At 42.0% G+C, this 72,089-nt stretch overlaps 2 protein-coding genes across 3 annotated transcripts; both read right to left on the bottom strand.

Moving 5' to 3' along the window:
- Window positions 1-6,586: 6,586 nt before the first annotated feature.
- On the bottom strand, window positions 6,587-10,752 carry KLHL11 (kelch like family member 11). Its single transcript, XM_075277218.1, has 2 exons — window positions 10,251-10,752; window positions 6,587-8,236 (listed from the first exon to the last, which is right to left on the bottom strand). The coding sequence occupies exons 1-2, from the start codon at window positions 10,679-10,681 to the stop codon at window positions 6,655-6,657; spliced, it is 2,013 nt and encodes a 670-aa protein (XP_075133319.1). The 5' UTR covers window positions 10,682-10,752; the 3' UTR covers window positions 6,587-6,654.
- A 16,425-nt stretch (window positions 10,753-27,177) lies between these two features.
- ACLY (ATP citrate lyase) lies at window positions 27,178-66,714 on the bottom strand. Of its 2 annotated transcripts, XM_075278253.1 has the most exons (29): window positions 66,607-66,714; window positions 56,252-56,445; window positions 52,525-52,647; window positions 49,598-49,660; window positions 49,112-49,302; window positions 48,087-48,166; window positions 47,845-47,975; window positions 42,864-42,982; window positions 41,685-41,821; window positions 41,466-41,527; window positions 41,260-41,377; window positions 40,678-40,832; window positions 40,189-40,279; window positions 37,747-37,776; window positions 35,393-35,534; window positions 33,447-33,615; window positions 33,264-33,368; window positions 32,813-33,009; window positions 32,552-32,633; window positions 32,321-32,431; window positions 31,624-31,751; window positions 31,251-31,344; window positions 30,290-30,444; window positions 30,054-30,204; window positions 29,804-29,947; window positions 29,385-29,498; window positions 28,561-28,643; window positions 27,963-28,039; window positions 27,178-27,586 (listed from the first exon to the last, which is right to left on the bottom strand). In XM_075278253.1, the coding sequence occupies exons 2-29, from the start codon at window positions 56,408-56,410 to the stop codon at window positions 27,492-27,494; spliced, it is 3,306 nt and encodes a 1,101-aa protein (XP_075134354.1). In that variant the 5' UTR covers window positions 56,411-56,445; window positions 66,607-66,714; the 3' UTR covers window positions 27,178-27,491. The 2 variants fall into 2 exon arrangements, with proteins under 2 accessions (XP_075134354.1, XP_075134355.1); XM_075278254.1 differs by lacking the exon at window positions 37,747-37,776.
- Between the last annotated feature and the right edge of the window lie 5,375 nt (window positions 66,715-72,089).

The following is a 72,089-nucleotide window of genomic DNA, read 5'->3' as shown; positions in this document are numbered from 1 at the left end:
AAGTTACGCTTCGCTCATTCTGAACGTAAAATTCGTTCAGAATGAGCGCGTAAAAACCAGATCCCATTGATTTCTATGGGTGCCTATTGCATATCACATTGAAAGCAACAGGGAAAAAAGCCTCCCATTGATTTCAATGGGTAGCGCGTTTATGCCGATACCCATAGAAATCAATGGTAGTTTTTACGCGCTCATTCTGAACGAGTTTTATGTTCAGAATGAGCAGAGCGTATACTCCGTGTGAAGATTCCCTTAGAGAGTTTCCTGTGCACAGTAATTATATTGTACAACACACAGCATATACTGCAGAGGAAGGATGAAGTCCCAGTTGCTAATTCAATTGTGGTCACTCTAATTAGCAAGGCAGGTATGCTGATTGTACTAGACATTGAGACTTCAGATCATCTGAGATCTTGCTGATCAAAGGCCCTACGTTTCCAGCAGAGAAAAAATATGACATTCTAGCCAAAGAGAGGAGATTTAAGGAAGTAGACTGGTGTGAAGGGTCGATAAAAAGCCATGAAGCACAGGAGCTCTTGGTAAGATTCTTTGGAACCACATCTAGAATGGGGTCTGCGCTCACAGTTCTAATGCAGCAGTCCACCGCCAGATTTAAACAAACAGGTCTGTACATTATTCCTTATACATTTTTTGCATGTATGTGATTGTTATTCCATCTTTTTATTGTTTAAGCATTGTATCTCTTTTGAGTATATTAAATCTTATACTTAATAAGATTGTCCTATACACCTAAACTTCCCAATTCCTGAAATGAAATATTGCATAACCGTGTCAATCTTTTATGTGCTAGTTGTGAGGTTGAATATATTGTTCTCATCTACCCTAAACTGGCGAGCAGTGATAGACCTGTGTGAAGTTGTGCAGTGGTAGAAAGTCGCTTCAATCTTGAGTAGCCTAGTGTGACAAGTGATCTGAAGGGAGTGTGGAAACAGCATATATTTTTGTATAATCGTGTGTGGTTAAACGGTGTACAGATACCTAACAGAATTGGTATACATTGAGCGGAAATATTTGGTGTGAAACCTCCAAAATTTGTGACTATAGTCATGATAATTCATAATATATAATACATCTTAAGGAGGACATTTCATGTCCTCGGCACGTACGGTATTATATACTGCTAAAAAAAAAAAACAATCAGCTTTCCCATTATGTGCCCCTGGTAAAGATCTATCCATACCGTTACTGTAGCTCCTCAGTGTCCGAAGGCCATATCTGACAGTCAGTGAGGAACGCGCCTCCTGACAAAGTACTGTCAGAGAAGGTGTTCCTTACCATCCAGCCATGACACTGAGCGGTAAGGGGGGTGGGGGTATTTTAGCTTAGTGTAGAAAGATCATTTTAACCTGACCAACCCCTTGAAGGGCTATTTATACTTTTTCTCTGGAGGTCTCCTTTAAGTCATAGTGAATAAATAAAGTAATCAATATCAATACAAGTTCGGGACAATGGTAAATAGTTTTAATTTAAATAGTGCATTTGGAAATAAGCAACATAAGGCACAAATTGTAGGATGGAAGACAAACAAAAAAGAGGTAGACAGAACTACCTTACAGTGAAAAATAAAATCTGCTTACCCCACCCCCAATCCCTCCTAGAGTTTCCATATTATTGCATATTTGTAAACTTAAATTGTGGTTGCACCATCAAGGCAGCAAATACTGTAACAAAACTTCATATATTGTGATAAGATTTTTCATATTGCAGTTACAGGATATTCTAAGCTCTCATGATTGTGAAATGCCAAATGAAAGAATTCTAAAGGAACACTACTAGAAAACTACATTCTAAAAGTGGAAAAAAATATATGTGTGTGTGTATGATTTCAATGTTCTGAAAAATAGCATGCTAGCAATGAAGTATTCCATATTATGCAAATTGGACCTGATAAAGGAAGCAGATAGCTCCCGAAATACATTGTTCTAACAATCTATCATTTTCTGTTTAAAAATACATCTACCCTTGATTCAATACATCTCCTTGCAAATATATGAATGGTTTGGGAAAAGCCATCATTTACATTTGCTATTCGCTTTGGCCAAGACATGCATTATGACTAGCACAGGACCAGAGAGGCAGTCCATAACAGAGATTCTCTCTTTGGTTTGAGTCTCTGTATCATGCACCACTCCACAGACCATGTACAAAGCCTTAAGGCTGAGGCCCACATTGCAGACTCATGTCTTTTTTTTTTGGTTGTTGTTGGATGGCTACAAAAAGAATTTCTCCTTCAAGCTCAATCCAATCCTGGCTGTGGCTCAATAAAACACAACTGATCTGATAAAACACAATCTGCAACAAAAAAAAGCTGCATTTCCACATTGTGGGGCCTTAGCCTAAGGCTGGAGCCCCACAGGCCGGAAATGCCGCGATTTGCCCGCGGCGGAAACACTGCGGGAAAAAAAATTGCAATGTTTTACAGTACAGGCAACATGGATTGGAGTCAAGCGAATCCCATGCCCACGTTGCGGGGGGGGGGGGGGGGGGGGGGGGGGGGGGGGGGGGGGGGGGGGGGGAATCACCATGCAGACAGGCCGCGATTTCCAAAAATGGCATAGTTTTGAAAATCGCATCATATCAATTATATGTACGGAAACGCCAGCGGTTTCCCCATAGATATAATTACAACAGAAAGTCCGGAGGAAAACTCAGTGAACTTTCTCTTTAAAGGGATTCTACCATTAAAAAACTTTTTTTCTAGGTAACACATTGGAATAGCCTTTAGAAAGGCTATTCGTCTCCTACCTTTGGAAGTGATCTCCGCCACGCCGTTCGTTCGAAATACCGGTTTACTAATTAGCTCTCTCACAGCGAAGGGGGCAGGCCCCAGTGCAGGAGATGTGATGGGGGTGTCCCCATTGCTGCTCGAAAACCGACTCCAGCGCCGCCTCTGTCTTCTTCTGCATCCGCCCTTTCCTTCTTCGGCTTGACGTCAGACGCCTGCGCAGTACGCTCTGTTCGGCGAACTTCACCGAACGTACTGCGCATGCCCGTGGCCATAGTGCAGACACTGCAATTTTGCGCATACGCAGTACATTCGGCGAAGTTCGCCGAACAGAGCGTACTGCGCAGACGTCCGACGTCAAGACGAAGAAGGAAGGGGCGGATGCAGAAGAAGACAGAGGCGGCGCTGGAGTTGGTTTTTGAGCAGCAATGGGGACGCCCCCATCGCATCTCCTGCACTGGGGCCCGCCCCCTTCGCTGCGAGAGAACTAATTAGTATACTGGTACAAACCGGTATTTCGAACGAACGGCGCGTCGGAGATCACTTCCAAAGGTAGGAGACAAATAGCCTTTCTAAAGGCAATTCCGACGTGTTACCTAGAAAAAAAAGGTTTTTAATGGTAGAATCCCTTTAAAGCACTGCAGGAAGAACCACGATGGGTTTTGTCGCTGCGGTTTTTCCCCGCAAATCTTTTTGGCTGCAGGTCGTCCGTGGTGCCTGAGGCTAAGTAAACGCAAGGTTTTTTTTGTTGCAGATTTTGTTGCTTTTTTGAGCCAAAGCCAGAAGGATAAGTATTTTCTAGATATTTCCCATTCCTTTTGTAGGCATCCTTGGCTTTAGCTCAAAAAACTGCAACAAAAAAAGCTGCGTTTCTGCAATGTGGGGCCTCAGCCTTGAGGAGTTTTCTGAGGCTAACATATTGGTGAGCAATATTAGATTGGTGGGGGTTCAACACCTTGCACCAATTAGGTTTTTGAAGAGATCACCGTATTTAGACCAGTGTTCATTGCACAGCAGCAGTGCTTGGTGTGGCATCTTAGCTACATTTACTTGAATGAGACCGAACTGCAAAAATGTAACCGATAACGTTGACATCATTTGGTGCTCACCAGAGCGCCGCTGCAGCTTTGTGGGGTTCCCTGATGTCTGACTCCTAAAAAGAAGTCATCAATATTTAAGTCCCACAAGCCCCTTAAAACAAAGTTTAAAAAAAAAAAAAACAATGTCTGCTGTACCAGAACATGAAATTTATATAAGAAAAACTACCAGTAAGCCTGAATGTAGCAGTGCTGAAAAAAGTATTTAATCGATAGGCGCATGAAAGACTGACAAAGCAGTATTTGATATAAATTATTGTTATTGTAGCTGTAAAGTGGTTCAGCCATAATATGCAGTATGCACATATATACCCAAACTATATGCATACTCTTACTTCGTCTAATATACAATTTTTTTCCCAAAAATTTAAGAAAGTGCTCAGTGTGATAAATGCAATGTAAATATGCAATATTAGGTTACCTAGAAGGGCAAGGGTGAATATTTACAACAAATAATGTAAGCAAAATTCAATAAAAATCAGAAATGAAATTCAAACTCTCTGCATTCTTCAATGGCTTCCACCCTACTGATTCTGGTACAGTTGGATTTTTTTCTGTAGTCCCCACCATTCTTGAGCAATTGGTGCTATTAATTTCAGCACCCAATATTCTAATTAGGCTTTGTCAGGAGAGAAGACCTGGGCTGTAGTAAACAGCATGGGAATGCCCAACTCACAGTAGAGAGCCTAAGGAGCATATTTATGCTCAAAGAAACAGAAATGATTATTCTGGAATATTAGAGGCTGGAGGAAAATGCATTGGAATCAGTGGAGTGTAGCCAATTAGAGAATGCACAAAGTAAGGCTCTGTCCCCATAGAGTAACGCACCGCGCATTCTCGGCTCAAAACAGATCCCATTCACTTCAATGTGTGCCGGTTTACGGGAGCTACACATTGAAATCAATGGGAGGCTTTTTAACCCATTGAATTCAATGTATAGCGTGCGTGAGCCGGCACACATTGAAGTGAATGGGATCTGTTTTGAGCGCTCACACTCTGACACATGTATACGGGTCTGAATGCGCAGCGCGTTACTCTGTGGGAACGGAGCCTAAGGCCGATTTCACACTACGGAGTCTCAGACATGAGACTTAGCCTGTTTGTGCACTGGATTTAATGGTCTATATGCTATCCAAGGGGATGGACTCCTAGAATTGTAGTTATCTATCAAGCTAGGAGCCCCTGCCTCTCTGCTACATACTGTCCAAGGGTAATTACATTACAGGAAAATATATGGACTGGTACTCCTAACATGATAACTATAATACTAGGAATCCACCTTTTGGCATGGTGTACAGGCACATATGGACCAAGTCTAATGGTAGTGTGAAACCAGCTTCCAAATTGGTGGAGGTGGTGAAATTACATCAATAATCCAAAGATCTTTAGATTTGTATACCAAGTCAACATGTAGTCAATATACAACATTTCAGTCTCTTAGAAGTTTACTTTAGGGGTACACAACGCGCAGCACAGGGACACAAAAATGTCGCAAGGTCATTCTGCATGACCGCCTCAACCACATGGTCATAGATACATCTGTGTGTCTGCTGGCTATAGACATGCATTTTTCATGTTAGAGAGTAGTAATAAGTAGTGTGGAAGCAAGGACTAAGAAGTAATGATGCACTGTGTGGCCATCTCTCAGGCCCCAATATACCTGCAGAATAGGAGTATCTTTCTGCCAGAGAGGCGCTCTAGAAAGTGTGAGCGTGGATGAGGTGTGTATTTCAGCAACTCTCAAATTACAATGGTTAGAGTTGGTTCTTTCTTCTTTTCTGAAGTGCAAACAGGGGGTTGGAGGTTGTCATAAAGAACCAGACCACCATTCTGGGTGTCCTGGAAGTGGAATGGTCATACAGTATATCAAACATTTATTCTGGTATTGTAGCACCCTTTTAATAGACACCAGGAAAGGTTGTGCACCCAGCATAACATGAATAGTAGGGTAAGGCTCAAAAACCCATCACTTTATTCTGTATTGTTTGATAGACCCTTTCATTTACCACCTACTGCATTAAAGACAAATAAATAGGAGCATAAAGAAAAACTAATATGAAAAAAAGTGGATGAAGCAGATTAAAGAATATTAAAATAGGTACAGGCTAGCCCATGAGTGTGGATGTGTAGCATAAGCAAGAAGGATATGCAAGAGGACTTTATTAATATTACACCACTGTGTCAACTATTGTCAAAAAGAAAAAAAAAATCTAGGAATGTAAATGAAGCATGTAAAATAAGATGAATGTCAAGAAAGTAACAAGGAATGTTGTTGGAAGGTAAAGTATATACATTTATCAAATATCACATTTTACCTGTTTTTGGCTGCTATAACTCCGTATGATTACAAAGCCACAAGCCATTCATGAGCATGGCTGTCTTGAGTGAACAAAACCAATTTCCTGAAAATTAAGTTTGTCATTATTATTTACGCTGAAGATTTCCTTCTTCTAAAAATCACCGTTTTGAGCTACATCTGCCAGGACATACTCTATTACCAAAATAATCCATCTAATTTGACCAAGAATTGCTACTTGGAATGTTTTTATATCTCATCTGCCCTGGCGAGTAAGACTAGATAAATATATTTTATACACAATAACGTGTGCGAAGCAGCATACACATTTTCCTATGTGTACACCAACATGCTATTTAGAGTGCTTACACTAACGTAATGAACTATGTAAACACTTTAAGCTTTGAAACTTACATTACTGTACATCTTCTAAAATTGCCCAAAAAAAAAAAAAAGTATCTCATGTGCAAACTGCATCTAAAAAGATACTCAAAAAGCATTGGGAGAATGTGGATTCAGCATTCAATCTGTGACCGTGGAGTGCGCCGTAAGTTCATCGTATGCCGGTGCAATTCTTGCATCTGTCTAATTCTATCTTTCTGCCACATCAGGTTAGGGGGCATGGGGTATTTCTGTGTCCCATGCAAATATCTGAATGGGATTCTCACGTGACAGGCAGTAGCACGGCATCGTGGCTGAGGCATGGGCGGGAGAAGCATCCAGCGCTTACGTTCAGCACAATACCGATAAGCCTCCTTCCTGTACTGCTTGTCTATATCATCACTGTTTTTCCAACCCCCAATAATAAAAACATCATCTTTGTAATAGCAGATAGCTGCTCCTTCTATACCCAGAACTTCTGGTGGTAAGCTCTCAAGAATTTCATTTGAGACTTGCCTAGAAATTTTACTTTGAGCCTCATCAACAGTCACGGAGTAGCTCTTCGGACAGCAAGAGGCTGTGTTATAGAAATTGGTACATGCAACGGACATCTGGAATGCACAGTAATTGTCCAGAAGTGGCAACGACTCAATATCTTGCCACCTACTACTTTCAATGTCATATCTACAGTTAATCGTTCTAAGACCATCTTCATTGTCACTATCAACCGGTGTGCGAGCAGTTATGTAAACATACCGATCTTCTACACTAACAGCCTTCACATCTCGTAAAATCTTGGGTGCAGATTCTAAGATCTGCCACTTATCTTGCTCAGGGTCATAGACAGTCACATCTTTGAAGCCAGGGCTAAAGTTGCCATGACCACCGATGCTATACAAGTTGCCCTTTACAGACATAAGGCCAAAGGAATGCTTGCGAGTGATCAAATTGCTTACTTGCTCCCAAACATTTCTGCTTGGATTGTATCGCTCAACAGTCTTGGCAAACCCAGGCTCCATGGAGCCAGCCACATACACGTGGGAGTCAGTAGCCATTACCGCATGTCCATCAAGGTGATTGTGAATGTGAGGCAAGTTCACCCAACGATCTTCATGAATAAAATACCCAACGCATTCACTCAAGTAGTCTCCTCCTTCTGAGACGCCTCCAATGACCATAATGACGTCCATATTCTGACCAAATCGTGGTAAAGAAGTCATGTGAGTGGCCAGAGACTGTAGATTTCCAGCTTGTAAGTTTTCCGATCGCAAAGCATGGCCCTCGACAGCCTCAGCAACCAACTGCAAGCAGGCCTCATTGGTAGAAACTAGCCTATCAGCTTTCACATGTCTTGTAAGATAAGTAGGTTTCATTTGAGAGAGACGCAGAAGCCTGAACAGTTCCTCAAAATACTTCTCTCTTTCATCCACATTTTTTTGAATCCATTTTAGAATCGCTTCAAAGAGTATCTCTTCAGAGTCTACTGTGATCTCTGGATCAGAAAGCCAGTCTCTAACAAGGTGGAATGGAAGCGTATAAAATTCATCATCTTCAATTACTTTGTAGAAATTTCTACGAATCATGTCAGCTGACTTCAAAGCGAGCTGATTGAGTGTGTACATATGAGCCAAACTGTGAATGGCCACACAATTTGAGAGGTTGAGTTTTTTCTTCAGGAACTCTCCACAGAACTCCTTCAATCGAAGCAACAAAAATCTAAGAAATTACAAAGTTTAAGAAAAAAGGAAAAAAACAGATGTTAGATTCCCATGTAAAAAAACATTTTATTTTAATCTCTATGGTCTCTGCTAGATACATTATCTGAATTTTACAAGTAAATATGAATAATCTTAATCAAAGGGTTTATGACGTGAGAAGGGTAGAGGATGAATAAAGATCCCAAGAACAGGGGCAGTCCCCCCACCCTCATAACCCCTTTAAGGCTGAAAAAATAATAATCTGAAAATAAAAAAAAAAACAACAAATAAGCCCCACAATTATGCCATTTTATTGAAGATTTAATTTTTATAGTGTTCACTATGCGTTAAAAAGAACATAACATAATAGCTTTATTCTGCAGATGTACGATGACAGTAATAAATTTATACAGTTTTTTCAAAATTTAACACCATTGCAAAAATTCTAAGTTTTGGACAAAAAAATAAATAAAGTTTTTTTGAATCACTGCACCTGTACCTTTTTTAGATTTCAGCGTATGCAAGGCGTCTTTTTCTGTATGGTAACAAGAAGCTTTTATGGATTCGCTTTGGAAAATGCACAATGTTTTGATTACTTTTTGTTCAATTTTTTGGGGTGCGTGAAGCTGTGAAAAGAATGCCTTACCTCAGCCAGCAATAAGTCGCCAATTTTTCAGAAATTGACAGAAAAAGGAAAAAAAAAGTGGATATTCACCCCTTAGTCACATGAAGCTCCTGTTACAACAGGTCACCATTTCTCTGCTGAGCAGCATTTCCTGTACGTTTAGGAGGATCAGGAAGTGCAAACTAGTGGGGGCCCAGGAAGCATCAACATGATGGCAGCTGGGAATCAGAAAAGGTGAGCATCACTTCCACTAACTCTTAATAAAAAAAATAAATAAATAAAATAGCTGCACATGGGCTTTCACTTTCCGACTGCTTCCAGGACCCTTATGCCCGGTTCACACATGCTGATGTGTTCCATCCGTAAGGGTCCGCATGAGGACCTCTATGGATGGAACACAAGCGCAACTGCAAGCAATGTGCAGTTCAAGCACGCGGACCCCATTATAGTCTATGAGGCCCGCGGCGCTTGAACTGCACAGCACTTGCAGTTGTGCTTGTGTTCCATCCATAGGGATCCTCATGCGGACCCTTACGGACGGAACACATCAGCATATGTGAACCAAGCCTTACTCCTTGACAGTTTGAGGCTGCAACACAGCCCATTGCACTTGAAAGCAATTGTGAATTCACATGTCTAGCATTATAGTTATCTGATCACTACAGGACAGTATAGCTAGCTATAATGCTAGAAGTCGGTCTCCCCACATAGTGCTTAGACAGGTAAGTCCAGCACACATATGCCCAATGGCCCAGGCTCACTACATGTAATGAATGGATCAGTGGAGGGCACAGACAATGCAGATTTCATGCATGTACTAGCCATACCCTACAATAACGCATTCATGTGCATGTAGACTAACCTTCTAGCCTAATAGTCAAGTATAAAAACTGCTGCATTGTTGCAGATGCAACTAGAAACAGTTTGATACATTCATGTGAATCTGGCCCTTGCCACAGCCCCAGGTGCACACTGCAGTTACAAGTAGCCATAGCAGAGTCCAGGATATAAACAGTTGGCAAGAATGGCAAAAAGGGATTAAACTGCAGCTGCAGAGAAAGATGAACTCTATAGACAAGGCACACACACAGGTTCCTATGGGCACACACGGGCTCCTATGGGCATACACGGGCTCCTATGGATATACACAGGTTCCTATGGGCACACACGGGCTCCTATGGGCACAAACAAGCTCCTATGGGCACACACGGGCTCCTATGGGCACACACGGGCTCCTATGGGCACACACGGGCTCCTATGGGCACACACGGGCTCCTATGGGCACAAACAAGCTCCTATGGGCACACACGGGCTCCTATGGGCACAAACAAGCTCCTATGGGCACACACGGGCTCCTATGGGCATACACAGGTTATGTAAACAAAGCTGAGGCCATCAGAACGCTCACCTGTCTGACAGCTCCAGAACCTCATGCACATTGCCCGTGCACACGCGGATCTGCCCCGTGTACATATACTGTATCACGGCCTCCACAGTCTCCAGATCCGGCCCAGGCTCCGAGCTCCATTTCATGTCCACCCGGCCCGAACGAGACTCCTCAAACTGGCCTGACAGCAGCGGAGCGAAGTAATCGGTGGCCGCGGCCAGCACCGAGCGATGAGCAGGGAATTCGCGTCCTCCTCCTCCGAACACAAGAGTCATGTCACAGAACAGGCCTTGCTTCCTCTGCTCGTTCTGTCGCCATGCCAACTCCGAGCAGTGACTCTCCGACATGAACACCTCTGCCTCTCCATCTTCTAAGGCCCCATCTCGCTGCTCTGCATCCTCCTGCGGTGGAAGCTGCGGAGACAACGACGTCATGGCTATTGCCGCAGCCATCTCGGTCTCCAGGGTGGAGAAGCCACCGATGACCCGGCCTGACAACCGCCTACGTCACCACAGTCTGTCACTCCAGATATTCAAGCATAGGAGGTGTGTGTAAGAACAAAGCTTTAGCCACGTCATCACGTTTACGTCTGAACTTAAAGTGTTCTAATTTGCTGCATTACTAGAGGCTAAAGTTACTTATAGACGTGTCCGCACCTGCCCAGCGGTAGCCATGTATCTGGAGACCATTACTATGGCCTTCTGGCATACTCTTACTAATGGTACAGGCATAAGGTTAGGCGGCTGCTGATGACTGGATACTCTGCAGTGTATTCGATGCCAGAATATAAGAAGAAACTAAATACTGCCATACACAATAGACAGATGATTGGCAGGCTTGGGCCACATTAATGGGGTGATTCTATATCTTTATCGCTTGTAGAGGGTGCACAGGGTGATTCACGTACGGCAGATCATGCCAAAAGTGGGAGTGGCCTTCTCATGGCCTTTTCTAGAAGTGGGCAGTTACATATATCCAGACCCTGACGCCAAATAATAGTAAGCCCCAAATAGAATGAAGAATTGCGCCATTTTTATCTATGCCATTTAGTGATTAAATATTGTATTAATTATATTGTGTGATTTGTAACAGGCCCGGTTCCGTTCGGGGAGGGTTATGGGATTCTATACACTAAAAAGCAGTTAGCTAAGAAACCGCAGGACCCCATAATACAGTACTTCAGTATGGTCGCCCATACTGACCTACTAGATGTTACCATCTGGCCTCTAGGAACTGCGGTTTTACCGCATCTAATCCACTTAGGGTAGATTTTTGTTCCTGATGAGCCTCTAGAAGTTAGGAGTCGAAACGTGTAGAACATGAGCACCCAATGCAACATTATTAGGCTTTGGAAACTTTAATAAGGGCCAATGGCTTTATTACATGGAATGTAGGAATCACTTAGGAAAGGTGTATTTTATATATGGCCTCACTAGTGTGGGGGGCTAATAATATTTTATGAAAAATTGTGTATAGAGGTGGGGGCTGAGATTGTTCTATCTGTCCATAGATGAGCAATTTGGAGACTTGCCAGACTGGTTATGTAAATACTATGCTCTGTGTATTGGGTGATGCTATCTTACAAAGGATGGGGACAGATCGTCTGGAACCAGGGGCATTGTTAGGAAAGGATCAAAGCCCAAAGACCCTTTTTAAGATAAAGGGACAAGAGAAGGGTAATTAAGCTAATTGTCTCCAACAAGGATGTCTATTGTCTTTAGAATACCATGAGATAGACATCTAGGGTGTGTATTTGAGACATGTGCTGATGGCTGCCATTTTGATTGATACCATGCGGTTACCATGTGGTCACTGACTCCATTTTAGAGTAGAGCTAGCCCTAGGGGGGGGTGACCTCTCTCCAGTTTCTTATCCAATAGATATGCATCAGGGCTATTGTTACAAACTTCTCCACCAATGGATGTATGCTAATTATACTAGCCAATCCTGTTCTGTCTATGCCATGTGATATATATTGTTGTGCTAGCCACCATTAAAATCAGAATCCATTTTGATACACCACCACCATGTGTCTTCGTGATTCTCCAGGCAAAAAGATGGCTGTAGCCAATCTTGGCCTGTTAATTAATTTTTAGAGATGAGCGAACAGTGTTCTATCGAACTCATGTTCGATCGGATATTAGGCTGTTCGGCATGTTCGAATCGAATCGAACACCGCGTGGTAAAGTGCGCCATTACTCGATTCCCCTCCCACCTTCCCTGGCGCCTTTTTTGCTCCAATAACAGCGCAGGGTAGGTGGGACAGGAACTACGACACCGGTGACGTTGAGAAAAGTAGGCAAAACCCATTGGCTGCCGAAAACATGTGACCTCTAATTTAAAAGAACAGCGCCGCCCAGGTTCGCGTCATTCTGAGCTTGCAATTCACCGAGGACGGAGGTTTCCGTCCAGCTAGCTAGGGCTTAGATTCTGGGTAGGCAGGGACAGGCTAGGATAGGAAGGAGAAGACAACCACAACAGCTCTTGTAAGAGCTAAATTCCAGGGAGAAGCTTGTCAGTGTAACGTGGCACTGACGGGCTCAATCGCCGCAACCCAGCTTTCCCAGGATCCTGAATGGAATACACTGTCAGTGTATTCCCGTATACCCGATATATACCCCCGATACCCGTTCCAATGGTGTGCCCCCCCACCTTCACCCCAGAAATACCCTGCAAGTCCCCTAGCAATAGAATTGGGGCTATATACACCCACAATTTTTACTACTGGTATACAGTGCCATTGTCTGACTGGGAATTCAAAGAATATATTGGGGTTATAAATACCCTCATTTCTTGCTACTGCCATATAGTGCCAGTTTCTGACTGGTAATTCAAAGAATATATTGGGGTTACGTGCACCCACAATTTTTACTACTGGTATACAGTGCCATTGTCTGACTGGGAATTCAAAGAATATATTGGGAATACAAATACCCTCATTTCTTGCTACTGCCATATAGTGCCAGTTTCTGACTGGTAATTCAAAGAATATATTGGGGTTACGTGCACCCACAATTTTTACTACTGGTATACAGTGCCATTGTCTGACTGGGAATTCAAAGAATATATTGGGGTTATAAATACCCTCATTTCTTGCTACTGCCATATAGTGCCAGTTTCTGACTGGGAATTCAAAGAATATATTGGGGTTACGTGCACCCACAATTTTTACTACTGGTATACAGTGCCATTGTCTGACTGGGAATTCAAAGAATATATTGGGGTTATAAATACCCTCATTTCTTGCTACTGCCATATAGTGCCAGTTTCTGACTGGTAATTCAAAGAATATATTGGGGTTACGTGCACCCACAATTTTTACTACTGGTATACAGTGCCATTGTCTGACTGGGAATTCAAAGAATATATTGGGGTTATAAATACCCTCATTTCTTGCTACTGGTATATAGTGCCATTGTCTGACTGGGAATTCAAAGAATATATTGGGGTTACGTGCACCCACAATTTTTACTACTGGTATACAGTGCCAGTTTCTGACTGGGAATTCAAAGAATATATTGGGGTTACAAATACCCTCATTTCTTGCTACTGCCATATAGTGCCAGTTTCTGACTGGTAATTCAAAGAATATATTGGGGTTACGTGCACCCACAATTTTTACTACTGGTATACAGTGCCATTGTCTGACTGGGAATTCAAAGAATATATTGGGAATACAAATACCCTCATTTCTTGCTACTGCCATATAGTGCCAGTTTCTGACTGGTAATTCAAAGAATATATTGGGGTTACGTGCACCCACAATTTTTACTACTGGTATACAGTGCCATTGTCTGACTGGGAATTCAAAGAATATATTGGGGTTATAAATACCCTCATTTCTTGCTACTGCCATATAGTGCCAGTTTCTGACTGGGAATTCAAAGAATATATTGGGGTTACGTGCACCCACAATTTTTACTACTGGTATACAGTGCCATTGTCTGACTGGGAATTCAAAGAATATATTGGGGTTATAAATACCCTCATTTCTTGCTACTGCCATATAGTGCCAGTTTCTGACTGGGAATTCAAAGAATATATTGGGGTTACGTGCACCCACAATTTTTACTACTGGTATACAGTGCCATTGTCTGACTGGGAATTCAAAGAATATATTGGGGTTATAAATACCCTCATTTCTTGCTACTGGTATATAGTGCCATTGTCTGACTGGGAATTCAAAGAATATATTGGGGTTACGTGCACCCACAATTTTTACTACTGGTATACAGTGCCATTGTCTGACTGGGAATTCAAAGAATATATTGGGAATACAAATACCCTCATTTCTTGCTACTGCCATATAGTGCCAGTTTCTGACTGGTAATTCAAAGAATATATTGGGGTTACGTGCACCCACAATTTTTACTACTGGTATACAGTGCCATTGTCTGACTGGGAATTCAAAGAATATATTGGGAATACAAATACCCTCATTTCTTGCTACTGCCATATAGTGCCAGTTTCTGACTGGGAATTCAAAGAATATATTGGGGTTACGTGCACCCACAATTTTTACTACTGGTATACAGTGCCACTGTCTGACTGGGAATTCAAAGAATATATTGGGGTTATAAATACCCTCATTTCTTGCTACTGGTATATAGTGCCATTGTCTGACTGGGAATTCAAAGAATATATTGGGGTTACGTGCACCCACAATTTTTACTACTGGTATACAGTGCCAGTTTCTGACTGGGAATTCAAAGAATATATTGGGGTTACAAATACCCTCATTTCTTGCTACTGCCATATAGTGCCAGTTTCTGACTGGTAATTCAAAGAATATATTGGGGTTACGTGCACCCACAATTTTTACTACTGGTATACAGTGCCATTGTCTGACTGGGAATTCAAAGAATATATTGGGGTTACGTGCACCCACAATTTTTACTACTGGTATACAGTGCCATTGTCTGACTGGGAATTCAAAGAATATATTGGGAATACAAATACCCTCATTTCTTGCTACTGCCATATAGTGCCAGTTTCTGACTGGTAATTCAAAGAATATATTGGGGTTACGTGCACCCACAATTTTTACTACTGGTATACAGTGCCATTGTCTGACTGGGAATTCAAAGAATATATTGGGAATACAAATACCCTCATTTCTTGCTACTGCCATATAGTGCCAGTTTCTGACTGGTAATTCAAAGAATATATTGGGGTTACGTGCACCCACAATTTTTACTACTGGTATACAGTGCCATTGTCTGACTGGGAATTCAAAGAATATATTGGGGTTATAAATACCCTCATTTCTTGCTACTGCCATATAGTGCCAGTTTCTGACTGGGAATTCAAAGAATATATTGGGGTTACGTGCACCCACAATTTTTACTACTGGTATACAGTGCCATTGTCTGACTGGGAATTCAAAGAATATATTGGGGTTATAAATACCCTCATTTCTTGCTACTGCCATATAGTGCCAGTTTCTGACTGGTAATTCAAAGAATATATTGGGGTTACGTGCACCCACAATTTTTACTACTGGTATACAGTGCCATTGTCTGACTGGGAATTCAAAGAATATATTGGGAATACAAATACCCTCATTTCTTGCTACTGCCATATAGTGCCAGTTTCTGACTGGTAATTCAAAGAATATATTGGGGTTACGTGCACCCACAATTTTTACTACTGGTATACAGTGCCATTGTCTGACTGGGAATTCAAAGAATATATTGGGAATACAAATACCCTCATTTCTTGCTACTGCCATATAGTGCCAGTTTCTGACTGGTAATTCAAAGAATATATTGGGGTTACGTGCACCCACAATTTTTACTACTGGTATACAGTGCCATTGTCTGACTGGGAATTCAAAGAATATATTGGGGTTATAAATACCCTCATTTCTTGCTACTGCCATATAGTGCCAGTTTCTGACTGGTAATTCAAAGAATATATTGGGGTTACGTGCACCCACAATTTTTACTACTGGTATACAGTGCCATTGTCTGACTGGGAATTCAAAGAATATATTGGGAATACAAATACCCTCATTTCTTGCTACTGCCATATAGTGCCAGTTTCTGACTGGTAATTCAAAGAATATATTGGGGTTACGTGCACCCACAATTTTTACTACTGGTATACAGTGCCATTGTCTGACTGGGAATTCAAAGAATATATTGGGGTTATAAATACCCTCATTTCTTGCTACTGCCATATAGTGCCAGTTTCTGACTGGTAATTCAAAGAATATATTGGGGTTACGTGCACCCACAATTTTTACTACTGGTATACAGTGCCATTGTCTGACTGGGAATTCAAAGAATATATTGGGAATACAAATACCCTCATTTCTTGCTACTGCCATATAGTGCCAGTTTCTGACTGGTAATTCAAAGAATATATTGGGGTTACGTGCACCCACAATTTTTACTACTGGTATACAGTGCCATTGTCTGACTGGGAATTCAAAGAATATATTGGGGTTATAAATACCCTCATTTCTTGCTACTGCCATATAGTGCCAGTTTCTGACTGGGAATTCAAAGAATATATTGGGGTTACGTGCACCCACAATTTTTACTACTGGTATACAGTGCCATTGTCTGACTGGGAATTCAAAGAATATATTGGGGTTATAAATACCCTCATTTCTTGCTACTGCCATATAGTGCCAGTTTCTGACTGGTAATTCAAAGAATATATTGGGGTTACGTGCACCCACAATTTTTACTACTGGTATACAGTGCCATTGTCTGACTGGGAATTCAAAGAATATATTGGGAATACAAATACCCTCATTTCTTGCTACTGCCATATAGTGCCAGTTTCTGACTGGTAATTCAAAGAATATATTGGGGTTACGTGCACCCACAATTTTTACTACTGGTATACAGTGCCATTGTCTGACTGGGAATTCAAAGAATATATTGGGGTTATAAATACCCTCATTTCTTGCTACTGCCATATAGTGCCAGTTTCTGACTGGTAATTCAAAGAATATATTGGGGTTACGTGCACCCACAATTTTTACTACTGGTATACAGTGCCATTGTCTGACTGGGAATTCAAAGAATATATTGGGAATACAAATACCCTCATTTCTTGCTACTGCCATATAGTGCCAGTTTCTGACTGGTAATTCAAAGAATATATTGGGGTTACGTGCACCCACAATTTTTACTACTGGTATACAGTGCCATTGTCTGACTGGGAATTCAAAGAATATATTGGGGTTATAAATACCCTCATTTCTTGCTACTGCCATATAGTGCCAGTTTCTGAATGGTAATTCAAAGAATATATTGGGGTTACGTGCACCCACAATTTTTACTACTGGTATACAGTGCCATTGTCTGACAGGGAATTCAAAGAATATATTGGGAATACAAATACCCTCATTTCTTGCTACTGCCATATAGTGCCAGTTTCTGACTGGTAATTCAAAGAATATATTGGGGTTACGTACACCCACAATTTTTACTACTGGTATACAGTGCCATTGTCTGACTGGGAATTCAAAGAATATATTGGGGTTATAAATACCCTCATTTCTTGCTACTGCCATATAGTGCCAGTTTCTGACTGGTAATTCAAAGAATATATTGGGGTTACGTGCACCCACAATTTTTACTACTGGTATACAGTGCCATTGTCTGACTGGGAATTCAAAGAATATATTGGGAATACAAATACCCTCATTTCTTGCTACTGCCATATAGTGCCAGTTTCTGACTGGTAATTCAAAGAATATATTGGGGTTACGTGCACCCACAATTTTTACTACTGGTATACAGTGCCAATTTCTAACTAGGAATTCAAAATGCGCAAGGCTCCCGGAAAGGGACGTGGACGAGGCCGTGGGCGAGGTCGGGGGAATGGTTCTGGGGAGCAAGGTAGCAGTGAAGCCACAGGGCGTCCCGTGCCTACTCCTGTGGGGCAGCAAGCATTGCGCCACTCCACAGTGCCAGGGTTGCTTGCCACATTAACTAAACTGCAGGGTACAAACCTTAGTAGGCCCGAGAACCAGGAACAGGTCTTGCAATGGCTGTCAGAGAACGCTTACAGCACATTGTCCAGCAGCCAGTCAGACTCTGCCTCCTCTCCTCCTATTACCCAACAGTCTTGTCTTCCTTCCTCCCAAAATTCCGAAGCTTTACAGAACAATAACCCAAACTGTCCCTGCTCCCCAGAGCTGTTCTCCGCTCCTTTCATTGTCCCTCAACCTGCCTCTCCACGTCACGATTCCATGAACCTAACAGAGGAGCATCTGTGTCCAGATGCTCAAACACTAGAGTCTCCTCCATCTCCGTTCGATTTGGTGGTGGATGACCAGCAACCCACCCTCATCGACGATGATGTGACGCAGTTGCCGTCAGGGCATCCAGTTGACCGGCGCATTGTGCGGGAGGAGGAGATGAGACAGGAGTTGGAAGAGGAAGTGGTGGATGATGAGGACACTGACCCGACCTGGACAGGGGGGATGTCAAGCGGGGAAAGTAGTGTGGATGTTGAGGCAGGTGCAGCACCAAAAAGGGTAGCTAGAGGCAGAGGTCAGCAGCTTAGGCGAAGCCAGGCCACACCCGGAATCTCCCAAGATGTTCCAGTTCGTACCCAGCCCCGAAAAACTCCCACCTCGAGGGCACGTTTCTCGAAGGTGTGGAGTTTTTTCAAGGAATGCGCCGAGGACAGATATAGTGTTGTCTGCACAATTTGCCTCTCGAAATTGATTAGGGGCTCTGAGAAGAGCAACCTGTCCACCACTTCAATGCGCCGTCATTTGGAATCCAAGCACTGGAATCAGTGGCAGGCAGCAACGGCAGGACAAAGGCCGCCTGCCGTTCACGCCACTGCCACTGCCTCTGCCACTGCCTCTGCCTCTGCCACTGCCACTGCTGACTGTGCTGGCGATGCACTCCAGAGGACGAGCCAGGACACCACTTCATCTGCCTCCGCCACTTTGTTGACTTCTCCCTCATCCTCCCCTGTTCCTGTCTTATCTCCTTCTCCTGCACCATCAAAGGCACCATCAGGCGCTTCTTTACAACAACCCACCATCTCTCAGACATTGGAGCGGCGGCAGAAATACACTGCTAACCACCCACACGCGCAAGCCTTGAACGCCAACATCGCTAAACTGCTGGCCCAGGAGATGTTGGCGTTCCGGCTTGTTGAAACTCCCGCCTTCCTGGACCTGATGGCAACTGCGGCACCTCGCTATGCCGTCCCTAGCCGTCACTACTTCTCCCGGTGTGCCGTCCCCGCCTTGCACCAGCACGTGTCACTCAACATCAGGCGGGCCCTTAGTTCCGCGCTTTGCACAAAGGTCCACTTGACCACCGACGCGTGGACAAGTGCATGCGGACAGGGACGCTACATTTCACTGACGGCACACTGGGTGAATGTAGTTGAGGCTGGGACTGCTTCCCAAACTGGCCCGGTGTACCTCGTCTCCCCGCCTAACATTCCTGGCAGGGACACGAGAAGAACACCCCCCTCCTCCTCCTCCTCTACCGCCTCCTCCTCCGCCACCGCCTCCTCCTCCGCCACCGCCTCCTCCTCCGCTGTTAGATTGACCCCAGCTACGAGTTGGAAACGTTGCAGCACTGGCGTTGGTAGACGTCAGCAGGCTGTGCTGAAGCTGATCAGCTTGGGGGACAGACAGCACACTGCCTCTGAGGTGAGGGATGCCCTCCTCGATGAGACGGCAATATGGTTTGAGCCGCTGCACCTGGGCCCAGGCATGGTCGTTTGTGATAACGGCCGGAACCTGGTAGCAGCTCTGGAGCTTGCCGGACTCCAACATGTTCCATGCCTGGCCCACGTCTTCAACCTAGTGGTGCAACGTTTCCTAAAGAGCTACCCCAATGTTCCAGAGCTACTGGTGAAAGTGCGGCGCATGTGCGCCCACTTTCGCAAGTCGACAGTAGCCGCTGCTAGCTTAAAATCTCTCCAGCAACGCCTGCATGTGCCACAACACCGGCTTTTGTGCGACGTCCCCACACGCTGGAACTCAACGTTTCAGATGTTGAATAGAGTGGTTGAGCAGCAGAGACCTTTGATGGAATACCAGCTACAAAACCCTAGGGTGCCACAAAGTCAGCTGCCTCAGTTTCACATCCATGAGTGGCCATGGATGAGAGACCTTTGTGACATCCTACGGGTCTTTGAGGAGTCCACAAGGAGGGTGAGCTCTGAGGATGCGATGGTGAGCCTTACAATCCCGCTCTTGTGTGTTCTGAGAGAATCCCTGATTGACATCAGGGATAACTCAGATCACACAGAGGAGTTAGGGATAGCATCCGATCCGTCACAGCTGGAGAGTAGGTCCACACATCTGTCCGCTTCACTGCGTTTAATGGAGGAGGAGGAGGAGGAGGAGGAAGAAGAGTTGTCCGATGATGTGATGGTGATACAGGAGGCTTCCGGGCAACTTCGAATCGTCCCATTGTTGCAGCGCGGATGGGTAGACATGGAGGATGAGGAGGAAATGGAGATTGAACTTTCCGGTGGGGCCAGAGGAGTCATGCCAACTAACACTGTGGCAGACATGGCTGAGTTCATGTTGGGGTGCTTTACAACCGACAAGCGTATTGTCAAAATCATGGAGGACAACCAGTACTGGATCTTTGCTATCCTTGACCCCCGGTATAAAAACAACATCTCGTCTTTTATTCCGGTAGAGGGGAGGGCCAATCGCATCAATGCTTGCCACAGGCAATTGGTGCAGAATATGATGGAGATGTTTCCAGCATGTGACGTTGGCGGCAGGGAGGGCAGTTCCTCCAGTAGGCAACCAAGTTCTCACCGGTCCACACAAACGAGGGGCACACTGTCTAAGGTCTGGGACACCTTGATGGCACCCCCTCGCCAAAGTGCCGCCACGGAGGGTCCTAGTGTCACCAGGCGTGAGAAGTATAGGCGCATGTTGCGGGAATACCTTTCCGACCACAGCCCTGTCCTCTCCGACCCCTCTGCGCCCTACACGTATTGGGTGTCGAAGTTGGACCTGTGGCTTGAACTTGCCCTATATGCCTTGGAGGTGCTGTCCTGTCCTGCCGCCAGCGTCCTATCTGAGAGGGTGTTCAGTGCAGCCGGTGGCATCATCACTGACAAGCGCACCCGTCTGTCAGCTGAGAGTGCCGACCGGCTCACTTTGATAAAAATGAACCACCACTGGGTAGAGCCGTCATTTTTGTGCCCACCTGTGTAAAGCACCCCAACATGAAACTCCATGTCTGTACTCAACCTCTCCAATTCCTCCGCATCCTCATACTCATCCACCATAAGCGTTGCACAATTCTGCTAATACTAGGCTCCCTCCACCCTGATTTCCCCCAACTCTGCTGGTTAGAGGCTCCCTCCACCCTGATTTCCACCAACTCTGCTGGTTAGAGGCTCCCTCCACCATGAATTGGTCCAAACTGGGTTTTTTAGAGGCTCCCTCCACCATGAATTTGCCCAAACTGGGCTGGTTAGAGGCTCCCTCCTCCATGAATTGGTCCAAACTGGGTTTTTTAGAGGCTCCCTCCACCATGAATTTGCCCAAACTGGGCTGGTTAGAGGCTCCCTCCACCATGAATTGGTCCAAACTGGGCTGGTTAGAGGCTCCCTCCACCATTAATTGGTCCAAACTGGGCTGTTTAGAGGCTCCCTCCACCATGAATTTGCCCAAACTGGGCTGGTTAGAGGCTCCCTCCACCATGAATTTGCCCAAACTGGGCTGTTTAGAGGCTCCCTCCACCATGAATTGGTCCAAACTGGGGTTTTTAGGGGCTCCCTCCACCATGAATTTCCCAAAACTTGGCTGTTTAGAGGCTCCCTCCACCATTAATTGGTCCAAACTGGGCTGGTTAGAGGCTCCCTCCACCATGAATTTCCCAAAACTTGGCTGTTTAGAGGCTCCCTCCACCATTAATTGGTCCAAACTGGGCTGGTTAGAGGCTCCCTCCACCATGAATTTCCCAAAACTTGGCTGTTTAGAGGCTCCCTCCACCATTAATTGGTCCAAACTGGGCTGGTTAGAGGCTCCCTCCACCATGAATTTGCCCAAACTGGGCTGTTTAGAGGCTCCCTCCACCATGAATTTGCCCAAACTGGGCTGGTTAGAGGCTCCCTCCACCATGAATTGGTCCAAACTGGGTTTTTTAGAGGCTCCCTCCACCATGAATTGGTCCAAACTTGGCTGTTTAGAGGCTCCCTCCACCATTAATTGGTCCAAACTGGGCTGGTTAGAGGCTCCCTCCACCATGAATTGGTCCAAACTGGGTTTTTTAGAGGCTCCCTCCACCATGAATTTGCCCAAACTGGGCTGTTTAGAGGCTCCCTCCACCATGAATTGGTCCAAACTGGGGGTTTTAGGGGCTCCCTCCACCATGAATTTCCCAAAACTTGGCTGTTTAGAGGCTCCCTCCACCATTAATTGGTCCAAACTGGGCTGTTTAGAGGCTCCCTCCACCATGAATTTGCCCAAACTGGGCTGGTTAGAGGCTCCCTCCACCATGAATTTGCCCAAACTGGGCTGGTTAGAGGCTCCCTCCACCATGAATTGGTCCAAACTGGGCTGGTTAGAGGCTCCCTCCACCATGAATTTCCCAAAACTTGGCTGTTTAGAGGCTCCCTCCACCATTAATTGGTCCAAACTGGGCTGGTTAGAGGCTCCCTCCACCATGAATTTGCCCAAACTGGGCTGTTTAGAGGCTCCCTCCACCATGAATTGGTCCAAACTGGGTTTTTTAGAGGCTCCCTCCACCATGAATTGGTCCAAACTGGGCTGTTTAGAGGCTCCCTCCACCATGAATTTGCCCAAACTGGGCTGTTTAGAGGCTCCCTCCACCATGAATTTGCCCAAACTGGGCTGGTTAGAGGCTCCCTCCACCATGAATTGGTCCAAACTGGGTTTTTTAGAGGCTCCCTCCACCATGAATTTGCCCAAACTGGGCTGGTTAGAGGCTCCCTCCACCATGAATTGGTCCAAACTGGGTTTTTTAGAGGCTCCCTCCACCATGAATTTGCCCAAACTGGGCTGGTTAGAGGCTCCCTCCACCATGAATTGGTCCAAACTGGGGTTTTTAGAGGCTCCCTCCACCATGAATTTGCCCAAACTGGGGTGTTTAGAGGCTCCCACCACCATGAATTTGCCCAAACTCTGCTGGTTAGAGGCTCAATCCACCCTGATTTTCAAAACAAATGTTGGTGCCAACCTCAACTTACTACAAGGGCCAAATTCACTGCTGGTGACAAGCTCTCCTCACTGCAAGTGCCAAATACACATGTTTCAAGGTGTTTTCCTACTGTCAGAGATGTGGTATTGAGTGTGTAAAGTGTGTAGTTGTTAGGCTGTGATGTTGGGGTAATAGAGGGTCTTTGGTGTGTTAGATGCCCCCAGACATGCTTCCCCTGCTGTCCCAGTGTCATTCCAGAGGTGTTGGCATCAATTCCTGGGGTGTCATAGTGGACTTGGTGACCCTCCAGACACGGATTTGGGTTTCCCCCTTAACGAGTATCTGTTCCCCATAGACTATAATGGGGTTCGAAACCCATTCGAACACACGAACATTGAGCGGCTGTTCGAATCGAATTTCGAACCTCGAACATTTTAGTGTTCGCTCATCTCTATTAATTTTCCTTTACAGACAGCATATCTCTGGGGTATTATGGTTCCCCCAACACTAGAAATGATTGTCCAGTCCACCCAGACTTATTGATGGGACAAGGAGACCAGGCATAGTTGATTCAGCCCCTGTAAAGTGACTACATGGCCCTCAATACGTACCTGTGGAATTGTTTGAACAAGTGGGCCCACTTTTGTTACCCATGGGTGTAATGTAGTGTATGGGGAGATTCAAACATACACCAGAGTCCACCACACCCTTTGAGACTTAGATGTTGATATAAGTGGACTGCACTGCAGGATATTTATTCCTTAATATTTATTTGTTGTTACCCCGATCATATATACTGGAGGGGTCACATAGTATTGTCAGTGTGGCTGATGTTTTTGAGGGACCAAAGTTTTTAAAGATTCCAATAAAAGTTACATTTTAATTGTTTGTTTTAGGGGACACTTCCCTTCCCTACTAGTGCTTGAAATTCAGGTGTTCATTTCACTAGTGTTAGGTTTCTACAAAAAGATGGTAGTCTCCTGTTTAATACATTGTTACACTGTTGCTTCTCAATGTATAGGACACACATACATGATACACCAGGAATGGTAGACCCCTCCTTCCAGATTCCTTCATTATGACAGCAGTCAAGAAAGACATACATCTTCCGACCACTGTTCCCTAAACCTTACAACAAGCAGCAGTAGGGATCAGCAATCCTGCCTACGCAACAGGAACAATTGTTGATCCCTGCTGCCGCTGTTGTAAGGCTTAGGGGGACAGCGGTTTGGAGATGAATGTTTCTCCTGACTGCTGCTAGCATCAATTGTTTGTGGGGCACTAATGGAGAATTATACTGCTTGGGAGAGGGGGAAAATCAGTAGTTCATTACAACACATGGATGCATTATATGGTGGGGGTACTAGTATAATACCACGACACTCCGTGGACCTTTACTAAAAGTACTTGCGTATGCCTATCATAAACTAGGATATCGTCTTGGAAGAGTAGCACAGAAATGAGAAGAGGGAGTTTTTGTTTTAAGAGAATGAGTCTCTGAAAGTCAGCAGGTAAGAAAATTTGTAAAGATTTGGGTTAAAAAATATATTCTAAGGTTAATTTTTTCTTATTTCTAACAGTCAGACACATATTTTGCTTTTCCAGCAGAACTTGGTAACCCGACAGTCCAGTGATCAATGGAGGTTTCAGAACCGTCTGAGCAGTCATTAAAGGGGTTGTCCCATCACAAGGATCCTATCTATACTGTTTGTTAATGTGAATGTAAGACTTTCCTAAATACACTGCTTCAGCAAAACTGCTTTGTTTGTCCACAATCTTACGTTATTCTCTTTTTTTTTTTTTTTTTTTTTTTTTTTTTTACACACATCCCTTGACTTATCTGGTCATAAATCTGGTCATATTCCGGGGGGGGTTTGGCGGAGGAGCGGAATGATAGCATCGCTCCTGCCGCTGCTGGCTTCATGTCGCAGGCATCGGTGCCGGCGTCTAACCCTCCCCGGCATCCGCCTCTCTGTTACAGCGGATGCTGGGTCTGTATTCACATATGCAAAGCCAGCAGCGAGATGCCGCTGGCCCTGCGTGCAGGCTCATAGATGGTGAAACCAGTCTAGCCTTCACAATGCCAATACAGACCCGGCATCTGCTGTAATAGAGATGTAGTAGAGAAGCCGCTGGCTTTGCATATGTAACCCTGCCCACCAATGACGCAACAAAGCAGAAAGACAGAAGATTTTACAGCAATGAAGACTGGCGAGTATGCGACATGGGAATACCCCTTTAAAGTTCACGTAGATTGACTGAGCAAGAATACATGTAGGTGCCATATCAGCATGTTGGTATGTTAACAACCTTATCCCAGTTGACAGTGTGTGTACTTTTTTTTTTTTGTGACACCGTGAAAGGAAGTTCATATAAAGCAAAGAAATACCAGTTTTTGAACAACCTTAGTTAAAAGGTTTTGTCCTAGTGACAGACTTCATTAGGAATTTCAATAAAAATGTATTAAACATGTTCTTGAGGTATGAAACTCTTGGGATCTCACCATTAGACAATATAATGGTGATGCGGATAACCCATCTTTGAGTCCACTCCCCACTGACTACAGCATTCCAATGAGCAGTATGACTCTTTACTACATAATAAGCACAACACACTACATTGTATAGCGGCTGCACTTGTCATTCATTTGAATGGGATAGGGCTCCACCTTAGCCAAGTGCCCAATGATCCAGATGTTCCAGATCTGAGTGGTGCTCATCAGTCCTCAAAATACTTTTACATGGTTTTTTGCAAATCACTTAAGTTTGTGGGATATTGCATAGGGGGACTATTGAGCAGCAAATATTCAGAAACCACTAAAAAGCTGTGTATACTATAATGGTGTTCAATAAGGGAACTGTGTGTATATTATTGGTGCAAGACAATGAACAATACAAATTGTATGAGGCATACACACAAAAATATAATATATCTTTTAATCCGTTTCAAGAAAAACTACGCCGTGCTGGAGACTGCAAAAGAATAAGGCTGGTTTGCTATTGGTAGAATAATATCAACTGTGTTTGTGGGTCTTATAGCCAGAAGTAACTGTATAAATATATATCTGAATCCTCTGGATACTAGAATATATACTATATTATGTTACACATACACATAATCCTCTGGTGAGGTCTAAGAAAGGAGACCAACAGTAATGTGGACTAAACAGGTTATGGACTCTAGATTTTAAGGACATGTCGATCCAGGGTTTTATACTGACTAGCCAGATTGGAGTCGGGAAGGAATTTTTTTCCCCTGAAATGGAGCAATTGGCAAAAGCCTCATGGGTTTGTTTGTTTTTTTTGTCTTCCCCTGCATCAACACTGTAGGGGATTGTAGGGTTATAGTTTGGACTTGTTGGACTGTTGTCTTCATCCAACCTCGATCTACTAGGTAACTATGTAAATCGTCAGCTCGCATGCAGATAAAGCAGTTGATAAGACTGAGGGGGTAGAAGATGGACACATTGTAACTGCGGCTGGATATAGTACCTTCCTCTTGCTCCTACTGTGGCCCAGCATGGTCATGAATTTAAAAAAAAATATAAAAATTCCAATCATACCTGTGGCTTTACCTTTAAAGGTAATAGGGATTCATATGACGTGAATGTGTGACTTAATCCTTTATCCCTCCAACTTATAAGCACTACTCTGGAAGTAGCAACCAATGTAGTTGCAACGGGTTACTTATCCCAAATCATCATACAATGTGTAAAAAGTAGTAGACCGGTTCACCAAGGATTAAGCTTTTTCAGTTTATGAAAAAACAAAGTCAATGAAGGATTAAGAAAGAAAGAAAATGACACCAGAGTCATTGCCTTTTCCATTTAATAAATACAATTGTCAATACAATTTAATCTGACATGACAAATCAAAATAAAAAGATGTAACATATTAACCAGTACTGAAAACATGAGATAAAAAAAGAAAAAATAATTAAAAAACAAAAAGAAGAAAAACACGAAGTAACAAAAAGAAGAAAACACGAAGAAACCATGAAGTTAAGACGCTAAAGAGCAACATATAGTCTAGTCTTGGTTTGCATTGCTTAAGAACGCAGAACTACTGCCAAGAGCCTGCACACAGAAGCGTCCAACAACACATCAAGTATTCTAACTGGAGTGTCCTTCATATCTCTACATAGTCATGTGTTCTGGCAGAACATAGGAGATGTCATCCCATGGATGTCGATACAATCCTTGCTTCAGCCTCTTTTGGTCCAAATAATGCCCTGCAAAGAAAAATATACATTCTAATTGTAAATATATATATATATATATATATATATATATATATATATATATATATATATTATAAAAAAATTTGGAGTACAAACAACTAGTAAATGATTCTTATTAAAAAAAATGATAATAATTAACATAAAATGATAAACTAGTGGTGGCGCAGAGCTGCTTTTGGCCGTGTACCATATTTACCACTTCTGGTGCCCGGGGGCAGCTGGATTAGCTGACCAGCATTGTGTTCGTGTGTCAAACCCCCATTGATTAGATAATATGGCCTATCCTGTGGTTAGGTTATCAGCATTCATGTACTGGTAGGTCATTGGCAACTCCTTTAAAAAAAAGCAATAGGTAGCAGAATCTTACCAATAAAGCCCATGCTTCGTCCCAATACAAAGATGCCGTTCAGTGCTCCTATATCAATGTATTCATCAGCTTCTTCCCTGATGGGAAAACAAAATTTGACATTCTTAAAAAGTAATTTGGAAAATTAAAAGTTTGCACAAAAGTGTTAAATTCTACAAATTGAAAAGTTAACTTTCTAGATAGAATTTAAAACAATACAGATGTGTGATTCTATAATCATAAATGGTAAATATTCAAGGACTCTTTCTTCTATTTTTAGTTTCAAAGTAACTTTGCACCCCTACTGGCCAGGTGACTACTCAGCAAGAGCTCACTTTTACTGCAAAATTGTGTCCATGTTCTCTATAGTTACAAGTAAAATCATTTCATCCCTTTCATAAGACTAGGGCTATGGAGCGATATCTTACAATATCAAGACCATGTCTCATTGCAACATCACATCTAATGATTGTCACTGAGCTTACGCTGAAACCTCTGACATGACATAAAACAGTAATGAATGTTCTGGCATTAAGTTGTATGTAACTTTACCAACATAGACAGCAATCAAAGTTTTGTGCAGCAGAGAATTGCTTGTGACCTATGGTGCAACAATTACCTTGTGAAGGAACCACAGTTTCTCAGTAAATCCACAAAAGCAACACCAATTAGTCCATCCACATTCAGAATGAGATTAGGTTTCTACAGGTGGGGAAAAAAAGAAAAAAAAAAGTTTGATTTAAAGGGGTTGTCCCATTCTCAAGGATCCTATCTATACTGGCAGCTTATGTAAATTGAAGACTTTTCCTAAATATATTGCTTTAGAAATGCTGCTTTGTTTGCCTACTTTGTGAACTTAATCCTCCCATTTTTACACAGCGTTATCATAACCACGGACCTGTAAGATCGGACAAGTGACGTCACTCCCTCCTCTGGGGTAGGACAATCCGTTCAGATAATTGCAGTTTGCTGATAAAGAAAGCCTGTTATCTCTCTATGTAAACACAGTGATAACACAGAGTTCTTCTCTACAAGCATCTGCGTATTATCTGATCTGTATAAATATTGTGATACCTCAGTGTCCATTCTGCAAGAGTGGGGGGTGGGGGAGAGAGAAATACAGGAAGTAAGAAGAAGAGACAACAGGCAAACTGCTGAAACACTGAGATGGGAAAAAAAATTGTTGCCTCTCTAAAAGTTGTATTCTATAGGTTCTTTTCAGCTTTTGCAGCAATTTTTTAATTTATTTACTGAACACAGGACTGGATCGGAAAGGGAGCAGAGATAAAATAAAAGACACCCACCAGTGCTTATGGCAAAATGAGACCCAAACTGAATCTTATAACACAGAGCACTTCCCATTGCATAACAAGTGCACAGTTGCTATGTCATCTGTAAGAGTTTTACTAGGTCAGGTATGTTGTTTGCCACATTTTGACCAACCTTTGAAGTTGTGATCTTTTCCACTTCCAAAGCATAGTCTAACAAGGGAGTAGCAGGGAAGTGTTGCTTGACATAGTCTTTTAGGATCTGTACTCGCATGTCTGGATTGTTAATCTAAAAAAAAAAAAAACACAAAGCAAAAATGGAAAATGTCTGATCAGGAACAAATATTGGCTGTAATGTTATAGATTTTTTTTTCTTTTACAGGTGAAACATGTTAATTAGACACACACACACCACTGCAAAAAAGATACATGTGGTTTTTATGCCCTCTTTATCAATACTTTGATTGATCACTTAGATAACAGATGAACATGAGAGCCAGCAGCCATATATACCAAATTATACTGAAGGCACTACCTTTCTTAAAAAAAATTTTTTAAAAAAAGTTGAGGATACTCAATACATGGCAAACTTACAGATTTAACTCTGTGACCGATACCCATAATAAGTTTTCCCTCCTTCTTCATCTTGTTTACAAACTCCATTGGGATGAGACCACTGTCAAAAGCTTTGCTGAACATTTTGGCGGCAGCATCAAGGGCACCACCAAACCTATCTCCCTGTAAGAAAGAAAAAAAAAAAAAGAAAAGAAAAATGCAGTGTACATTGCATGAATAAGTTTGCCATCCATCAATAAGCTTTACTAAAGTTTCATCATGAACTTACAATGGTGAGTAGACCAGAAGTAAGACTGGAGATGAGATCTTTTCCGGCCCTGGCACAAACTATAGTGTTATGAGCTCCAGAGACAGCAGGTCCGTGGTCGGCTGTTACCATCAGACACATTTCAATAAAGTGGGAGGCATACTTGGGTACCCTAAATGAAGAAATGGTTAGGAAAATTATGTTTACAAGGTTTAAGAATATGCAGCCACCATCACACAAAACATTCCTTCTCTTACCGTCTTTGGAACCAGAGAAGTCCCAACACTCCACCAATCCCAATGTCCTCCTTGAAAACATCTGTTATGGGCATCCCTGCATAAATGAGTTCTTGCCCTCTCTCATCACAAATACTGGTCATGAAGGAGGCAGGTTTTCTGATTAATCCTAGCTCCTGAAGAGAAAAAAACCCAAAAAATTACAGAATGTGAAAAGTCAATATATGATATAGATATTCATGAAGAGGACCTTCACTACCGTCAGCAAGTCCTACTCATTGCACCATTCAATAAGCACCACTACACGGATTCCAGTGCAGTTAGAATTTTTTTTTCTCTAGATCTGATCACTCACAAGCAATAATTTGTTTGTAGAGAACATTATTGTTCTGAAACTGTCAAGTGGGTGGTCCTAGGCTGGAACAGAAAGACAGGGACCACCCACCTGACAGCAAAGAGTATAACTGTGGTGAAATTGATCACAAAGATGGTTCGAGAACAGTGGGAGCTGGGGAAAAATTTCCAGCTGTGCTAGAATCAGTTCCTATCAAAGGATGCAGAGAGATGGAGGTGGTGAAAGGTGCTCCTTAAAGGGTTATCACTAGATATGCCATAACTTTCTGACTGATGAGACCTGACTGCAGGTACAATGGATATGGAGATTGAAGTGGTCACAGCCAGCGCTGCTTCAAACATTTAACTTACACAGCAGCTTCCAGCTACCAGCTGTGACAAACTGGAGCATAGCTTCTGTTCAAAGGAATAGGGACATGATGCAGCTCCATGCCCAGATAGAGTTCATGGGCACCACGGACAGAGAAAGCTGAAGAGGACATTGCACTAAAACATTTGGACCGTCACCAAAAAGAAAGTTATGGCATATCTTAGTGATGCTAAAAATGTAAAGAGAGGTAAATTTCAGCATATAGATGCAAAGTAATTGTTAACATAGATATATAATGCTCTAATGAAGGGCACCTACCCTTGCCCATGAGTAGTCCATTGGAACTGTAGGAGGTGGAACCTCTTCTGCTGGCACGATTTCTCCCTTTCCAACCAGATCTTCATACACAGATCTTAATAAAGAACAGAAAAATTCATTCATGATGGTCATGTACAATACACCAGTTAAGGTACTATAAAGCACTACATGTGGGTATCTGATATAAACAGAATGAGAAAAACTTATTACTTTTCAACTTGCCAGTTTTCCAGCGTGACAAAGCAGTCCCTACCCACAAAGAGGCCAGAGATTTCCTTTGCCACATTGCATAGATAATGGCATACATAGAACATGTACTGAAAAGTATAAACGTAGCTTTAGTTGAAGAGCTTGTATTTGTTGCGGCACTTACTGAATGACATCACCCAGCTCATCAAAGCTACGTGGCACAAACACTCCCGCTTCTTTCAAAGCCTGGTTTTTGGCAACTGCGGTTTCTGAGGCCTGGTTAGCACATGCTCCAGCATGCCCAAACTGCACCTGTAAGTCAGATACAAGGGTTGGGAACAGTTCAGTATTGACTAATCTCTATTTACTCACCACAGAGAGAACAAAAGGAAAAGTGCAATAAAAAAAAACCTGAAACAATTTTAAAAAAGTGCACACACAGCAAATGCAAACAAATTAACTATTTTCCTGCCAAATCATTCTTTTAGATTCATTTGCCCAAATTTAGATTGATGACAATGTGTAACTGAAATATATCAGTTTATTATAGCATAATGAGCTAAAAACAGGTACATGATGGGAAATTTACTGAACAAGCCGCTCCAGAATTCTGGCGTAGTCTGTGTAACAAGCCTCATGTCACATCTATCAAGTGTGATACACACATTTATGACTACTTTGTGACACTGTGCTAAAAATATGCACCAAAATTTGGCCACATTTTTTGTTGTAGTCTAAGCCAACTGAAATAGAAATAAAGACTTCAGACACTCTGATAAATCTGGTGTAACTTAAGACTGCTTATGTCTTAAACTGCACTGTCTGAAGTTTAGACAGCATTAGAAAATCTGCCACATTGTATATTAAAAAAACATAAATACCTCAGATGAGAACATGGTTGCACAAGTTCCTATACACCAGCACACAATGGGTTTGGTAAGTCGTCCTTCTTTGACACCACGACAGATTTTATATTCCTCTGTGCCACCAATCTGAAACAAACAAAACAACCCGCTATGTCTTATTGCCATTATTAGACTATGTGTAGATTACAAACTTTGGCCAAACAAAAACGAAGAATATGGCATAAGCATAAATTTACAGATTCGCACCTCTCCAAGGACCACAATCATTTTAACTCCTTCAGTGTCTTGATAGCGAAGCACATGGTCCATAAAGGTGGAGCCAGGATACCTAGTAGCAAAGAAATACAGTTACAGTTTTTACACATATTGAAAAAAACCAAAACACAAAACAGGTTTGTTTTTTTTTGGTTTTTTTACATTTATCCACACCATTTTTGCAATAAAGCAGCCTCTACAAATCGCCATATACCATGTTCCTAATACCTAAAGTAGTCCAAAGGGTCTTACCGGTCACCACCAATGGCCACACCTTCATAAACGCCATCTGTGGTCCTAGAGATGATGTTGTTAAGCTCATTAGACATGCCGCCAGAGCGAGATACGTAAGCAACGCTTCCAGGACGATAAAGTTTAGAGGCCAGGATGTTATCCAGCATTCCTCCAGTGTTCCCAATCTTGAAACAACCAGGTTTAATGCCACCAACCTAAAGACAATAACATTATGTGCGATGACTCATGGTAAAAGCTAAACAATTATTCACAACTATCTTTTAACATAGGTTCACAATATATGTTTTTAGAGGACAGTACAACATAATGACAGCTGCAGTAAAGTCTCATGGAATAGCAAGAAATAAACTCAGTGTTGGGCATCTTAGTAACGACATGTGATCTATTTAGATGGTCATCTTCTGACAACCTGTATGCGTCTGAAGTTCATACTATACAGAGTACTTACAGTTGCAGGTCCAATAATTGTGACCCCTTTTTCATCAGCCATCTTGATAAGCCTCCTGGTTAAAGCCTCTGGGATTCCTTCAGCAATTATGGCAATAGTGCGGATCTGTTAACAAGAGAAAAGAACATTAAGCAAACAATTTACCATAAACTGTAATAAAAAAAAAAATGAAATAACAGTAACCTGAGGGAAATTCATGGTCTCCATGGAACTGTCATAAGCAGACCGTAGAGAGGCAAAGTTGATAAGAACGTCTACTTCCGGATGCTTTCTCATGGCATCGGCCATATTCTTAAAAACTGGGATGAGTATTTCTTTGTGACCCCAGTAGAACTTTTGCTTATGATCCCCACTGGTAAGAAAGTAAAAATCCAAATAAAATTATTAATTAAAATTACCATCCGTAACTACAGTCCAAAATACATTTGTTATCCTGATCTTAATCTATTCCATTTGGCGTTAGATATGCCAGGAGCATCTTGGAGTGGTGCCAGAAACTGAAATCCATACCAGCTAGGGCCTGGCACAGATTACAGCACTTATTATTTGTCCCTGAAAACTGAGACAAATAATATAAAATTTGTTGGGCTATGAAGCCTTGCCCATTCACCTTTTAAGGGTATGTTTACACGCGGAAACCAAATTCCGCCGTGTGAACTCTTCGCTCGGCTAGCCGTGACGGGATGCTGATGCAGTGCACCAGCATTCAGTCGCAGCATTCCGCTCCTGATTAGGCCCGAATGAAGAGCCTAACCAAGAGGGAGTCTCTGGCACAATTTCTGGCACAGTCTGCGCTTCTAATTCTTTTTCTAGCACTTGATACCAGCAGGGAATTGAAACTTGTATACAATATATGATAAATCCCCCCCATATAATCTGGATACAATCTTAGTCTGTAAAAACAGCAATACATTCTACATTATATATGAATTTTTTCCAATGTAGTCATTTAGTTTAAAACTGAATGGAAATATAAATGGAGTAGAACAGCGGTTCTCAACCTGTGGGTCGCGACCCCGGCGGGGGTCGAACAACCAAAACACAGGGGTCGCCTAAAGCATACCTCCCAACCATCCCGGTCGGTGGGAGGTACGTCCCGGTTTCAACTGATCAGCGCCCGGAGGACGCCGATGAGTTGAACACACAGGCGATTAAAGCAGGAGCTGTCACACCTAGCTCCTGCTTTAACGCTGTGCTGCGGCTTCTGTATGTGTAGCCGCGATGTGAGGAAGTCACATCGCGCCTACAACTATATAAGTGAGCGAGACTGCGGAGAGAGGAGCAGCGGAGGAGCGTTGGAAGGAGAGTATAAGTGGGTTTATTTGTTTTTAACATTAAGGTGGAACATAATGAAGGGGCAGATGAAGGGGGGGGGGTACAGTATGACACTGGGTAAAGAGATGGAGGGACATGAAACTGTGGACAGATGAAGGGGGAGGGACGGCATGACACTGGGGGCAGAGATGGGGGAACATGAAACTGGGGAACAGATGGGGACATGAAACTGGGGGAAGAGATGGGGGAACATGAAACTGGGGGAACTTGAAACTGTGGGCAGATGAAGGGGGGGACGGCATGACACTGGAGGCAGAGATGGAGGGACATGAAGCTCTGGGCAGAGATGGGGGAACATGAAACTGGGGAAGAGATGGGGGGACATGAAACTGGGGGCAGATGAAGGGGTTAAATGAAACTGGGAGAGAGATGGCGAGGGGACATATAATGTACAGTTGACTGTAGGAGGATTATACTGTGTGGGAGCACATGGAAAATGAATGACAATAGGCGGAGTCAACATAAAAGTGGGTGGAGCTAAATTCACCTTGGCGCGCTGTGCGCACCGCATATTTTGTCCCTCTTTCTAATCTTCAAAAATGGGAGGTATGCCTAAAGCCATCAGAAAATACATATTTCCGATGGCTTTAGCTACTGAGAAGCTGCACTACTTTCTGCAGCAGCGCTATTCAGCTGGAACGCACGCCGTTATGGACGCGTGTTCCAAACTGAATGGGGTCACCGCAACATGAGGAACTGTATTGCGGGGTCACGGCATTAGAAAGGTTGAGAACCACTGGACTAGAAGGTCTTTTCAGCATACAGATATTTAGCACAGAGGGTCCAAGACTTACGTGAAAGGATAAACCATTGCTGCAACTGATGGTTCAGATCGTGAACATACATAGTCAAAATCCAGCATGCCTTGAACAGCCCGGGTCTGCATGCCCCACACAATAGCTTTGGTATGCCGACTAAACAGAGTGGTAGCCTTAGCTGGAATGGGAAAAAAATAAAAACACATGGAGAAGAGTTAGCATGGACCACAGAAAGTGAAATGATGGCAACAATGGACACAGCAATGAATTCAAGCAGAGAGGTGGCATAGGACAAGGAGCACACACTGAACCCTAGCACCTAAAAAGAGGACACCTTCACATCTATGGAGCCTTAAGGTGGCCATACACAATAGACAAAAGGCTGATGTTTAGAGGTTTGTGCTTCTAATGTTTAATCGCCTAAAGACCATATCAGACATGGAAGTTCAATGACAGAGGGGCAAACAATGAATGATCTTTCTGGGACAAAAGATGTTCCGTCTGAATGAAAGACCTTTCATCGGACAACTTCTTTACAAGTAAGAGTTTGTCACTGGTTGGCCAAAATGAGTTTTCAATTTTTAGAATTGCCCAAATGTTCATTATGGTTAAAATTGTCCATTTTCATCAACTTCAGTCTAATGTGTACGGGCACCTTCAGATGTACAATAACCTTCTCCCTCCATTGTTTTAGTAATGCTCAGCTTTTCACTTCATTCATAATATGACTTGCATGTTATTGATTTCAATATGGAAACAATATTTAGCCAATTACCAGCTCTGCAGAAAATCAAGACCCTTTATCAAGGTCTCAAATGCATTAAAATCTCCTTTCTAAACTGTGAATAGGAAACATATCTGCAAATCATATTATTCAGGTGGGAATACAGTATATACAAAGTTGGAAATAAGCCACAAGATGACTGGCCCATAGGTCCCAGAGCTTTGAGTTGCTTTATTCATAGATCCTCAGTGAACCTACATATGAGTCAGTGACGACGACAACAATGATCAAAGCAAACAAGTCAAGCAAAACGTGTAAAGTGCTAAAATCACTCTGAGTGTCATAGTTGTCACTCGGGAGCTTCACGTTGCGATCATGACGCATCTAGCCATGTCTATGATTAATAAATCTCACTTTTTCATAAACAAAATTGTGATCATCAATAAACGCTGACAACCACTAAATTCCTAACACCAAGCCCTTACTCATCCAAGCAGATTTCTACACTATAATGTGTTATTATTGATGAGGGTTCATTAGGATAGGTCATTAATATCAGCACCCTGACTGATCAGCTGACTAAAGAAGCTGCAGCACACAAGAATCAGGTACAGTTTTGTACAGCAGCTCAGTCTCATTCATGTGAATGGGATTCAGTTGCAATGACCATGCACAGCGACTTCACAATGCACAGAGCTATGGCTGGCTCCTGTGTGCTGCAGCTTCTTCCAGTACCTAATTGGAGGGGGTGAAAATGTCAACCCCCCCAACAATTTTTTTTTTTTTTTTTTTTTTTTTTTTAACTATGTAAGGGCCCCCCATGCATATGAGTGTGCTAATCATATTTTTCACTGCTAACACACTGTCCCATTCATTTTTATGGCCCCATACACACAACCGTGTATTTTTACGGTCCTGTGTATGGGGCCATGAGCCCAGGGCAAAATACTCAGGACAAGCACTATTCCTGTCCCGTTTTTGCAGCCCGTGCTCACGGACATCAGTGAATGAAGTGGTGTAAGCATGGGCAGCACACAGATATCACCCATGTGTCGTCCATGCCATTTAATTGCAGCATGGCTGTATACACACAGTCGCGCACACATAACCTAAAAATGGATGACCTTTCACTGGTATCTACTCAAGTATATCTGTTAAATGGACCTGCTAAACATATAAGAACATGACGGACAAAAGCTCCATTAAAGCACGGTCACATCCAAGCAACAGCCAGTTATCAAGTCAACAATATACAAATACAGATAACCACAGACAAAGGTTCCAAATGGAGAAAGTCATGCCAATGGATTGACCTAGAATGTAGCTTTAAAGCATGTAAACTCACACAGTGTAAGCAGATGCGGTTATATTTTGCCTATTTATGTACACATCAACCTAAACCATAAAATCATCAAAATAAAAGCAATGTATGCATGAACTACCTAACGGATGTACTGTAGAATCAGGTCTGTTGGAAGGAGCAATGAAATGCACTACATTCATCTACACACCAACAATGGTTCACCTTGGTTTCGAGCCATGTTTTGCAAAAAAAAAGGAACAGATGAGAGGGGAAGGGCAGCAGAATACACACACTAGATTGTAAGACCACACTGCAGACTGAGACAGAGTACAGCCAACACCCAGCTCTCAGCCGCTAGCCTACCTTTAGTTGGTCCATGTACAGCCGCTGTATCTGTTAAAATGAGAATGTTTAGGGTGCATACCCATAATGGCTGCCTTAAGAGACTGTTGTATGAAGGCCATTCTATACATTCACCAATACTGGTATTACTACCTTCATTGTTTATACTATGGGTCATCCACAAACTAGAACCATACTGTATTTCTAATACAATAACAGCAGGCTCTACAACTTTTTCATATACTTTGCACTTCATTCTTTCCATCTGCAACATTTCTATTTGCAGTCACTAAATAGGTTATTCAACATCTGTACAGAGGACCGATTTGTTAAGAGTATCATCTCTCAACGAGTAACATCTCAACATGATCCTGAAAATGTCAAGTAGCTGAATCACAAAGTATGTTAGAAAATTGCAGAACTAATTTATCAGGCAATAATAATGTTTTATTTAAAAACTATTTCTTAAAACTTCCCATATTCAATAATGTCCATATTAAAGAGGACCTTTCACCACCCCCACCAAGTCAAGTTCTTAGCATCTGTAAATAGGTACTGCTTCACTGATTCCAGCGTAGTTGGAATTTATTCTCTAGCCCCTGCCATTCACAAGCAACAAGTGCAGTTATTTTTTGTGCCTGATGTGCTATTTAAGCTTTGCAATTTTAGAAGGCGGGCAGGGGGCATGACTTTGGCAGTCTCTGATTGGAGTTCTGTGTCAAGAGCTCAGAACCACACCCCTCGTCTGCTCCTGCCTTACACTGCCCACCTGACAGTATAGAGCCTAAATAGCATATGAGGCACCAAAATTAACAGAACTGATTGCTCAGGAGTGGTGGAGACTACAGAAACAATTTCAACTGTTCTAAAATCAGTGTAGCATCTATAAAGAGCTAGACTTGTTGGAGTTGGTGAAAGGGGCTCTTTAAAAAGAGTTGTGTGGACAAAGATAGGCCTGGGTGGCCAAACAGCTAATCTGTGCATGAATTAAAAGTGGATTTTCTTGCCAGCCAGACTGCAGAAAAACAGTAAGTCCACTATGCCACAAACTGCCCCTACAGCAGAATATAAGTGGTTTAGAAGAGATTTTGATGGTGGTAGAAGCTAGAGATGAGCGAACACTATTCGAAACAGCCATTTCAAATAGCACGCTCCCATAGAAATGAATGGAAGCAGACGGCACGCAGACTTTGCCGGCGGCCGGCCGCTTAACCCCCCCGCATGCCGGCTACGTCCATTCATTTCTATGGGAGCGTGCTATTCGAAACGGCTGTTTCGAATAGTGCTCGCTCATCTCTAGTAAACGCCCTTTAAAATAATGAAACCCACTAAACATGGCTTATAAATAACCCATTAATGTATTCGAGAATGTATCGCAGCATACGATTACTGTTATACACTAAGGGCCCGTTCACATGGGGCAAGAGGGGGCAGATTTTGGCGCTGAATCCACGTCAGAATCCGCCCCCCTACAATAGAGGTTAATGTAGACCGCTAGCTTACTTTTTTCCGTGAGCGGCATGTTCCTGCTCACGGAAAAAAGAAGCGAGCTGCCCTTTCTTCAGGTGGATTCTGCTGCTGATTCAGCCCCTAGCGTCTGCCATTCATTTGGGCCTACTCCCGAGCGGGAAGCCGCGACTGTCTAAAGCCGCGACTGGCGCATTTCGGCCCTATTCTGACGCGGCTTCCCACATCAGAATATGCCATTCCGTGCCCCGTGTGAACAGGGCCTAAACCATCAGGAATGCTCCATCCCCTGCTCATTGAATACTCTGGGCAGCATCTCTTATGTACATAAGTGTGCAAGTCTTAGAAAGGAGAATTAGAACCTCCTCTTTATCTAGGAGCATTTAAAGGGGTACTAATGTATTAATACTCCCTCTTAAAGTGCCTATTAAAAATGCACTAATGCTAAAGGTCTACATTGCTTTTGAGAACTAAAACTTTGTATAACTCTCTCCATAAAGAGAGATCTCATACAGGCAAAAAAAAAAAAAAACCTAAGGAGAAAATTTGTGCTAGACCAAGTTTCCTTGTTTATAATTCTAGCACAGAGAGTTGGACAGATGTGATCTCTGACCTCCAGTACTTCATTACCTCATAAACTAAAAATCTGTATCTACACCGGAAGTACATGCTGTGACGTACAGTACCAGCATAGTGTGTGAAGCTTTACCAAATCTCATCCACATGTTGCTACTAAAATCAGCAGCATATGAATTTATGCTGCAGATTTACCCCAGAGCTTTATTCCTTGCAGTGGCTAGTCTTGCCAGAATCCTCCGGTACAAATCTAACTTCACACAGCTTTTGTGGCAACAGTTTTCAGAAGAGCTACAACTGAATTTCCAACACCGAAATTCAGGAGCAGAGTCACCCTGTGTAGACTCTTATTGTATGCCACATGTATGGGATGAGACATAGATAAATGTTGATAAAAAAAATTTTAAAAAAAGTTATTACCATTGGGTATAGTCGGCTTGGACTTTTTTGCTGGAGTGATCTCATCCTGGCGGGATTCTGAGAAGGATGCAGTTCTGCTGGGTGCAGGAGTCTGAAAAATAAATCAATCACATTATATCAGCAATAAAAAAGCATTACACAATATCCATTGAAGTTAGTGGGTCATCATTGTAATGGCACTGCAGGAAGCCGAAAATGTAGTGCTAAGATATTTTAGCAAGGTTTCCAGCAAGGGAACACTTTGTGATCACCTTAACGTCAAAGTACAAGTAAGAATTGCCCAAAACGGAAAGACTCAATATAATAAAAAATAGCCAATTTATTACATATAAACTAACTTTCTAACTAATTTGTATTAAAAACATTCCGAATCCTTTATAACTGCCGATGTAAATCTTGAAACCATAGCTCAACTCCTACTACCAGTTTCATCTACCTTCCCATGTCTTTACGTTATAAGATTTACAGTTTAGGAAACTTCTGACTTACTGAGGAGCTTCCACTCGCATTCAGCAGGAAATTGGCAGTGTGGGCTGCAGTAGGAGGCTGATTTGGAATTGGTCTGTGGCCCAGAGCCATGCCCACAATGGCGGTCATGTGAGTTTCAGTACCAAACACATGAATTGGAATTCCAGTGGTTTTACCTAAGAAAACAGGACAAGAAGAGACATATACTTTTGTCACTTTATTGCAATAAAAAATATATTATTCTCCCATTTGTGTTCGATTATCCTTGTACAGTCAATTACATTTTTGATTCCCTGTTCATGAGATAATGCATATAAATAATTGCTTGGTTAAAGGGGTTTTCCAAGGTTAGAAAGTTAAGTCTGCTGTCTACAGGTTGAATGTAGTATTGCAATCCTGCCACATTCACCAGAGTGCAGCTGAAGCGTAGTACCACATACAACCCCACAGACTAATGTGGCACTCTTTTTAGAAGAAAGCAGAAATGTTTTTCTAATCCTGGTAAACCTCTTGAAGTAATAATCAAAAATAAGCATTGTAGTAAACTCAACAAATAAGTGTGCCAAGCCAATATCCCAGAAATTCTTTTATTCCACTACTCACCAACTTCACCCATCACTCGAAGTCCCTCTTGATAATTTGGTCCACCTCGTCTTACAAATATTGTAACCTCATGTTCCTTCAATGGTCCCTGAAAGTCTTTAATAGCTCGAACAATACCCTAAAGCAAAAACACACAAGTGTGAAGCCTTATTCAGATCAAGCCAGTAGGGTCTCTGCTGTAGTTGTATGAAAATCTGACAACTCACCTTGAAAGTTGCTGCAACGTTGGTGAAATTTGCAATACTACCACCAATGATAAGGATTTTACCTAAACAGACATAACACATGGACAGGTATTAATGGATGCTTTATCAAAAACAGAGGATTACAAGGTTCTAACATATTGAGATAGAAAATGTTCAAGGTTTAAGAAGATGCTTGTAGAAGTGAAGAGGATAATCTTGATGCGTTTGACAATTTCTTACCATCAGAATGTTTTTCTCTTGTCATAAGAGACAGGATGGTCTTGGCATAGTCATAGGTCTGTTGCTCACTTGGGGCTCCAGAATACTCCCCATAATTGGCCAGCTCATCCACGCCACCCAGGTCACAGATGGTGTCACTAGTGGACAGAGAAGGCAAAGTCTAAACCACACATCCAAGAAAATGGCCTTTGCTAACATAAAATAAGATCTAGACTAAATGACAATACAGCAATGTGACCACATACAGTGTTGGCCAAAAGTATTGGCACCCCTGCAATTCTGTCAGATAATACTAATTTTCTTCCAGAAAATGATTGCAATCACAAATTCTTTGGTATTATCTTCATTTAATTTGTCTTCAATGGAAAACCACAAAAAGAATTGTCAAAAAGCCAAATTGGATATAATTCCACAGCAAACATAAAAAAGGGGGTGGACAAAAGTATTTGCACCGTTTGAAAAATCATGTGATGCTTCTCTAATTTGTGTAATTAACAGCACCTGTTACTTACCTGAGGCACCTAACAGGTGGTGGCAATAACTAAATCACACTTGCAGCCAGTTGAAATGGATTAAAGTTGACTCAACCTCTGTCCTGTGTCCTTGTGTGTACCACATTGAGCATGGAGAAAAGAAAGAAGACCAAAGAACGGTCTGAGGACTTGAGAAGCAAAATTGTGAGGAAGCATGCGCAATCTCAGGGCTACAAGTCCATCTCCAAAGACCTGAATGTTCCTGTGTCTACCATGTGCAGTGTCATCAAGAAGTTTAAATCCCATGGCACTGTGGCTAACCTCCCTAGATGTGGACGGAAAAGAAAAATTGACGAGAGATTTCAACGCAAGATTGTGCGGATGGTGGATAAAGAACCTCGACTAACATCCAAACAAGTTCAAGCTGCCCTGCAGTCCGAGGGTACAACAGTGTCAACCCGTACTATCCGTCGGAATCTGAATGAAAAGGGACTGTATGGTAGGAGACCCAGGAAGACCCCACTTCTTACTCAGAGACATAAAAACGCCAGGCTGGAGTTTGTGTAAAATGATCAATGATTTTACTTTTTTTTTCATTCTCTTTTGTGTTTTTTCATTGCAAGCAAAATAAATGAAGATATTAATACCAAAGAGTTTGTGCTTGCAATCATTTTTACTATAACAGGTTATATAGAAGCCCAGTTACCTGTACACAACTGAAGCTCCTCCTCCGGCAACCATAGTCCAGATCCTTCCACGGGGGTTCAAAATAGTCAGCTTTAAACTTGCTCCACTCTTGGCATCCAAGTCAGCGATATAAGCTTCCTGTAAGAGTAAGGAATTATCTTGTCAAATGCTTTCCCTTCTTCAACCAAAGATCGGGCTCAGACTAAGCCATGAGAGATTTGCAGAAAGCCATTTGTTATAGTGTGCAGTAACATCTATCACAGGTAAAGGTTTTGTAGCAACAGCTAAAGGAACAGAAATAAGACAAACACAGATCTATGATAAGTTTTATACTTTATAAAATGCTGCTGTACGTCTTATCTTTCAGACGGATAAAGTCAGTTTCTATAGTACTTCTAGTATGTGTAACACTAACATGGGGTTTATGCATGTATACGATGATATTTATTGGAACGGATATGATGAAAATTGCGTCAGAGGCTTCAAACAAAGCCTAAGGCGCAGATATGAAGAGTTAAAACCTAACAGGACTGCAGTGAATGCATACATATAGCATAACTATCGCTACATACTTCTTCAGATGTGTGAGTCTTGAGGTTTATATACCAATTATATGATAAAGGATAAGTGAAATTTCAGGAGAAAGCTGTATATACTGCACAATCCACTGCAACTATTATTTACAATCCTAAACCCCTATTACACAGGCGGATTATTGGGACCAAGTGTTTGTAGGAACATTCATTCCCGATAACTGTCCCAAGTAAACATAATGCCGTTCAGTCAACTAAATGAATGTTTTATAAGATGCTTGACTGTTGGCAGCACATCGCCATGTGTAAGCAGAGATGTGCTGCCACAAAAACTGTAGGCAGGAGCGAATAGGCGATCGTATACACACAAAGGCACAAGTAACCAAAGCTGCCTACACAGTAAGAGGAAGCAGGAGTTGATACACTATCATGTTAAGGACTAAGTACTCATTTTGGACTATTATATAAAGTCTGAATTACCGGTAAGTTACAACTGCTGATTTTTTCTACTGTTCCCCAATTCCTTTTGTTAGAATTATACTGCAGAGATAACTGGTTATCATTTTTGGGAAAAAAAGGGAACACAGCAGCAAGCACTCCGTTCGCCTGCAGCTCCACCACAGGGTTAAACAGCATTGCACAGTTCCCACTGAAAACAGTAAGGGTAGGTTGATGCTGTTCATCTCCCATCCATTTCATTGGGAGACTGATTTTTTTTTTTCTCAGTAGTGGATAAAACCTACTACTGGACTAAAACATCTTACTCAGTGGTTAGCACTGCAGCCTTGCAGCGCTAGAGTCTTGGTGTTCAAATCCCGCCAAGAAAAAAAAACATCTGCAAGGACTTTGTATGTTCTCCTTGTGTTTGCATGGATTTCCATCCCATATTCCAAAAAGACATACTGATAGGGAAAAAATGTACATTGGGAGCTCTATGTGGGCTTACAATCTACATTTAAAAAAAAAACAAAAAACACATCTTTCTGCTGACAACGGGAAAATTTCCATGGCTGGTCCCACTACAATTTGAACTTACGCTAAGCTCTCTATGTAATGCACATACAGTCCTATGAAAAAGTTTGGGCACCCCTATTAATCTTAATCATTTTTAGTTCTAAATATTTTGGTGTTTGCAGCAGCCATTTCAGTTTGATATATCTAATAACTGATGGACACAGTAATATTTCAGGATTGAAATGAGGTTTATTGTACTAACAGAAAATGTGCAATATGCATTAAACCAAAATTTGACCGGTGCAAAAGTATGGGCACCTCAACAGAAAAGTGACATTAATATTTAGTAGATCCTCCTTTTGCAAAGATAACAGCCTCTAGTCGCTTCCTGTAGCTTTTAATCAGTTCCTGGATCCTGGTATTTTGGACAAACAATTCAAGTTCAGTTAAGTTAGATGGTCGCCGAGCATGGACAGCCCGCTTCAAATCATCCCACAGATGTTCAATGATATTCAGGTCTGGGGACTGGGATGGCCATTCCAGAACATTGTAATTGTTCCTCTGCATGAATGCCTGAGGATTTGGAGCGGTGTTTTGGATCATTGTCTTGCTGAAATATCCATCCCCGGCGTAACTTCAACTTCGTCACTGATTCTTGAACATTATTCTCAAGAATCTGCTGATACTGAGTGGAATCCATGCGACTCTCAACTTTAACAAGATTCCCGATGCCGGCATTGGCCACACAGCCCCAAAGCATGATGGAACCTCCACCAAATTTTACAGTGGGTAGCATGTGTTTTTCTTGGAATGCTGTTTCTTTTTGGAAGCCATGCATAACGCCTTTTTTTTATAACCAAACAACTCAATTTTTGTTTCCAAAATGAAGCTGCCTTGTCCAAATGTGCTTTTTCATACCTCAGGCAACTCTATTTGTGGCGTACGTGCAGAAACGGCTTCTTTCTCATCACTCTCCCATACAGCTTCTATTTGTGCAAAGTGCGCTGTATAGTTGACCGATGCACAGTGACACCATCTGCAGCAAGATGATGCTGCAGCTCTTTGGAGGTGGTCTGTGGATTGTCCTTGACTGTTCTCACCATTCTTCTTCTCTGCCTTTCTGATATTTTTCTTGGCCTGCCACTTCTGGGCTTAACAAGAACTGTCCCTGTGGTCTTCCATTTCCTTACTATGTTCCTCACAGTGGAAACTGACAGGTTAAATCTCTGAGACAACGTTTTGTATCCTTCCCCTGAACAACTATGTTGAACAATCTTTGTTTTCAGATCATTTGAGAGCGGGCTGTCCATGTTCGGCGACCATCTAACTTAACTGAACTTGAATTGTTTTGTAGAAAGAAATGGTCCAAAATACCTTCATCCAGGATCCAGGAACTGATTAAAAGCTACAGGAAGCAACTAGAGGCTGTTATCTTTGCAAAAGGAGGATCTACTAAATATTAATGTCACTTTTCTGTTGAGGTGCCCATATTTTTGCACCGGTCAAATCTTGGTTTAATGCATATTGCGCATTTTCTGTTAGTACAATAAACCTCATTTCAATCCTGAAATATTACTGTGTCCATCAGTTATTAGATATATCAAACTGAAATGGCTGCTGCAAACACCAAAATATTTAGAACTAAAAATGATTAATAGGGGTGCCCAAACTTTTTCATAGGACTGTACATACCTGCTCCACTCCACTAACAGATTAGGGTCCCAAATTGGGGGCAACCCTCTGATCCATGATAAACTAAAAACTGCTTTAATGTCTGGTGTTATGTATTTTATAGATCTTTAGCTTTCTAAAAGGTAACAGTGTAAGCACTTTGTATCACTATATAACAAGTACTTTGTATCCTAGCTCATATTACATTATCAGAGTAAAGGTGAATACAATTTATAGATTTAAAGTTTATCCAAATAAAAAGAAATGGTTTTGTAGCATTATAAATGTGTATCATAAATCATTCCAACAGGATAAATGACTGTAGTGTAGCCTTTGGTGCAAACCAGTCCATACATTTGTTATATATATACGATATGACAGGACATTCTTGCAATCTGCAGTCCATGGAGGAAGCTTTAAATCACCTTGAGGCAACCTTGAGGAGACAGACCTCTAGGGAAAAGCACTGTTAAGACTGATTTATTAAAACAAGGAAATTGAGTTAAGCCGGTGTGGTGGGGGCTTGAGGTACACGGCTGCTGGCATCTATACAAAATCTCAAGCTAATGGAATGACTGCAGGGGCATCATTTGTAATTCATAAAATGTCTTTATTACTCAGGCGGAGCTTTCTTGTCCTGCTGTATGGAACAGCGATGACAAAAGGAATAACATTTGACTGCAGATTTATAGGTACACAAAGTACATCCCGTTCCAGTTTTTCTAGGACGTTTACCAAGCAGTGTTCCCATCATTTTCTTAATGCACATTGGTCACAGTCAAGTGAACAAATGGTCTTCTATAAACTATTATTTTAAAATAGGTTTCTACAGTTGTTCCATGCCAATGTCAGTAACTGACTCTTCTGCTCCACTTAAACAGAAATGCTAAACAGGGGTTTCCAAAAGTTGTGGCCATTAACTGGGGACCCCAAAGTCATGTGACTCTGGTAAGCTCATTTCTGGGCAATCATTCATTATCGTCATCTTCCTCCATCCCTCATCCTCCTCCTTCCCTCATCCATCCTCCATCCCTCATCCATCCCCCATCCATCCCCCATCCATCCCCCATCCATCCCCCATCCATCCCCCATCCATCCCCCATCCATCCCTCATCCATCCCTCATCCATCCTCAAAAGAAAAGCAGCTAACCCCTTAATCTGAGGCCTAGATTTACCAAAACAGATGAAAATCTCATAACCCCTTCATCTATTTTTGCCCTTAAGGATCAAGCTTAGTTTTCGTATTACATTTCCATAACTTTTGGACACTTCAATTACAATTGTGTGAGGGTTGTTTTTCTTGCTGGAGATGTGGTATTTTTCCATTGTACCATTTTGAGGTAGCTTATGTTTAACTTTATCAACTCTTTCTGGGAAACAATGGGAATGCAATGGACATTTTACTTGTTATCAGGAAAAAACATTACCTTTATTCTATGGGTTAGTACAAATTGGGGCAATAAAAACTTGACGTATGGAATTTTATTTTGTATTGCTGCATTCTGAGACCCATAACTATTTTCTGTCGGTGTAGTAATACAAGGGTTTGTTTTTTAAGTTGAAGATTTCATTGGTACTATTCTGGGGTACATACAAGGGAATGCAAAACAAAAACACACAGCAAAAATAAAACACCACAACCTCACAATAATTGCATGTTCTTATATTATTATTATTATTTTTTTATGCAATACACAGTGTATAAGTTATGATTGTGGCAGTACCACAAATCTCTAACCACCACTTTATTAAAAAAATCTAGTAAACAGAATGGAAATTATAGAATACTTGTAGATAGAAGGCGGTCATAAGAATAATGGAGTTTCTATTTGTATTCTTACCTCTGGATATGCTTCTCTCCCAAAGGGTGGTGGAAAGTCTACATCTCCCCATTTAGCTTTACAGAGATAGTCAGCTGTGGCATCAATCTTGGCTGCCATATCCAACACATACACGCCATCCTTAGTTACAACTGGAAAATAGAATGGATAAACACAATGAAAACACATCTTTAAGCTGTGGGTAATGCGGTAGTTGATGTGTCTAGAATAGTTAATAGCTCTCATTTAGTGATTGGACTTACCTAAAGGATTGATCTCTAGATAGGTGAAGTAAAGGTCATCGTACAAGTTGAAAAGTCCGGCGATAAAACTTGCAAGGACCCTGCAGTATAGAACAGAAGATGCTAGATGTTAGAGCAATACTAACTCATAACAATACATTCAGCACACTTCTAAATCAGCGCTATATCCTATTCCCCCAGGACCAGAAAGGCTCCAACTGGCCGTACCCCACCAATAAGTAGATAGCAAATCTTGTAAAGTAATAACATATTGCTAAGATGGGACTAAGGGCTCGTTCACATCTGCGCCTGGTCTCCGTTCATGCAGGTTTCCATTTCCTGCACAAAACTGAGCAGGAGACGGAAACCTGCTGGACTCTTTCATACCAATTCATTTGAATGGGTTTGAAAGATATCTGGCCGTGAGCGCCGGTGAGCGTTTTATGCTCTCCGCCGCGAAACCGTTTTTTTTTTAAATCGGACACAGAGTCGGACATGCAGTACTCTGTGTCTGGTTTTAAAAAAACGGTTTCGCGGCGGAGAGCAAAAAATGCTCACCGGCGCACACAGCCGGACCCGGTCTGACAGCTTTCCGTCTTCTGCATGCAGAAGACAGAAAGCTAAGAACAGACTCCGGGTGCTAGTGTAAACCTAGCGTAACCCATTACATGAATTTGAACATTATCTAGGTCTACATGACTGGGCATTTCTAACACTGCAATGAAGTTAAGGTTGGATACATTCTAAAAAAAATACATAACTTGCAGACTAAAAGGTTCAAAATGAGCACTGGAGGGATAATAATCCATTACACAACCACATAACTCTGTGGACCTTCTCAGGAAAATCCATAAATACACAATGAACAATATAGCACTAAGGCCATACCATTACACTCTAGCAAATCTGAAGCCCTGAAGTCAGGTCTAGTGAACAGCATGACGATTGTACGCTTGTGTCCTGAAGAGGTTACAGAATGTACGAAAATACTACAGGACGAAGCGCATGACATTAGGAGCTATATAGGTTAGTATTCTCATACTTACTCCTTCTTATCTGGGTTAACATGAATCAAGAGGTGGTTCTTCACATCTTGTTCGGTCAAACGTTCTCCAACGCCAACAAGTAATTTCTGTGCCTTTGCATCAACATCCCCAACATCAACTCCTCCCTCATGATGGAAGAGCACATAGTCCCCCTCTCGGGCAGCATAGATGCAAACATAGAACTCCTCTTCCTGTCCACAAAACAAAGCATGCTATAAAGTTGCAATAAGTCTATATGCAAATAAATATATCAAAAAATATAAATATATTATATTAAAATGTATAATACCACTACATAAATATACCTATAAATGTATAAAGTAAATACTTTATTATTACAATTTTTAAATTACACTAATCGCAATGAGGAAGTCCTACTTATGAACCCCAAAGAAGTCTTGTGGACCCCATTTGAAAGGCGTAATGGTCGCCAAAGCGAAGTGTCAGATCAACGACACATTGGATTAATAGGAACGTTGTACGCACCTGCTTATGTGGAACAAATGGCTCAATCAGGAAGTTCTTGAGAATCCCCTTAGCTTTGGCAATCTGAGGAAAACATGAAGCATAGGTAAGAAAAAAATAAAAAGTGGGATTATTGACTGAAAGAAACAAACTGATTTCACCTCATTCAATAAATTGCTGAACTTCAGAAAAAAAAGTCAGTAATATGATTAAGTCAAATATTTTACGAAAGGACGTGGCTTATTCCATCACAAAATAGCCTATAGAAATAATAGGTACCGTACAAGCCCTTATAAATGCTGCTTTACATTCATAGTATTCGTATTGTGATTTACAGGTTACAATATTGAGGTGGTGACCGGGTTATACATGAAAACTTCTCAGTTGTTGTTGTTGTTAGTGGCCATATCACAGATTTCCCTTTGGCAGGTGCTTCTTCTATCATCTTTAATATTGCCTCCCCCTCCTCTGCTATTTATAAATTCAATCAGGCACTTGTTTGTTTCTTAGCACAGTGTTCTGGATCATCCAGCGTTCTGACAGCAGGCAGCCAATCAATCTTCAAGAGCCGGGCTACATTTCTTACCGGGGATACATCCTACTAATTGGACATTTTGACAGCTGAAAACAAGTGGATCCAGATATTACAGACACTGCTAAGTCATTTTTCTAAGGATTGATCTAGCTAGTCAACACAGAAAAAGATGAACGATTCAGGTTTTTTTAATCAACTTAAAAGGGAAACTTTAACCACTATCACCAATCCACCAAGTTCTTAGCATCTGTTAATAGAGGTCGCTCCACTCCAGTGCAGTTGGAATTTTCTCTATAGCCCCCCACCATTCCTGAACAACAAGTGTAGTTCGTTTTGATGCCTGATGTGCCATTTAAGCTCTTTAATGACAGAAGGGCGGTGTCAGACAGGGGCATTATGCAGAGCACCAATTAGAGGCAGCCCAGAATCACACCCTTTGTCTGCTCCTGTTTGGCACCGCCTTCCAGACACTACAGAGACTAAACAGCATATCAGGTACCAAAACTAACAGCATTGCTCAGGAATGGTGAGGGCTAGAAAAACAATTCCAACTGTGCCAGAATCAGCAGTGCAACATCTATTAATTGATGGTAAGAGCTGAACTTGTTGGAAGTGGTGAAAGGTCCTCTCTAAGCCTCAGCTTAGCTTTGCGGCATTGCCATAAATTGGTGAAATTTTCTAATGAATTGTTAATGGCCACGACTTCTTACTGTTGAAAAGCAGTTTTTGCAGGTTAACTGCATAGCCATAAAGAGTCAATTTGAAAACTGCACCAATCTCCAGTAAAATGACATGTCACAGCTTTGGCCCACATTGTAGCTGCGACTGCCAACCATGGATTAGAAGTCAAACTAATTTGGAAGAAATATTGCACATACATAACTTGTGGAATTATTACACTAGCTTTGTGATCATCATAAACAGATTTTAGAACTCAAATATTCACATGCATCTACCTACACTCTACAGTCAGACATGTTATTCAGAATACTAAGTAAAGAGTTAGAGGAGGAGTAGTAGTAATAGGAGTAGTAGATGTTACAGGAAACCTGTCAGAATGATTTGGGACACTAAACCACACACATGTTCGTATAGGCTAGGGGTTTAGCACCCCAATAGTTACTCCATCTGTGCCTGCATTAAAAAAAACCTTTATACCCGCCCAGCAGCAGTACTCCCATTGCCTGCATAGTACTTCAGTGAAGTCAGGGTAATACACTTTAGATTCAGTGCACATGCGCCAGGCCTCAGACTCATGCGCAGTGAGGATATGCTGTACATTTCCAAAAAAGAGCAATGAGACTACCGGTAATCATTAGGTAAATTTAAAAAAAACAGAAGCGGCTTCAGACAGCTTACAACAGAGATATTTCATATGAACCTGGGGGGAACCCGACACCCGAATAATCAGCTGTGTGAAGAGGCAGATTCCACTTCACAGGTCAGTGACGTCATGTGGCCATCCTGCAACTTTGTACTATTGAAATAAATGGGACCAAGAACACTTGCTATACAATGTACAGTGCTACAACACTGGGGAGCATTTCTCAATCCAAGTCTGACACTTTTCTGTCTACATTTGCGCCGCAATTCATAGCGCACAATATTTACGACATAATTATGGACGTTGTGCACCAGAAAGAAATTAAAAAAACAACAGGCTGGACACTTTTAAAAACTGTTCACCAGAATTGGCCTAGTTTGGAAGGGTTTCACTTTACGACACATTTATGAAACAGAAAAGAACAAATATGGTGCGTATTTCCTGTGCAAAGCAGACCAAGTTTAAAACGGTGTCAAGAATTTACGACAATTTACTTTGTGCAGCAAAAATTCCTGTCGTGCGCCACATATTTGTTTCAATAAGCGAGAGAGGTTGTGTCTGCCTATATTATGCCAAGAACAGTAGGGTCTTTCATGCATGTGTCAAATATTTGTTCCTTACAGCCAGCAAGTTAAGATTTTTGTTTACAGATTTTGTCTACATTTTTGCAACAAATATTTGTCTCATGGTGAGAATTTGGTAGCCTTTAGAAACACTCCATATTTATGAAGGCATGTATGTATGACAGATTCATAAATATGTCTAAAACTATGAATGCAAAGATAGACAGTACTGATAAATGAGCCCCATCGTGACTTGCATGCAGCAATGAAGTCACAGAGAACGTCTTGGTACCAGAGGATTGGTTAGGGTGCCCATGTCTGACCCCCAGTAATCTGATCCTGGAAAAAACCCTTTAACAATATAGCAACAAATACAACTACTTTGCAATACATCATGCCTATAACTTGTGATAAGAATACCAATATCTAAATAAATGACCATTTCACCATTGCACATAGCTCTGGGCTTGGTTTAATAGACTATACACACACCACAATGTGTTCAATCAAAAGAACAGATACTTACAGTGGTTTCATGTCCCAGCCGTGGTTTTAACCAACTCTTCACTTGGTCCAAGTTTAGGTTGACACCAACAAGGCCGAGCTTTCCACGACGTTTGATGAGCTGGTCTGGTTTAACCACCAACGGCTGAAAGACAGAAGTAACAAAAATTCATTGAAAAGGGCACACCTACTAAAAGATCACCAATACCGAAAGTGAATTAGGATGAAAAATAAATAAATAAAAGCGTGACTTTTTTTTTTTTCTTTTTTGACAGCAACAGCATCCTTTACGGTGTCATTCCGAACACTCAGTGCTTTTCTATTAGTGGACACATGAACAGAGGTTTTGTAGAGAATAGAAGCTTTTGCCACTACCTTTGGTTTCTTTCAGGATTGCCTTTCGTGCTCTTGAAGTAATCTTAATAGCGCGCTGAGTAGCAACAATCATAATTAATTTCCTTTTGTGGCCATTTTGTCTATCCTTATATTGATATGTGCCCAGGTCTTTAGCAATGCTTTTCTCTACAACATGTCTGTGGTCTTCTGGACGTGGTTTGCCTTGAGGTATAATACACACTAACCAATCTTGCATGAAAAGAAACTATTTATTTGCCTTTACTTTAAGGGCGCCTTCACATGGCTCATTTAGACACATATACATGTGTCCGAGCGCGGCACTTCAAAACAGAGCCCTTTGATTTCAATGGAAGTGCGTGTATAGGGTAAGAAATTGTAAAACCCACAGTTGGAGTTACATCTCCTTAATAGAACCACCTTTTTCCAATTAGCTCTTGGGGAAATCAAGAACGCAGAAGTTGACTTACTTTTTCACCCTGCAATATGGAGATTTACTCAGTAGAGGAATTTATTATGTTTATTAAAACTCAAATTTCTTACCCTAGTTCGAATAAAATCCTCAACTGGAGCGATTTGCCCCTAAATTACTAAGAGGCTTGCTCTCTTATCTTACTACTCTCTCTTCTCTCTTCCTCTATGATTGTGGTATGTCTTATTTTCCTTCTTTGTCTCCTTTCTTTTGTCTCTACTACCCTGTTTTACTTTCCCCCTTCTTCCTCTTCCTTCCCACACCTTTTCTACTCCCTCTCTTGACCTCTGACTCCCTCCTTCGCTCTGGCTTGATAATAGCCCCTTATTAGACGCAAGTCTGCAGAATGACACAGATAGTGTTTGGACGCCTTGTATCTCATTACTCACTAGTTGAAACATTGTTGATGTTTATGGTTTATTAACCATTTATTATGTTTATGTCTCTCTTCCTTTTGGATATTTGTCCTTTCATACAATTTGCAGTGATTGATAATTAGATTGGTGATATCCTGATATTTTCTGTTCTGTTCTTTTACAAATGTCATGTAAAAAACCAAATAAATGTCGATTCAAAAAAAAAAAAAAAAATTACTAAGAGGCTTCAGCTTCTGAAATTTGAGGGCACTACAGAGCGCCAGTGAAGAACTGATGAAATATTTCATGTATAACTCGTGTCAGTTTTCTAGATTCAGTTACATTTGTTGAGCCGAGGCATCCCTTCGCTAGCTATACACCAAACTAATGTTTGCAAAAATTGCAGCACCGAACAAAAAATGTGGTGTCTCTTTGGCACAAGAAAGGGCCATGAGCAAAGAGATGCCACACTTTTCTGCCTATGAACATCACAGGATGCGCATAGGGCAAGTACTCTGGACAGCACCCAGGCTCAGTGGATAGCACCATTGACTTGTAGTACGTGAATCCAACCAAGGACAACACCTCTATGTTCCAGATCATTTCATACTGTAAGTATGAGTAAGTGAATGAGCTAGTCATCATCCTGGTTTTTACTCCACCAATAAATATATAGTCATCTCCTTAAAGTTTCACTTAATACATTATTCATATTACACAGAAGAGAGCTCCAGCTATCGTGATGGCTAATAAAATGACAGTCATACTGCATAGCAGAGAAGGGTGGGAACACCAAGACCTTTCTTATTTAGTCAGAAATGACTGTACGTCATAACAGTGCCAGACTCCCAGGGTTCCCTGCAGCACTGCATTAACTAGATTAACACTCGCATGATTAGATATTGCTCAATGATTTGGGCTCTGGCCAGACTGCAAATGGACACAGTGCAGATACAGAGATTAAATGATGGCACTTGGCTGTCATTTATCTACATTAAGGACTTCAGCATTCAGCGCTTTGGAGAATCGTGTTTTGGAAGCAGATTATTTTGTTCTTATGGGAAAAGGTCAAAAATTACAGAATTTCTTTTTTTCAAGGTTAGCGTGAGATAACATTTTAGACTTTTCCTAATTCGAGTAAATTGTATACATAAAATAAGAACAAGGACAGAAGAAAAAGATAAACTGATAACAGAGCAGAAAGGAAAATACACAGAGCCGCTCAATAACTTGCCAGCTAATGGTTCAGCATTAGACAATGTATGTAGTTTCCAGTTATCCCAGGTAACTGGCACAATTTCATAAACCAGCATAGCCAGTTAACCAAGGATAATACGAGTACTATTAACTTTCAGAGTAAGTCAAACACTCCTCAGGCTATTCACCAAAACAGAATGCTCATTTAAGGGGGCTCTTTCATTGGGAAACGTCATTTTGAGATAAGCACATCCTTGCATATCCTTTAGAAAGGCTATTTCACACCTTTGTATGTAAATTGTCTCTGGATTTTGAAAAAGTCTGTATTTATTCATATGCTAATTAGCTTCTCTGTGCACTGGAAGTCGCACCGTGCACTCCTCTCTGATATTCCCTATGTGTATTGTAAGCCGATGGCTGGTCAGATCATGGAAGGGGTGTTGTACATCTCACCCAGACTACTCAGGTGGGTGAGATGAGAAACTCCAGAAAGAATGGTTCTCAGCAGATAACTTCTGTCTGCTGAGTGTTATTTCAAACTTCTGTTCATTGGGCTGGATTTTTAGGAATGGCAGGTAGGTTGGTAGAGGGACCTTTCATTCCACCCCCCTCCAGTCCACACTTTGTGGATGTTCTTGTAGCAACTCAGCTGCTGAGAGTTCTCCTCATCAAGGAGGTTTAAAAAGTTGCTCCGGCAGCAACATTTTAGCAGAGCTTGGCTGAAGAGCCAACAGAGAGGTCATATTTTTGGAGCTGTGTCCTGAATGATTCTACTGGCTTTTGATTTCTGTTATTCTAGGTGAGGTAACCTATTCTATGTTTAGTTAGAGCTTAGCCGGGTAGGTATTTATTATTATTATTTTTGTATTGTTTCCTTTTGTTGCTGTACTACCTTTTTGAGTGAAAATAAAACTCTACCTTTGTTTTGGACTAAAGAATCTGGACTTTTGTGCCTACGCCACCCCATTTAACAACCCCAGACCCTGATAGTATGTTTAGCAGAGGCTGCTGTGCGGATGACTCATCTCTGCTATACATACACAAAGAGCAGACTGTGATCACAGACACTTCTGAGTGCACTGAGAAGCTAATTAGCATATGAATACAAACAGACATTCAAAATCTACCGAGGAGATTTACATACAAAAGGTACATGTGAAATAGCCTTTCTAAAGGCTATGCAAGGATGTGCTTAGCTAAAAATGACGTTTCCCAATGATAGAGCCCCTTTAAAGGAGTCTGTAGCCAGGATGCAGCATACAAAAAAAAAAAAATTATATATATATATATATATATATATATATATATATATATATATATATAAAATGTACTGACCTAATGGTGCCTGGGATTTTACCAGGCACGCTTACCTCTGTGAGAAGCCATGGATGGTCCTGAACAAGTCTATCCCAGTCAGTGTCATAGGTCACTTGGGCATACTTGAAGCGGTTCTGCACTGCAGCAGTAGTACAGATGTATTTGTACAAGAATTCTTTTCCGGTCTGCTCAGAGATCGCTTTTGCTGACATGGTTCTGCCGGACAGTTATGACTGGTAGTCTACAACTGGTAAAGAAAAAGAACAGTCAACGGTAAATAACGTACATGCAGAGTCACCGCATTTAACATTTGTTAGTTTCAACCATTTTAGGATGTTTCCATTTGTGTTGCCCGCGATTCGGCCTGAAGGCACACCCTTCTCCGGACTAGGCCCATTCATTGGGCCTAATCTAGAGCGGAGCGTGCAGCTGGATGCTGATGCACTGCACCGGCTTTCAGTCACAGCAAACCAGCTTTTGGATTGGAACCTGAGGCAGAGGCCGCCTCAGGTCCCGATCCAAAAAAACTACGTGTGAACTTACCCTTATAGGCTGAGCTGACACAGAGTTTTTTGGTCAGGAATGAGTCTCAAAATCACCCTCCAAAAAAAACCTTCCCAATAGAACTCTATTGGTAGGCTTTTTTTGGAGACTAATTTTGAGGCGGATTCCTGACCAAATTCCTGACCAAAAAAAACTTTGTGTCAACTCAGCCTTACTATTTTGCCAAGGAGTCCTGTTAAGACTTACCGGTAAGCTGCTTTAGACCCAGAAATCCTGATCCAAATTAAATACACCTATGGATCACCAAGCTCAGCTTCTACCTCACTATCATATGCTGATCTTGCATATTGCAGAAGAAATCACCTGACAGGTTCACTTTAAACCTCTCCACCTCCGCTATAAACATTTGCAGCTCAAGGGATTAAACTTGCCACAGTCTCAGAACTGAACAGAGTTGCCTTGTTCTTGTGCAAATTCTATGGCCTGTAATAACAGTGCCCTCCCTGTACATCCAGCCGCCTGGAAAACATGATGAACCCAGCTCAGAAGTGATGAAGATTTGCATCAGATATGAGTAATCTAATAAGGGAATGAAGCAAAAAGCTCCGGGCTGGGACCACAGAAGTCCTACAAATTCCATGAAGTAAGATTATAACAGAACGTGCAAGCATGAGAAAAACAAAGTATGGGAATTCTATGGTTTGGAGGAGACTACAACGTTAGATGAACACCAACACATGATAGGTTCCACTGTTTCACCAATTGTGAAAAACGCAGTTCTTCCCATGAATCAATAGTTTGTCGAACCTCCTTTAGATGAATAACTTAAAATATTGGTTTTCTATGACTTTTGGGACAATCTTCTTTACAACTTTGATTCACTTCTTGAGGTTTGTGGGCATTAGTTTATGCTCGGTTCTCTTAAGGTCCCATCACAATTGGATTGAGGCTTGCACTTTGACTGGACCATTGAAGTCCGTTGCTCATATCCTATGACGGACTTCAATATTAGTATTTTGAAAGTAGCCTCAATTTGTAAGGTTGTGTTGTTCATCTACGGTTATATTTATATAATTGTAAGACCTTTTAAGACTTTTTTTTTTTATCCCGATATGTAAAACTACAAAATTAGTTTTTTTCTTATGGCTGTATATATGACTAGCCAACCCCCACCAACCCCCCACCCACACACTTTTCTTTCAATATATAGATAAGATTTACAGTACTGTAATGCCAAGCCTGTTGACATCTATACATAAATCAATTATCTAGGTTAATATTAAACCCAGCATTGTTTGCTGTATCCACTGTAATATTTGGCTTCAGTAAAAGATCAGCAATTTCTAAGTTAATGGCTATTCCTACCTACAGAAATGATCTAAAGTAAATACACTTGAATTTTAGGAACTGTCCAGCCAGTGACCAGCAGCAGATAAGCACTGATGGTTACAGCTTTTCCGCATAAGTCAACAATATATACAAAGAAAAAGATATGAGAAAAGACCTATTCTGATAAGATATTACACATGCAGATTTATACTATTTAGATGGACACTGCACGATAAAAAAAACAAAACTGTCAGCTAGGAGGCCTGCAAGTCGGAAAAGCATTCAGGCTTAGGCTGAGTTCTCATCTACATTGTCGATTCCAATTTTCGTTTCTGTCATCGGAAGAGAGAACCAAAAATGATGGAGAGACAGATTCATCTCCTGACAGATGCCAATAGCACACGAAGGTCCCACTTATGATGGGGTCTGTCGAATTCCATTATAGCGTCCTCAGTTTTACTGGGGGTAAAAAAATTAAAAAAAAGCACCTCATGCTGAGCTATTATTTCCAGAACACATTACTAATCTGTAAGAGAGGCCCCAACATAGGCACGCAGAGGTGAATTCATCCTGAGAGATCACATTACAGAGAAGAGCTACAGGGAGTGTGTGAGAGGCATGTACACACTCACCCCCATTCATACACACACACACACACACACACACACACCCTGTTGTTTATGTACTACAGTAGAAGAGGCCATCACAAACCACTGCTTGACTCAGACCTGACCTGATAAGGTTGCGGGGACGGTGCGTAACGTCACCACCTAGCACCATGCATCTATATCTACCTGCCCCAGAGGCGGCCCAAAAATTACAGTCTACTGACTATTGCTGCTCTCAAGTAATCAATCACTTAAAGAGGTTTTCTTTAGTAACATTCTGGTGATTGAAGTGTGTGTAAACACGAAACGGTCGTTGCTTGGTCTGCCATATTCTCCCTATATGTACTGAATTTTTATTGAAGATGGAATGAAGTCGTGTTTTGCTGTGGTGAGTGCCCTGCCATTTATTTCTATATTTTGCCTTGATGTTATGTCAGTATCCACACAGTGAGCACCACCTAACTCATTGAGAGCAGCAGTCTTCATCCCATGGACTACCATTACTCCTTCTTGTTTTTCTGTTAATTGCAGAAAACGTCTTAGTCTGAACAGTAGTGCCACTTCACTCCTTTTTTGCCAAGATCAAAACTGTGTCTCAAAATTTCCAGTGCAAGTGAAACAGTAGTGCATATCAGTGACCATGTAGAAGTGAACAGAGCAATGGCCATACATGCCCGCTAATACTCAATTCACAAAGGGGACTTGGAAAACCATCAGAAAGCGTGGTTTTCCCAAGGCTGTTCCTAAAGATTCAGTGCGCTGTGAGCTTTCCCAGTTAGCACTGATATCTCCAGAACTGGGGCCCATATCAGTCTCAGTATCATATCTCAAAAACCACACAACTACATCCCCTGCAACACTTGTATTGTCGACACTCCTATGATGGGCAGACAGTATAGCAATGCCATGGCAGAAAAGTGACATACAAAACCCTCTCTGCACCTGCACAGTTACTGCCAGATAAAAAGATTGGCAGGTTCATGGAGATCAAACACAACAACACTTCTCCCCAGCCAGAGGAATGTCACATACGCTACAGTCGTGAGTGGAATTTATAGCAGAGAACTAGGTGCAGGCTATTGTTAAAGGGGTGTTCTAGATTCAGTAAATAAATTAGGTTTTTGCATAAGAAAAGAAAATTACACAGTTACCATATGCTATAGATCCTCACGATCTCTACAATACAGATGATATCTAAAAAAAAAAAAAAAAGTGCTTAGCAACTTTCATTGCAATTATCATCTTGTACTGATGAAGAGTTGTAGCCTGTATTATAGCTCACAGCTGCATTCACATTTCTGCAGGCTTCAGAGCACAAATCTGCCAGTATTCCCTGCTGGCTCAGGAAAAGTAAAACAATGCAAGTTACTCCTATTTTTTCCCCATGCAAAGATGCAAATAGGCTTCATTATAGTGGCATCAATGCCACTATAGGGCCGGATAAGCATTTACGTTTCTTGAACATACAATCAACGTGACTTTTTGGACACAAAACACCTACAGGTCCTTATGGCCCGCTGGTTTAGGTACCACATACCCCTATCCTAACAATCTAGCCTCCATTAAAAATAAAAAGCCTTTATACTTAACTAGAGACAAGACCAGTGCCACTTACCTGAAAAGGGGGCAGGGCCCTCGTCCCTACCAAATTTACTATAAGTTACGCCAAGAGATGACTGGGGAAGTGTACCGCAACCGGAGTATACTGTCCCTCAGGTGCACAGCGCAGCGGAGGGTACGCCTCATTTACGAGGAATGCCAGCCTTCATAAATATGCCCCATTGGGTCCAGTAAAATGAGCCAATAAAACTGACTGGCTAGTTGCCGAAGAGTCTCAATTTCTTAGCTCACTACATTTGAAGTAGCACAGTGTCTCTCTGGTCAATGTTAGAAGGCATTCTGAATATCCCAACAGTAAGCTTAGGTTCCCATGCGTTGGGCTCCGATGCAGAGGGTTAAAAAAAAACAAAAAAAAAAACAAAAAAAAAAAACCTTTTTTTGTGTCGAACTTCCTTTGCTAAGTGGTGCAGGTATCCGGATGCTCCACCATTTATGCTGGTTTACATCTCAAAGTCCATGGTAGCTACATTGCAAATGGTACGTCCTGCAGAGATCCAGCCAAACTCTAAACCTGGCATGTTATAAGTATGAAGAGTTAAAATTAGAAGTAAATTACTGCAAGAAATCAATCTAGACCAAAGCTAGGGAGATTCACCAATGAAATGAGCAGAACATCTCCTTAGGTTCTTGCAAGACAAAATTTCTAGAAACAGTTACAGAATCTGGAGATCAAGGAAGTAAAAAGTAAACTGAAATCTAAAAATCTGCAACCAATTTTTCTGCAATTTTGCAATTTTGAAGACAGCGCTGATAGTCCAGGACATGGGTGGAGGCAGAAGAGCAATTAGGGTTTTAAAAGATCAAAAAGAGGCATAGAAATAGCGGAGGATGTAACAAGAAGACGTGTTACGCCTTGTAGTAGGGGGTATTCTGAACTAGAAGATATTAAAGAATATATATGAGGAAAGGTTTAAAGGGATTCTACCATTAAAATCAAATTTTTTCTCGTTGACACGTAGGAATAACCTTAAGAAAGGCTATTCTTCTCCTACCTTTAGAAGTCTTCTCCACGCCGCCGTTCAGTATAAATCCCGGTTTTCGTCGGTGTGCAAAGGAGTTCTCTTGCAGCACTGGGGGCATCCCCAATGCTGCGATAGAACTCTCCAGCGACGCCTCCATCTTCTTCTGGAACGGCCTCTTCTTCCAGCGCTGGCGGTCAAACTTCTAGACCTCAGGCAGAGCAGACTGCGCATGCCCACAGGCTACAAGAAAATGGCTTCTTACTTATTCTGTAAGCGGCCATTTTTCTTGTGGCCTGTGGGCATGAGCAGTCGTCTCTGCCCGAGGCCTACAAGTTTGACCGCCAGCACCGGAAGAAGACATGTGAAGAGCTCGTTCCAGAAGAAGATGGAGGCGTGGCTGGAGAGTTCTCTCGCAGCATTGGGGATGCCCTCATTGCTGTTAGAGTGCTGGGGCCTGCCCCCAGTGCTGCATGAAAACTCCTCTGCATACCGACGAAAATCGGGATTTATACCAAACAGTGACGCGGATAAGACATCTAAAGGTAGGAGAAGAATAGCCTTTCTTAAGGCTATTCTGACGTGTTAGGGAGGAAAAAAAAAAAAAAAAAAAAAAAAAAGGTATCCAATGATAGGATCCCTTTATTACTGCATAGCACAAAATATGACTGCCTGGAATGATTATGTAATAAAAGAATGCCTTCAGACCAGCATCACACTCCCTGACACACCTTGTGACCTAAAAATTATGTCAGAAATACGTGCACAACAGCTTACCACTTATGTGGCCTAGATACTTATTATAGGCACCAAGGTGGTGACCAACCTAATAGAGTGAAGGTCTCCTTGTTCCTCTAAAAGACCAAACACAAACAAGAGTGATTTTCTAGAATATGTATTAACAACATGTATCAATCATGTTACTAAGACAAAAAAACACAGAGGAAGAAAGCTTTAAGAATCAGATAAGTAAAGCAGAAGTTAAGAAGTGTTTCGACAAAACTAGGTAGAAGTTGAACTCAAGAAGCTAAGGATTAGGAGAACAATGGAAAATAAGCAGACCTTGCCTGTACTGTAGAACAACACAATCAGCTTTCTGGTCCTCAGCTACTATAGCTTACAAGTTAGGACCCTTCCCCATCACAATGAGGAGATCCATTTTCTGAATAATTTTTTAGGAATTTCAGAGCGTGACAAAGTGTGATTTCTTGACCGCCAGCCCTCAGCCTTATTAATTAGGATGCAGACAGTTAGCCGAGATTATTGGTCAATTAGTCATAAACGCGACTATGACCTTATCAGGCTCACCCTGCTATTATATAATGCCCGTTGCTCTCATCCATCACAGGATGTGAGCAATGAACATTAAATGACATATGTATGAGGAGTCCCCTCCACTGGATGTCTCACTGCATTCAATCCAATGTAGAAAACATGATTGAAGTTTTCTTCAGTCACATTTTTTACCTTTCTGACAGAAAGTAAAGTTGTGCATGCAAGACTTTTTCTTCTGTTACAAAAGTAAACAAACACAACAGAAGACAGCGCCCGTCATGTTGTTCACATTAGAGTCAATGGGAATGGAAGGAGTGGCTCTGTCGCATTACTCTGCTGCAGTAATGTACATTGCTGTCATCCTATGACCGATAACATCAGTAGCAGGTCAGTTTGCAGTGTTTTGTTTTTTTTGTTTTTTGTTTTTTTTTGAGACCGCATTAGAATTACATTTGTTCTGTTCACACGGTGCAGTGCTGCGTGGTGTCTGCTGCTCCTGTGGTGTTGTGCCCATGGGGTGGCGCGGCCCAGAGCCTGGGGGCTTGGTCTGGTGGCAGGGGCATTGCTGGACCACTAGGTCGCTCGCCCTGTGGGCACTGTGTTGCAGTTGTAGCGGTTGCTGTGCAGCGCCGCGCCCAGTAGAGTAGGGACCCACTATAAAGAGGTCGCTGTGAAGTGGCTAGTGGACTTATGCACATTGATCAATACGTATACTGAGAACCTCATGTTCGGTATTGTAAAATTTGCTGAGAAGCACAAGATCAACGTATAAGACCGGGATGTGCGGGCCATGTCTTTCTCTTTTTGCACATATTAGAATTACATTTACTCATCCACTTTGCTGCTTTGGTACACTGTAGTAAATAAGCCTCCAGCAAGTCCACAGCAGCTAATCTGCTGTGACTATGTCCCATAGAAATATAGCAGTAGGCTGGGGCACCACAGGACGTAGATGTCATGATTTGCCCACAGCGTTTCAGTCACAGCATTTTACAGTCAGGGCAAAGTGTATGAGATTCTAGCGAATACTATGCCCACTTTGCGTTAAAAACTGCGGAGCGGATATGCCGTGATTTCCAAAACCGCTGCAGTTCTGGAAAATGTGCATGTCAATTATACCTACAGAAACTACAGCGGTTTGCCTATAGGTATAATTGAAACAGAAAGTCCGCAGAGGAAACCTCTGCAAATTTTCTGTCTGAAGCGCTGCAGGAAGAACCACGATGTGTTGTTGCGGTTTTTCCCACAGCGCTTTTTTGCTGTGGGACGCCGCTTGGGGCCTTAGCCTTAAAGAGTCTTCCAACACCAGCAACACAAGTCTGCACCTTAAAGAAGACCTTTCATGTCCTTGGGCACATGCGGTGTAATACACCATTAGAAAACCAACAGTGCACTGAATTCAGTGCACTATCGGCTTTCCAGTTATGTGCCCCTGGTGAAGAGCTATCGGTGACATTACCGTAGCTCTTCAGTGTCAGAAGGGAGTTTCTGACAGTCTGTAAGGAACGTCCCTCCTGACAGTAGAGTCAATAGCGCTGTACTGTCAGAGGGGGCGTTCCTTACCGCCCAGCAATGACACTGAGTGATGAGGAAAGCCTCCCCACGTCTCCTGACAATACTCGTCCATAGACTAGCACTGGGGGGACATTCCTCACTGCTCAGCGTCATAGCTGGCTGATAAGGAATGCCCCCTCTGACAGTACAGAGCTATGGACTCTACTATCAGAAACGCCCTTCTGACACTAAAGAGCTACGGTAATGGCTTCACCAGGGGAACATAACAGGAAAGCCGATAAAGTGCTGAATTCAGTGCACTGTCAGCTTTCTAGCGGTGTATTACACTGCATGTGCCCAAGGACATGAAAGATTCTCTTTAAAGGAATTTTACTATGAAAATGATTCAACCCCTAGTGCTAGGATGGGGGAGAAATTGGCGACCAGTGTGGGTCCGACTACCAAGACCCCCATTGATCCTAAGAACAAGGGTATTTTACCCCAGTCATGAATGTAGTGGTGGACAAGGGATGTGGATATTTACAGTGGTCCCACTATAAAACAAATTCGTTTTACTGTTGTTCTTGGGACAAGTGGGTGACCCACAATCAAAAAATAATAATTTGCGTGGTATAGCCCCTTTAAGGGGCTATCCAAATTCATACAGTGAGGTCATATTGTTATATTCAAATTGGTGAAGAACCAACTCCCAGGCTACATCCTCTTCAGAGTTCTGTCGTGCAAGAAGAAGCTTTGTAAATAGATACAATGCTAATATAACGCTATAACCTCTTTGGAATATGGACCGTGCAAAGCCAGCAGTCAGATCCCACCAGTTACATTGTGATTTGATTTGACCCTGAGATTGAAAAAAAAACATTTACAGGGATCAATTCTGGAAAAATCAGTATCCACACTATTGCTACAATTGCTCAACATCTCTCAGGATGACATTTCTTGAACACCGAAAGGGCACAGTTTTGATAGTGGGAAAGAATTTCATTAGCCGCCAACTACAATGATGTGTACTGAAGGAGCTCGACTTCCTTCACTGTAAATGACTCGGGGCAGTGATAAATTGAGCTCAACACTGGTCAAACCTGAATTTTCAGGTTTCTGTTTAGCTATATTTTTAAAAGTGTCTGTCATTTGAGTCGTCCCCCTTAACTGAAAGAATCTGCTAAATAAAGAAAAAAAACACAAGGAGGCAAGTGCTTCTCATCTCCCTAAAAACACAAATAAGGAACACTTTAAGATGCTATTATACATTGTGCTTTTATCCGCATGAATGCATACTTTTTTTTTTCAGAATCATATGTGCTTTGCATTTTTGATCCGTGTTTGTCAGTGCTCAATTTCCTGGCAACTAGAATTGACAGTCAGAGCAGACTCGGGGTCACAAGGTGATGGCATTCACTCACATTGATGAAGGAGTTGCAGGGGAACATGGCAATGTAAAGCTCTAGCTAAGCATCCAGGGCACGTCAGTGTGCACTATGCTGGACCCTCATTTTACATAAAGAATGCACTGTCTTATAGTGGCAAGACAGGACTTGATCCCATAGAGGGAAAAGAAATACAACTATCAAAGGAGTCCAATGGGCTACAAAAGAGGACCAGCGTGACACACGGTAACCCAACAACAAGTTACACGTCGAGCTCAAATTACAGACTGGGAGAGCGCTAACACACCCCTAGGTCCACACATCATCTTGTTATTACTCACAATCTACACGTCCGTACAGAACGTCACACTGCACTATGGCCAGTCACTATACACACAAACCATACATAGAAGTAACTAAACAGATAAAGGTACTACTATACTAACATATAGTACAAATACTATACTAACACACTGCACACGGAGCTAGATAAACAATACAGATATCTATATGATCTCACATGGATTACAACAGACACCACGTGGGAGTAGAGGAAGACTGTGGACTGCAGTATTCATTGCCTTACTCATGATCAAATAATCTGATACTTACATGTAGTGAGAGTAAAGAGGAAACCATATGAAAATACAGATCACTGGCCTATAGTTAGTGAGATATAAGCACAATACATAGATCTATAATGAATAGATCTAAGCAATAAGAGAATAGTGAGTTATATTTACTAGAGCTCAGGGGATATGAGGAGTATCACAATGTAACACCGCTCAGCATCCCCTAAACATCCAGATCCCTATGTGTAGTGTCAGAGCTCCAGCCTTCACTGATAGGGACTAGGCTCAGAAATCAGTGACAACTGCGATCAGCATCCCATCTACCACTGCAAGTATGATATGGGAGTGGGAGTGGGGGGTACATTGAGGATACAGCTGCCTACAAGAAAAGAAGTTATACTAATCTGCAAAATGTCAATTAGAGGCAATGGCAAGCATCATGGCCAGTATTGTACAGTGATGGGCATGTGGGCACAATAGACCTAAGTATACATAGTAGCAGTAGAGCCATATAAAGAAGGCAGACATTAGTAGGTGTGGAGGACCATGACCTGACAGTGTCAGCTATACTCTGCACAGGAGAGCTATCTATTCACCCATGCCCTAACACAATGACTGTGGTCCTGTCAGCTAAGCCTGTAGCCCGTGACTGCAGCACTCACCCGGCTCTGGTGTCCTGTCTCTAGATGTCTGGCAGCTCCTTCTCCTTTTGTTGCTGCCTATGAGCCCCCTCTTCTTACCACTGCCTCTCCTCACCATCTGCTGACATGGGTACATCACTAAGGAAGCCTCCTATTGGCTCTGCCTGCATCACGTGTACAGCATGTCAACACTCGACAAATCAGGCCCCAACGGCGCGCTAGACTGGCACCGCCCCCGTACACGTCATCTAGAGGCCGCAAAGGCGCTTGGGAGATGTAGTCTGTGTGTACTCGCAGCATAGAACAGAATAGGCATGGAGTGTAGTGAATGAAGTGGCATGAATCAATGAATGAATGGAATGCAACTACATTTTTAGGGTCAGGCACGTACTAATGTAAAGAGTTAGAATTAATATTATTGAGAGAATATTTTTGATTATTAAAAGATTTTAGCAGTGACTAGGTATCAGATTGTGTTTGTTCATAGGCTCAGGGTAACAAAAACATGAATGCTTATTATACAAACAGCCACATACTGTGCCTATATTGCAGATCTATGCTGCTATAACACATTGATTTTCCCCATGGTGGAACAATTAAAGGGATCCTATCATACAAACTTTTTTTTCTGAGTAACACGTCGGAATAGCCTTAAGAAAGGCTATTCTTCTCCGTGCCGCAGTTCTGTAGGAATCCCAGTTTTTAACGGTATGCAAATGAGTTCTCTCGCAGCACTGGGGGCGTCCCCAATGCTCCGCCTCCATCTTCATCAACAACGTCCTCTTCATCCTCTTTTTCCGGCGCAGGTTTCAGACTTCTAGGCCTCGGGCAGAGCAGACTGTGCATGACCACAGGCCACAAATAAATGGCGCTTACAATACTGTGTGAGCGGCCATTTTCTTGTGGCCTGTGGGCATGCACAGTCTGCTCTGCCCGAGGCCTAGAAGTCTGAAACCTGCGCCGGAAAAAGAGGATGAAGAGGACGTTGTTGATGAAGATGGAGGCGGAGCATTGGGGACGCCCCCAGTGCTGCGAGAGAACTCATTTGCATACCGTTAAAAACTGGGATTCCTACAGAACGGCGGCACGGAGAAGAATAGCCTTTCTTAAGGCTATTCCAACGTGGTAGGCAGAAAAAAATGTGTTTGAATGATAGGATCCCTTTAAAGGATTATTTTATCTTCTCTAGATCAGCCAATGGATTTGAGCTGCAATACCAGACACAAACTATAAACAGGGGAGGTACTGTTGCTTTAAAAGAAACCAACCATGTTTTGTTGTTATTTTGTGCTTTTCTCCTCTTAGGGTGCATTCACACGGAGTAACGTGCCGCGTGATGTGGCACGTATACGGCGTGTGGGACTTTGAGCGCCGTATACGCTCCCATTGATTTCAATGGGAGCCTGGATCATATACACGCCGTTATTTTGCGGCCGTGATTACGCGGCCGCAAAATCACGGCCGCAAAATAACGCAGCGTATACGATCCAGGCTCCCATTGAAATCAATGGGAGCGTATACGGCGCTCAAAGTCTCACACGCCGTATACGTGCCACATCACGCGGCACGTTACTCCGTGTGAATGCACCCTTAGTTTTTAATAATTGTAAAGCCTGGTTCACATCTGCGTTTGCTATTCCATTTAGGGAGTCCGCTTGGAGACCCCCGGAACAGAATACTGAACGCATTGACAAGCAGTGGGCAATGAAAGCACACAGACCCCATAATCTATGGGGGTCCATGTGTTTTCATTGCTCACCGCTTTTTAATGCGTGCGATATTCTGTTTGTGGGGTTCCCAAGCGGACTCCCTAAATGGAATAACCAACACAGATTTGAACCAGGCCTAAGATGGTATCCTTACTATCAGAAACATTTTAGGAGGTGTTAAAATTTAAAGAAGTATTCCACATATATACAGTATAGACCAAAAGTTTGGCCACACCTTCTCATTCAAAGAGTTTTCTGTATTTTCATGACTATGAAAATTGTAGATTCACACTGAAGGCATCAAAACTACTTTGAAGAACCGAGAATATAAGACAGATTTTCAGTTTTTTCACACTTTTTTTTGTTAAGTATATAATTCCACATGTGTTAATTCATAGTTTTGATGCCTTCAGTGTGAATAGTCATGAAAATACAGAAAACTCTTTGAATGAGAAGGTGTGTCCAAACCTTTGGTCTGTACTGTAGGTTTTTGAAAACACAGCATTTTTTTTTCCTTGATGTGTGAATGAGATTACACAAAATCTCATTCACTTTACTGGCTCTGTAAAACACAGTGTTCCTTTCTGTTGCGTCTCCATAACACCCAAAAATGCTGCATTTCTACAAAGTGTGGCCTTACCCTTAGTCCCAGTCCAACTCTGTTTAGCAAGACTACACAATGTTACAAGTGAAAAGTGTGACAGGTACATTGTTTGCTAGGTAAATGTGCCAGAGGAATGCAGTCTGTCTTCTCTAATGTTACCATCACAAACTGCAATTTGGGAACATCTTTTTCTGCCCCTCCCCATGATAGTTGCCAACTGTATGTAAATTCCTGAATGGTCCATTAAAAAGGAGATTTTTTCCCATATAGAAGAAAAACATGTTTATGACTAGGGCCCCACGTTGCACAAAATGCTGCGCATTATAGTACCTGCAAAGTGGATTGGATTCTGGCTAATCCTATTGCAGAAAAAACCCGCAGCAGAAAAGCTATCCTTTCAAAAACACCTGCAATCGATTATACCTGACGTTTTCCATACAGGTATAATAAGGGAAGAAAGCCTGCATTGTTTTTTTCCTTCATTTCGCTACGTGGTGCTTTCACCTTTTTTATTTTCTTTTTAAACTGGATACATTTGCATTTTTATTAACATAACATTATACAGGTCATGGTAAATGATGTTCTTTATATTACTATTCTGACCTATATATAATCTTTATAGTTTATTAAAGGGATCCTATCATTTAAACACTTTTTTTTATGACTAACACGTCAGAATAGCCTTACGAAAGGCTATTCTTCTCCGCGCTGCTATTCGCCCAAAATCCTGTTTTCTTAATCGGTATGCAAATGAGTTATCTCGCAGCACTGGGGGCGGGCCCCAGTGCTCAAACAGCACAGGGGGCGTCTCCAATGCTGCGAGAGAATTTTCTCCAGCACTGCCTCCATCTTCGTCAGCAACGGCCTCTTCATCTTCTTCTTCCGGCGCGCGGTAGGTCAAAATTCAATGCATGCACAAGTCAGCTCTGCTAGCAGGTCACGGGAAGAGCTGACTTCACATGCGGGCGAACATTTTTTTGTGGCCGCTTATGCGAGCAGGCGCAGTACACTCCTGTAGTTCTATGGAATACAGAGCGTACTGTACAGTGCTGCGAGAGAACTCATTTGCATACCTACAGAAACAGATTTAGGGCGAATGGCGGCGCGGAGAAGACAATGAAAGGTAGGAGAAGCATAGCCGTTTGAATGATAGAATCTCTTTAAAGGTATTCTGAAGTCCTGGAAAATTAAAGCTATATTCAAACTGTGTAAAGACGGAGCAGTCCATTTTTTCACATGTGTTTACATCTATCTGGGACCCATTTTCATGGATTCCACATAAACTTCAGTCTATTCAAGGATACATGAAAATGGACAAAGATGGGTTATGTTAAAAAAAAAAAAAAGGGGTTATGTTAAAAAAAAAAAAAAGAACCTGCAATTGTGAGCCACATTGAAATCAAAGCATTTTAAAAACAGCTGTCATATAGCCATTTTTTCCATTCATGTGAACAGGGGCGTAGCTATAGCATTCACCACTGGGCCCCAAACACTGAATGGTTCCCAAAAGGCCCTTCTTCCGCATAAAATGCAGCACTACTCGCTGTGTGTGGTGGTCTTAGTCTAATTTTTCTCAGACAAGTGTCAGTGGAACTATGACAATCCATTTTGCAAGGACAAATCTTAAAAGAGCAATTCCATTATGAATAGCAAATTCTAATTTACTAAATGTTGCATTCCCTTCTCTGGTTCCATTCCAGAACATCAATATACATTTGCTACTCAGGGATGTCAAGAGTTATTGGGGGAAGGGAAGCTGACGTACTCTTGCTGTGTTTTCTAATTGATCCAGCCTGTTTTCCAGTGGTGATTTCTAACCTGACAGCATCTGGTAGAAACACTTGTTTTGCTTTAGACAAATTGTGGTCAGTCTCCTGAAACAGCAGAATATATGAAACAAGCATGCCATTCATTTCACGCATTTTATGGACATAGATAAAGTGAAATTGTAGTCTAACATTGAGTGTCTTACTAGGAGAGTTATGTTACAGGAGATAGTTGTGATTTATTACCCGTAGATTATATAGAGCTGACATATTCCACAGCACAGAGCATAAAGTCACATTAATGACATGTAATGGCGTTTACGATCTAATTCTAGGGCCCACCAGTGAAATTCATTCTGGGCCCCACTGTACAGCTAAATGAAAATATTACTGCTACCCACTGTCAAATTCATAAATCTGCGCAAACACATTTTTTTAGTAATAGCTTGCTGCCTAGTCCTTTCCTCACATTGTTTCTGTCCTGACTTCCGATGTTCCCAGCTACACTCTTCAATGGTAAACATTAGGGCCTTATAATTATATCTTAAAGGGGTTGATCAGTTTCAGACCAATATTGAGAAATATATGATACTGTTTGTAAAATAAAAAGTTATACAATTTCCCAATATACTTTCTTTATCAATTCCTCACAGCACAAAGAGGGGGCGTTCACACGTGTTCGTCCATGTCCACCCGATTCCTCAGGGTAACTGCATAGGGAGACAGCTTCTCGGTGGTCAGTTTTAAAACCCATTAAAGGGGTTGTCCCATCACAAGGATCCTATCTATACTGCTTGTTAATGTGGATGTAAGACTTTTCCTAAATACAATGCTTCAGCAAAACTGCTTTGTTTGGCCACTATCTTACTTTATTCATTTTTTTGTGGCCACAGCCCTGACCTAGCTGCTCCTGAGTCAAGTGATGTATCTGCTGCTCTCAGGGGAGAGGGAGGAGGGGCTAAGTGCACGGGAGTGAGCCTGGAAGGGGAGGGGGGGGTAGTTTATGCTTTGGGGGGAAGGGGCCGCCAATACAGGGTTAGACGCCGGCACAGGTGAAGCCAGCAACATCGCTATGCTTCTGCCCTGCATGAAGCCAGCAGTGGCAGAAGCGATGCTGCTATTCCAGGGGGGGGGGGGGAGAGACCCAGCGGTCAGACACGGGTGTAAGTGTGTACACCCCATAATCAGACATCTGCCCTGTAATAAGTCTGCACCTGTGTGTCCATCACATGACCACGGACTGATTTTTATCCACAAGTGTGAATAACAGCAAGCAGAGATCTAGAACACTGTGAGCAATTGATACAGAAAATATATTGGAAAATTGTAGAAGCTTTTATTATACAAAAAATGACATTGATATCTCAATATTGGTCTGAAAGTGGACAACCCCTTTAATAATAAAGCTTAACCAGTGCAGGGAAA

Source organism: Leptodactylus fuscus, chromosome 6, assembly GCF_031893055.1.
Source record: "Leptodactylus fuscus isolate aLepFus1 chromosome 6, aLepFus1.hap2, whole genome shotgun sequence".
Classification (NCBI taxonomy): domain Eukaryota; kingdom Metazoa; phylum Chordata; class Amphibia; order Anura; family Leptodactylidae; genus Leptodactylus; species Leptodactylus fuscus.
The sequence above is the reverse complement of the archived record's forward strand: the minus strand, read 5'-3'. Positions and strand labels throughout refer to the sequence as shown.

What these genes read in the sequence shown, in the direction of transcription:
- ACLY (XM_075278253.1), bottom strand. Translation starts at nt 56,410, where the DNA reads ATGTCAGCAAAAGCGATCTCTGAGCAGACCGGAAAAGAATTCTTGTAC. An exon ending in GTGGCCATTGGTGGTGACCG is followed by an intron (nt 32,634 to 32,812) that starts GTAAGACCCTTT and finishes CTTTGCTACTAG; the next exon opens with GTATCCTGGCTCCACCTTTA. An exon ending in TGGACTACTCATGGGCAAGG is followed by an intron (nt 30,445 to 31,250) that starts GTAGGTGCCCTT and finishes TTTTCTCTTCAG; the next exon opens with GAGCTAGGATTAATCAGAAA.
- KLHL11 (XM_075277218.1), bottom strand. Translation starts at nt 10,681, where the DNA reads ATGGCTGCGGCAATAGCCATGACGTCGTTGTCTCCGCAGCTTCCACCG. An exon ending in GTTCTGGAGCTGTCAGACAG is followed by an intron (nt 8,237 to 10,250) that starts GTGAGCGTTCTG and finishes GTAATTTCTTAG; the next exon opens with ATTTTTGTTGCTTCGATTGA.